At 33.5% G+C, this 72,089-nt stretch overlaps 1 protein-coding gene, 1 long non-coding RNA gene and 1 other non-coding gene across 3 annotated transcripts; 1 reads left to right on the top strand and 2 right to left on the bottom strand.

The window, feature by feature from the left end:
* Positions 1 to 37,551: 37,551 nt before the first annotated feature.
* Positions 37,552 to 41,477, bottom strand: LOC107962863 (mitochondrial carrier protein CoAc1). The gene is made up of 7 exons (XM_016899418.2): positions 40,455 to 41,477; positions 39,647 to 39,732; positions 39,355 to 39,562; positions 38,934 to 39,066; positions 38,490 to 38,674; positions 38,044 to 38,175; positions 37,552 to 37,856 (listed from the first exon to the last, which is right to left on the bottom strand). Exons 1-7 carry the CDS (start codon positions 40,644 to 40,646, stop codon positions 37,755 to 37,757), a joined length of 1,038 nt encoding a protein of 345 aa, XP_016754907.2. The 5' UTR covers positions 40,647 to 41,477; the 3' UTR covers positions 37,552 to 37,754.
* Positions 41,478 to 43,620: 2,143 nt separating this feature from the next.
* Positions 43,621 to 45,211, bottom strand: LOC107919003 (uncharacterized). The gene is made up of 2 exons (XR_005928517.1): positions 44,040 to 45,211; positions 43,621 to 43,950 (listed from the first exon to the last, which is right to left on the bottom strand). It is a non-coding gene; the product is annotated as an uncharacterized lncRNA (long non-coding RNA).
* A 24,665-nt stretch (positions 45,212 to 69,876) lies between these two features.
* Positions 69,877 to 69,983, top strand: LOC121231419 (small nucleolar RNA R71). The gene has a single exon (XR_005929477.1). It is a non-coding gene; the product is annotated as a small nucleolar RNA R71 (small nucleolar RNA).
* Positions 69,984 to 72,089: the final 2,106 nt, after the last annotated feature.

The following is a 72,089-nucleotide window of genomic DNA, read 5'->3' as shown; positions in this document are numbered from 1 at the left end:
CTCGCTTGATAAATTAGCTGAGTAATATATTTCTGATATTGTGAGATTGCACGGGGTGCCATTGTCTATTATGTCAGATAGAGATTCGAGATTCACTTCGAGATTTTGGAAGAAATTGCAAGAGGCTTTTGATACGAAATTGCACTTCAGTACTGCTTTTTGCCTATAGACGGATGGTCAATCCGAGTAGATTATTCAAATTCTCGAGGATATATTGAGATGTTGTATTCTTGAGTTTGAAGGTACGTGGGAATAGTACTTTCCATTAATTGAATTAGCTTATGATAATAGTTTTCAATCGAGCATTAAAATGGCACCGTACGAAGCTTTATATGGTAGAAAATGATGTACACCTTTGTATTGGACTGAGCTCAGTGAGAATAAAATTCACAAGGTCGATTTGATAAAAGAAACTGAACAGAAGGTAAAAGTGATTCATGAAAGCTTGAAAGTGGCGTCCGATTGGCAGAAATCGTATGCAGTTTTGAAAAGAAAAGACATTGAATTCAAGATCGGTGATAAAGTATTTTTGAAAGTATCTCCGTGAAAAAAAGTACTCTGATTTGGCAGAAAAGGAAAATTGAGTCCGAGGTTCATCAAGCCGTATGAGATTATCGAGCATATCGGACCGGTTGCATATAAATTGTTGTTGCCATCTGAGTTAGAAATGATTCATGATGTGTTTCACGTATCGATGCTTTGACGATACAAATCTGATCCCTCGCATGTGATTTCTCTATCTGAGATTGAGATTTAGTCTGATATGACCTACGATGAAGAACTGATCCTTAGCTTAGCTCGTGAGGTTAAAAAACTATGATATAAGAAAATTCCTTTAGTAAAAGTGATGTGCCATTGGCACGGTATTGAAGAGGCTATGTGGGAGCCTAAAGATGCTATGAGACAACAATATTTGAATCTCTTTAACGGTAAGATTTTCGGGGACGAAAGTCCCGAAGGGGGAGAGTTGTAATAGCCCATTTTAGACCCCAGTTGAAATAGTGGTTTCGGGACAACAAATCTGAATCAAAAAATATTTTAATATTATTTTTTGTGCTTATAATATGTGAATTGATATCTTTGAAAGTTTCATGTGAAAATTTTATTGTTTGTGTGCCGATTTGATAAAAAAGACCTAATTGCGTAAAATGTAAAAGTTGCATGGTATTTGTTAAAAGTGCCTATTTGCTATGTCTTTTTAAATGAGAAGTCATTATGTTGTTAATATGCCATTTACATGGTAGGTGGACAATAATGGTTTTATATGTTAATGTTTTATAAGTTATTAACCAAGGGTAAAATGGTAAATAATGAATAAATGTTTATTAATTAAACAAAATAAGATTTTTGTTTCATTCTTTCACCATATTGCTATTGATATTGGTGATTAAGGTATGGTTTTTGATCCGTTTTCGATAATTTCTACGTTTTTGTGATCGTTACTTTGTGTTTTACTAAGCTCATGCCTCAATTTTTGAATTTGATTATGATTTTAAGATATTCCATTGATGAAATTATAAGTTTTATGAAGTTTGATGATAGTATATGGAAGCTTGATGTTGGGTTAACATGTTTTGTCCTTGAATTTTTGATGAATTTGAGTAATTTGGGCTAAATTATGAAAATGGAAAATTGAGGGACTAAAATGTAAAATAAATGAAATATGTGGGCTTATATGAACACTGTGAATATTCAGCCAAGTATGTGAAAAAGGAATTTTTTTGTATTTTGTGATTTTGTGAATTAGGGACTAAAGTGTTAAAATGTGAAAATGTGAGGCCTAATTTGTAAAAATGCCCTAAATTTGTGTTTATGTATTGATTTGAATGAATGTGAGATTGAATAAGTCAAATTTGAATTTATATAGATCAAGAACCAAAGAAAATGGAATTAGATTAGGGAAAGTCGAAAGTCGTTGAATAGTCGATTCCGTTCGTTAGAATCCGTACGAGGTAAGTCGATATACAAATAAATCTGTTTGATCGATTTATTTATGCTTATATGCTATTGAAATGTAATGAATGGATTTGGAAGATGAATATGTGAAATTGTGAAAGCATAGACAGTGTTTCGACATCCGAAAATCCCAGTACAAACCATAGGAATAGTTAGGATACATATGTCAAGACATAGGATCCAATATGTGTTTTCGTGTAAGACCACGTCTGGGACGTTGGCATTGATTTGAGATTTACGTGTAAGACCATGTCTGGGAAATCAGCATCGTATTTGATTTTGTGTAAGACCCTGTCTGGGACAGTGGCATCGATATTTGATTACATGTAAGACCACGTCTGGCATGTTGGCGTTGTATGAGCTTTCCGAGCTATCCGAGTATCCTTATTGATTCAGAACAATTCAACGGGCATTCTGAGAAATTAATGACTATGAGAACATGTATTCGATTCAGGTACATTTGAAGTGTATATTGAAAATATGAATGAAAGATAAGCATATGTATATATGTGGATCTATGAAATATGTTTATGTTATTTGAGAATGAGATGTGCATATGTAGCTGAATTATGAATGTGACAGCCCTAATGTGACCCTAGTCGGAAAGTGGTTTCGGGACCACAAAACCGAGTCATAAAAATAATTAACCGTCATATTTGAAGCTTATTATATGTATATATGCATGTGTGAAAATTTCATGTTTGAATTTTGTTAATTGTAAGTGAATTTTATTAAATAGGACTTGTGTGAGAAAATTTAGAAATGTGCTAGGCAAATGTTAAAGTGGCCTATTGATGCATGTTAGAAATGGTTGTACTTGCATGTCAAATTGGCCAAATTCTAGATGGTGGCCGACCATGTTATGGACTAAAGCATATTATAATTATTTTGTGTCAACATTTTATGCTAATAATTTTATGTTACAAAATGAAATAAGGAAGAAGGTTAATAAAATACTAGTTAATGGGAGGAGAAACCAAAGTTTCTCCATCCTTGCTCCTCATTGTCGTACCTAGAAGAGAAAAGCTTTGAAAATTTCAGCTATGGTGGTTAGCTAAATCAAGGTAAGTTCAAGGATGATTCTTGGATTTTTAGCATTTTTTTAGTTAGTCATTAAGTTCTTTGCTTACCCCATGACCAAAATTTGAAATGGTGTGGTGTCTTGAGCATTCTGTTTTAGTTATTAAAGGATGAGATTGGGTTATAGTCTTTATGTTTTATGAAGAATTGTTGAAGAGAAAATGTTCAAGAAATGGCTGTTGTTCATGTTATTTGGATGAAAAAGAAACTGGTAGTTAGGTGAAGTAGAGTCTAACAAATGAGCACATATGTGCATTAGTTGCTAAATGGAGAAAAATCGGCTAACAAGTTGTGTACTAAGGCCGAATATGATTTTGGATACTATTGGGAAATGTATGTGTTTTGAATTGATGGAATGGAGAGGATGCTTTAATTGTGTTATGAACAATTATATGTTAAATTAAGGTTTTCTAAGCTAGCTACTAAGGTGAAATGCAAATGTTAGCATTTGATTTGGTAATAATCTGCTTGGGGACAGCAGCAGTAAGGTGATTTTGGAAAATCGCCATAATTTGTAGGAGTTGAATTAGAAGCTGAGTAAATTATGTCATTAAAGCTTGAAGAGTCTAGTTTCTTACAAAAGAAACAAAAGAGTTACCGATCTTGAGATATTTGAAGTATTGTGGGGCTGAGTCAAAATGACTACTAGATTCCCTGTTCTGTATTTATAAAATCATTATAAATTGTACAAAAATGGCCCTAAGATAAAATTTATGTGCTTAGACTCCTTAATGAGTCTAGTTTCAAATGAAATAAACAAGAACATATTTTGAATTCTGTACAATGAGAAATTTGATTCGTAGTGAAGGATAGTCAGTTTAGTCAAACAGTGAAACAAGGTGAACTTTAAGAAAAATCTGGTATTGTTGGGCTAAACTACAAATTTTGAAAATTTTATGGATAATAGATAAATGAGTCTTCTGTCAAGAAACATTTACGGCAATTGATTTGGAGTTTCGTAACTCCAGTTATAAAAACTTTAGTGACTGTTGCTCAGGAAGTCAGCTTATAGGGAAATTGTAATTATATTGTAAACATTAATGAAAATTTGCTAATGAATTATTTATTGATTTTTATAAAGCTTACTATAATCTATGTGTGTGAAAGTCGAATCTATATGTATTATATTCTGAAAGTAATACTTGAATAGTCGATTAATGACTAGTTTAAAATTTGTTGAACTTAAGCTCAAGAGCATAGGGGGGCAATTTCAGATAAGGGAAAGGAAAAAGTAATCGAATAGCCGTTGAAGTCGTTCGACAACATTCGAGGTAAGTCTTCGAGTAATGAAACTTAGTTTATGATTTGATTAAGTCATGTCATATAAGCATAACGAATAAACGGAGATATAATAATTAGTTTATACTTATGACGGGTGGCCGAATGTGTATAGAGATCATGTTAGAAAGCCACTCAAAATCATGCTCTTTGTATGTGGCTATTGAGCCGAAATTGGTAAGGTTTGATAAGTGTCTTGTGTTTGAGCTTTAGTAATGAAAATGAAATATGGATGTGTCATGATTTATTGATATATGTGCATGAGTATTCGAATGATATCCGGGTTAAGTCCCGAAGGCATTTATGCTAGTGATTATATCCGGGCTAAGTCCCGAAGGTATTTGTGCTATTGATTATATCCGGGCTAAGTCCCGAAGGCATTTGTACTAGTGATTATATCAGGGCTAAGTCCCGAAGGCTTTTGTGCTATTGACTATATCCGGGCTAAGACCCGAAGGCATTTGCGCGAGTTGCTATATCCGGCTAAATCCTAAAGGTACTTGGGTTTGGAAGTGAGCGATCTTGTTGTAATAATTTCAATTAATACGCTCATAAAATCCAAACGATAAGGTATGTTTCGTATATGTATCGGAAAGGTTGATTCCTTTTAAATAGTATTCGCTCAATTGATTAACGAACTTCCGACCTCTAGTTAGGTTTGATTCCCTCTGTATGAATATAATGGTTGAAGCGTGAAGTAAGTATGATTTTGAGAACATGCATATATGCAATTATTCATTTAGTCATATGAACGCTATACTTTAGTCGTAAATAATTTCATTACTTGAACTTACTAAGCATTAAAATGCTTACTCTGTTACTTTGATTCTCTGTTTTATAGATTTTGTTCGTCAGCTATCGGACTCGGGAGTGTCAAAGTCGAAGTCATCCATACTATCTAAGCCACTTTTGGTACTCTTTTAGTTCAATTTTGAAAATGGCATGTATAGGGCTGACCCTTGTTGTTAATTAAATACCCTTGGTAATGTGTATTCGTATAGCCATGCGAAAATGGCTCGTATATTTCGAAGTATAACATTATGGTCTCGGATATGGTTATTAAATGGTGTGGAAATGTTTGGTAATGACTAGCCATTGGTATGGCCAATCATGGTCCTATTGGTGCTACGTACGCCATGGCTAATCGGGATTACCCTTGATAAAAATATATGTCAATTTGCCATTTGATTCATGGAAAATTATGAAATAGGTAAAAATGTACCTTAAAATAGATGCTGACAGCAGCAGTGATGTAAGTTGGAAAAATCACTAAAAATAGTAGGAGTGGAATTAAATAGTGAATAAAATATGTAATCGAATCTTGATGAGTCTATTTTCATATGAAAGAAACGAAACGACCACATGAGCCGTATTTTATGAGATGCTTAAGTTTTCATGAAACAGGGCCAGAGCGTTTTTTGGATCCCCTGTTCTGAGTTCAAAAAATTACCATAAATTAACCAGAGACTATTAGAAGTCATTATTTATATGTATAGATTCCATTTTGAGTCTAGTTTAGTTAGAAACAAACGGCATAAGTATTGAAGCTCTGTACAGGGAGATATCTAAGTCGTAATGCATGAAGGTCAGAGTAGTCGAACCCTGAAATAGGGGAGACTTTAACTAATAAACTGTACTAATTGGCTTGACCAAAAATTCTAGAAACAAATATGTAGATGGACATATGAGTCTAGTTGCAGGAAAAATTTATGGAATTGGTTTTCGAGTTTCGAAACTCGAGATATGATTTTTAAAGCGACTGTGATGCAGTTGGCCAGCTTGTCTGGAAATTTTAAAATGAACTATGTAAGCAAATGAATTAAGTCTGTTCACACCTCGTGTTCGACTCCGGCAACGGTCTCGGGTACAGGGTGTTACAAATTTTATTGGTATCAGAGCTACGGTTTAGTCGCTTCTAGGACTACCGTAATACGTTCGGGTTTAGCTATACATGCCATTATGTGTTTATTGATAGTGTGGTGATTTCTGACAGTTAAAAATGTGTTTACTTATAGTAATGGATCTCGATCCCAACCGAGCGGTAGCTGATGATGTTGAGAGTGTAGCACCTGCTCCCGCGCAAGGGACAGCGCCGGCGGACTCTCAACCTATTGCTAGTAATCAGAATGATGAAGCTAGACAAGCTTTTTATAACATAATGAATAACTGGTTCAATCAGTACATTCGTACTAATACGGCTGTTCCACAACCCCCATTCCCGACTAATACAGCCCCTGCACCTGCGATACCTCCAGTAACTGACCAAATAAGGTTAAATAAGCCCCCAGTTGACAGAATCCGAAAACACGGGGCTACTAAATTTAAGGCTACAGATAGCGATGATGCCGAGCAAGCTGAATTTTGGATGGACAACACTATTCGGGTACTTGATGAACTATCTTGCACACCTGATGAATGCCTTAAGTGTACTATCTCCTTGCTACGAGATTCTGCCTACTATTGGTGGAATACGTTGATTTCTGTTGTGCCCAGAGAGCAAGTAACTTGGGAGTTTTTCCAAACCGAGTTTCGAAAAAAGTATATCAGCTAGAGATTCATTGATCAAAAACGGAAAGAATTTCTTGAACTTAAACAAGGTTCCATGTCGGTTACTGATTATGAACGAAAGTTTGTAAGGCTTAGCCGGTACGCTCGAGAATGCATTTCCTCAGAAGCCGTAATGTGCAAACGTTTCGAAGATGGACTGAACGAAGATATAAAACTGTGTGTTGGCATTTTAGAAATCAGAGAATTTGTGGTACTTGTCGAGCGAGCTTGCAAAGTCGAAGAGCTCAGTAAGGAGAAAAGAAAAGCTGATATGGGAGCAAAGGAGTTTCGCAAGAGATCTTCGGGGAAACCCTTTCAACAGTCATCGAAAAAATTTAGAGATGATTTAGGCCGATCTAAAGGCACTTCGGGCTTTTCTAGACGAGATCGTGATCGACCCCCTGTGAGTACACGAGTCACTTCGGTTGCCAGTGTTGGAAACGATCGTCGAGACAGAACAAAGTACCAGTATTGTGGTAAATGGCATTCGGGGAGTTGTAGATTCCATGACCGCTCCTGTTATAAGTGCGGAGCAGTTGACCACTTTATCAAGGATTGCCCGAGACTGTCTGAACAGAACGTAAATCAGAGTGGGAAATCGGGTGCTACTACTGCTCGAGGTAGACCATCTAAAAATGCGGGGAAGGCTAGTGGCGGTCAGAGAGGATCTAGAGATGTTACCACCAGATCTGAGGCTCGTGCTCCTGCTAGAGCTTATGCTATACGTGCACACGAGGATGCTTCTTCGCCTGATGTTATTACCGGTACTTTCACTCTCTTTGATACTAATGTGATTGCTTTGATTCACCCTGGCTCTACTCATTCTTATATATGTGAGACTCTAGCATCCAGTAAGACTTTACCTGTTGAGTCTACTGAGTTCGTTATTAGAGTGTCGAATCCCTTGGGTCATTATGTGCTTGTTGATAAAGTGTGTAAGAAATGCCCCCTAGTAATTCGAGGTTCCTGTTTTTCGGCTGACTTGATGCTTTTACCGTTTGATGAATTTGATGTTATTCTCGGTTTGGATTGGTTGACCGTGCATGATGCGGTTGTGAATTGCAAAAGCAAGACTATTGATTTGAAGTGTGCAAATAATGAGATAATCCGAGTTGAGTCCACTGTCTTGAATGGATTGCCAACAATAATATCTTCGATGTTAGCTCAAAAATATGTGAGAAAGGGGTGTGAAGCATATCTTGCATACGTACTTGATAATGAAGAATCAGGAAAGAAACTTGAGTCGGTACCAGTGGTTTGTGAATATCCGGATGTTTTTCCCGAAGAATTACCAGGGTTACCACCTGTTCGGGAGGTAGAGTTTGGCATCGAACTTGTACCTGGGACTACACCAATTTCGATAGCTCCATATCATATGGCACCGACGGAATTAAAGGAATTGAAAGCTCAGTTACAAGAGTTGACGGATAGAGGTTTCGCTCGACCAAGTTTCTCACCTTGGGGTGCACCAGTATTGTTTGTGAAAAAGAAGGACGGAACCATGAGGTTGTGCATCGACTATCGTCAGCTGAATAAAGTGACAATAAAGAATAAATATCCATTACTACGTATTGATGATTTGTTTGATCAACTAAAGGGAGCCTCAGTGTTTTCAAAGATAGATTTGAGATCGGGCTATTATCAGTTGCGAATTCGAGATTCGGATATACCCAAAACTGCTTTCAGAACGAGATACGGTCACTACGAGTTCTTAGTGATGCCGTTTGGGCTCACTAATACCCCTGCGGTATTTATGGATCTGATGAATCGGATCTTCAGACCGTTTTTGGATCAGTTTGTAGTTGTGTTTATCGATGATATTTTGGTTTATTCGAGAAATGAAACCGATCATGCTGAACACCTGGGATTAGTGTTGCAGATTTTACGGGATAAGTAGTTATATGCTAAGTTCAGTAAGTGTGAGTTCTGGTTAAGAGAGGTGAGCTTCTTGGGTCATGTGGTATCTGCATCGGGTATTCGAGTTGATCCGAGCAAAATTTCAGCCATACTTAACTGGAAGCCTCCGAGAAATATTACTGAGGTTCGGAGCTTTTTGGGACTTGCCGGTTACTACAGACGGTTCGTAAAAGGTTTCTCGATGATAGCCACACCAATGACGAAACTACTTCAGAAAGATGTTAAGTTTGAATGGACAGAAAAATGTCAGAAAAGTTTCGATCAACTAAAAACTTATTTGACTGAAGCTCCAGTACTAGTGCAGCCTGAATTAGGCAAAGAGTTTGTCATTTACAGTGACACATCCTTACTTGGGTTGGGTTGTATATTGATGCAAGAAGGTCGAGTTGTAGCTTATGCATCGAGGCAATTGAAGCCACATGAGAAAAATTATCCAACCCATGATCTCGAATTAGCTGCCATCGTTTTCGCTTTGAAAATATGGAGACATTATTTATTTGGTGAGAAGTGCCATGTATTTTCGGATCACAAAAGTCTCAAATATTTGATGACTCAAAGAGATTTGAATTTGCGACAAAGACGTTGGCTCGAGTTGTTGAAAGACTATGAGCTTGTCATTGACTATCACCCGGGAAAGGCTAATGTGGTTGCGGATGCTTTAATTCGTAAATCACTGTTTGCTTTACGAGCGATGAATGTATACCTGTCTATTCTATCCGACAATGTGTTAGTAGCAGAATTAAAGGCCAAACCATTGTTGATTCATCAAATTCGTGAAGCTTAGAAAGTCGATGATGAATTGGTTGCAAAACGGGCTGAATGTGTTTCGAACATGGAATCAGAGTTTCAAATTGACGACGACAATTGTCTGAGGTTCAGAAGTCATTTGTGTGTCCCAAGAAATGCAGAGCTTATTTCGATGATTCTGAATGAAGCTCATTGTAGCCGAATGTCAATTCACCCAGGGAGTACGAAAATGTACAACGATCTAAGACGTCAGTTTTGGTGGCCTGGTATGAAACGAGACATTTCTGACTTTGTTTCGAAGTGTTTAATATGTCAACAAGTGAAAGCGGAACATCAAGTGCCTACAGGTTTACTTCATCCGATCATGATACCTGAATGGAAATGGGATCGAGTCACGATGGATTTTGTATCTGGGTTTGCCATTGTCGGCAAGTAAGAAAGACGCGATTTGGGTTGTTGTTGATAGACTGACAAAGTCAGCTCATTTTATTCCCGTGCGTACAGATTATTCACTAGATAAACTAGCTGAATTGTATGTTTCTCAGATTGTAAGATTACACGGGGTACCTATTTCTATTGTGTCGGATAGAGATCCGAGATTCACCTCGCGATTTTGGAAGAAATTGCAAGAAGCTTTGGGTACCAAGTTGCATTTTAGCACCGCTTTTCACCCCCAGACGGATGGTCAATCCGAGCGGATAATTCAGATACTCGAGGATATGTTGAGATGTTGCATCCTTGAGTTTAGTGGTTCGTGGGAACGGTATTTACCTTTGATTGAATTTGCTTACAACAATAGTTTTCAGTCAAGCATTAAGATGGCACCTTACGAGGCTTTGTATGGTCGTAAATGCCGTACACTGTTGTTTTGGACCGAGCTTAGTGAAAATAAAATCTTCGGGGTTGATTTGCTTAAAGATGCTGAACAGAAAGTAAAAATAATTCGTGAAAGTCTGAAGATAGCTTCAGATCGTCAGAAGTCGTACGCGGATTTGAAACGAAAGGACATTGAGTATCAAGTGGGAGATAAAGTGTTTCTTAAGGTTTCACCTTGGAAAAAGATACTCAGATTTGGCCGTAAGGGCAAATTAAGTCCGAGGTTCATTGGGCCATATAAAATATCCGAACGAGTTGGTCCAGTTGCATATAGGTTGATTTTACCCCCTGAACTTGAAAGGATTCACAACGTTTTTCATGTTTCGATGCTTCGACATTACAGATCTGATCCTTCGCACATAATAAACCCCTCTGAGGTTGAAATTCAAGCCGATATGAGTTATGAAGAAGAACCGATTCGTATTCTAGCTCGTGAAGTGAAAGAGTTGCGAAACAAAAGGGTTCCGTTAGTAAAGGTGTTATGGCTCAAACACGGGGTCGAAGAAGCTACTTGGGAAATCGAGAACTCTATGAAAGAACGATACCCAAACCTATTTACCGGCAAGATTTTCGGGGACGAAAATTTCTTAAGTGGGGGAGAGTTGTGACAGCCCTAATGTGACCCTAGTCGAAAAGTGGTTTCGGGACCACAAAACCGAGTCATAAAAATAATTAACCGTCATATTTGAAGCTTATTATATGTATATATACATGTGTGAAAATTTCATGTTTAAATTTTGTTAATTGTAAGTGAATTTTATTAAATAGGACTTGTGTGAGAAAATTTAGAAATGTGCTAGGCAAATGTTAAAGTGGCCTATTGATGCATGTTAGAAATGCTTGTACTTGCATGTCAAATTGGCCAAATTCTAGATGGTGGCCGGCCATGTTATGGACTAAAGCATATTATAATTATTTTGTGTCAACATTTTATGCTAATAATTTTATGTTACAAAATGAAATAAGGAATAAGGTTAATAAAATACTAGTTAATGGGAGGAGAAACCAAAGTTTCTCCATCCTTGCTCCTCATTGCCGTACCTAGAAGAGAAAAGCTTTGAAAAATTCAGCTATGGTGGTTAGCTAAATCAAGGTAAGTTCAAGGATGATTCTTGGATTTTTAGCATTTTTTTTAGTTAGTCATTAAGTTCTTTGCTTAACCCATGACCAAAATTTGAAATTGTGTGGTGTCTTGAGCATTCGGTTTTAGTTATTAAAGGATGAGATTGGGTTATAGTCTTTATGTTTTATGAAGAATTATTGAAGAGAAAATGTTCAAGAAATGGTTGTTGTTCATGTTATTTGGATGAAAAAGAAAATGGTAGTTAGGTGAAGTAGAGTCTAACAAATGAGCACATATGTGCATTAGTTGCTAAATGGAGAAAAATCGGCTAACAAGTTGTGTACTAAGGACGAATATGATTTTGGATACTATTGGGCAATGTATGTGTTTTGAATTGATGGAATGGAGAGGATGTTTTAATTGTGTTATGAACAATTATATGTTAAATTAAGGTTTGCTAAGCTAGCTACTAAGGTGAAATGCAAATGTTAGCATTTGATTTGGTAATAATCTGCTTGGGGACAGCACCAATAAGGTGATTTTGGAAAATCGCCATAATTTGTAGGAGTTGAATTAGAAGCTGAGTAAATTATGTCATTAAAGCTTGAAGAGTCCAGTTTCTTACAAAAGAAACTATAAAAACAAAAGAGTTACCGATCTTGAGATATTTGAAGTATTGTGGGGCTGAGTCAAAATGACTACTAGATTCGCTGTTCTGTATTTATAAAATCAGTATAAATTGTACAAAAATGGCCCTAAGATAAAATTTATGTGCTTAGACTCCTTAATGAGTCTAGTTTCAAATGAAATAAACAAGAACATATTTTGAATTTTGTACAATGAGAAATTTGATTCGTAGTGAAGGATAGTCAGTTTAGTCAAACAGTGAAACAAGGTGAACTTTAAGAAAAATCTGGTATTGTTAGGCTAAACTAAAAATTTTGAAAATTTTATGGATAATAGATAAATGAGTCTTCTGTCAAGAAACATTTACGGAAATTGATTTGGAGTTTCGTAGCTCCAGTTATAAAAACTTTAGTGACTGTTGCTCAGGAAGTCAGCTTATAGGGAAATTGTAATTATATTGTAAACATTAATGAAAATTTGCTAATGAATTATTTATTGATTTTTATAAAGCTTACTATAATCTATGTGTGTGAAAGTCGAATCTATATGTATTATATTCTGAAAGTAATACTTGAATAGTCGATTAATGACTAGTTTAAAATTTGTTGAACTTAAGCTCAAGAGCATAGGGGGCAATTTCAGATAAGGGAAAGAAAAAAGTAATCGAATAGCCGTTGAAGTCGTTCGACAACATTCGAGGTAAGTCTTCGAGTAATGAAACTTAGTTTATGATTTGATTAAGTCATGTCATATAAGCATAACGAATAAACGGAGATATAATGATTAGTTTATACTTATGACGGGTGGCCGAATGTGTATAGAGATCATGTTAGAAAGCCACTCAAAATCATGCTCTTTGTATGTGGCTATTGAGCCGAAATTGGTAAGGTTTGATAAGTGTCTTGTGTTTGAGCTTTAGTAATGAAAATGAAATATGGATGTGTCATGATTTATTGATATATGTGCATGAGTATTCGAATGATATCCGGGTTAAGTCCCGAAGGCATTTATGCTAGTGATTATATCCGGGCTAAGTCCCGAAGGCATTTGTGCTATTGATTATATCCGGGCTAAGTCCCGAAGGCATTTGTGCTAGTGATTATATCCGGGCTAAGTCCCGAAGGCTTTTGTGCTATTGACTATATCCGTGCTAAGACCCGAAGGCATTTGCGCGAGTTGCTATATCCGGCTAAATCCCGAAGGTACTTGGGCTTGGAAGTGAGCGATCTTGTTGTAATAATTTCAATTAATACGCTCATAAAATCCAAACGATAAGGTATGTTTCGTATATGCATCGGAAAGGTTGATTCCTTTTAAATAGTATTCGCTCAATTGATTAACGAACTTCCGACCTCTAGTTAGGTTTGATTCCCTCTGTATGAATATAATGGTTGAAGCGTGAAGTAAGTATGATTTTGAGAACATGCATATATGCAATTATTCATTTAGTCATATGAACGCTATACTTTAGTCGTAAATAATTTCATTACTTGAACTTACTAAGCATTAAAATGCTTACTCTGTTACTTTGATTCTCTGTTTTATAGATTTTGTTCGTCAGCTATCGGACTCGGGAGTGTCAAAGTCGAAGTCATCCACACTATCTAAGCCACTTTTGGTACTCTTTTAGTTCAATTTTGAAAATGGCATGTATAGGGCTGACCCTTGTTGTTAATTAGGTACCCTTGGTAATGTGTATTCGTATAGCCATGCGAAAATGGCTCGTATATTTCGAAGTATAACATTATGGTCTCGGATATGGTTATTAAATGGTGTGGAAATGTTTGGTAATGACTAGCCATTGGTATGGCCAATCATGGTCCTATTGGTGCTACGTACGCCATGGCTAATCGGGATTACCCTTGATAAAAATGTATGTCAATTTGCCATTTGATTCATGGAAAATTATGAAATAGGTAAAAATGTACCTTAAAATAGATGCTGACTGTAGCAGTGATGTAAGTTGGAAAAATCACTAAAAATAGTAGGAGTGGAATTAAATAGTGAATAAATTATGTAACTGAATATTGATGAGTCTATTTTCATATGAAAGAAACGAAACGACCACATGAGTCGTATTTTATGAGATGCTTAAGTTTTCGTGAAATAGGGCCACAGAGTTTTCTGGATCCCCTATTCTGAGTTCGAAAAATTACCATAAATTAACAAGAGACAATTAGAAGTCATGATTTATATGTATAGATTCCTTTTTTAGTCTAGTTTCGTTATAAACAAACAGAATAAGTATTGAAGCTCTGTACAGGGAGATGTCTAAGTCGTAATGAATAAAGGTCAGAGTAGTCGAACCCTGAAACAGGGGAGACTTTAACTAATAAACTGTACTAATTGGCTGACCAAAAATTCTAGAAAAAAATATGTAGATGGAAATATGAGTCTAGTTTCAGGAAAAATTTACGAAATCGGTTTTTGAGTTTTGGAACTCGAGATATGATTTTTAAAGCGACTGTGATTCAGTTGCCCAGCTTGTCTGGAAATTTTAAAATGAACTGTGTAAGCAAATGAATTAAGTCTGTTCACACCTCGTGTTCGACTCCGGCAACGGTCTCGGGTATGGGGTGTTACAATGAACAATTGAGTTATATGAGAATTATGGATATGCGGTTATGTTTTGCCATGAGCTATCCCTTGAATTTTTCATCCCTGGAGTTTTCATCCTTACCCGCAATCCTTTATCTCAAACTTAAAATTAAGCATGATTTTAAGCCTTTCAATTTTGGATCAATCCTTACTCGCAATCAACATATCATCAATTGAAAGCAGCAAATATATGAATGAATCATCATTAAGACATTGTAAATATACACAATTACCATACTTAATTTATGAAAAATAAATATTTAAGATGAAGGAGTCAAACTTTTTGCACCAGTGTCGAGGAGGCTGCTTTAGACCGTATAATGATCTTCTAAGAAGGCAAACATGATCTTCCTTACCTTCAGTTTTGAAACCTTCCAATTGATGCATGTATATATCCTTCTCAAGCTCATCATGAAGGAAATTAGTCTTTACATTTAATTACTCCAACTCAAGATTGTTTGATACAATAAGAGCCAAAAGTGCCCGAATAAACGTATGTTTTACAACAGAAGAGAAAACATCATGAAAATCAACTCTCTCCGCTTGATTGTAGCCCTTTGTAACCAATCTTACCTTGTACCTAATGTCATCCGATCCAAACCTTCCTTTTTCTTAAACACCCATTTGCAACCCATTATTTTCTTACCGATGGGTGGTTTAACTAGTTAACAAGTCTCGTTATTTTGAAGTGATTTCATCTCTTATTCCAAAGCAATGCCATTTACTAGAATAGAAGGCCTGAACTACCTCAGAATAACATAAAGGATCGATTGAATAGATGCTCTCTACAACACTTAGAGAATATGCCATTAGGTTTCATTCATAGTATTTTTGTGGTGGTCAGATTTCTCGCCTTTTCCTATCACAAGCCAACTTATAATTAGTTAATTGAGATGGTAAGGGTGTTTGAGATTCGAATGAAGTCCTAAACTAATTTGAAATAGTTTTAACTTCATAAAAACTGAGATTTTGTCGTATCGTCACAACGTCGCTTACTTCCTCGTCGAGACGATAATGTTATTCATTGTGACATTGCAATGTAGCCTTTCGTGTTGCCTCGTGTTTCAAATTTTGACTCCATCTTATTTGAGACACTCTGATTTGTTCTGTCTTTAAAAATAAGTGACCCATTTTTTCAAACAAATCATGGTTGATTCATTGAACTTAACATCTCTACTAACAATAGTTTTCTAAAACCTTTTGCACCGGTAGAGTAACCTAGATAAATGCACTTTATAGCCCTCAGATCGAGCTTTCCCTGTCTAACTTTAGCATAAGTAGGAAAATAAAAATTTTAAGATTAAAATATTTGGGAGGATTACCTAACCATATCTCCTCTAGAAATTTAGTGTTCAATGCTCGATGTGGAGATCAATTAACCAAATAACTTGCCAAATTTACAGCTTCAGCCAAAAACTCCTTCACTAGACTTGCATTTGAAAGCATGCATCAGGCCTTTTCCAACAAGGTTCTACCCATTCTTTCTGCAACTCTATTTTGTTGCGGAGTTCCTATAACAGTGTGATGTCTCTCTATTCCTTCCCATTTGCAGTAATCATTAAACTCGAATGAATAGAACTTAAGTCCATTGTCCATTCTCAACCATTTCATGGACTCCCCGATCTATTTTTCTAACAGTGTTTTCCATTTCTTGAAGAGTCTAAAAAACTTCATTTTTCTGTTTCAGAAAATAAACTCAAACTTTTCTGTAATGGTCATCAATAGAAGTTAGGAAATATTTTTTACCTCCTTTTGAGATGTCAGGAGTTAGACCCCATAAATCATAATGGATGTAGTCAAGAGTCCCTTTTGTTATGTGTACTACTAAATCAAAACTTCTTGTGTTTACTTTCCGTAAGTTTATTGTTCACAAAAACTTAACTTACCAATTCTAGTGTCTTCAAAAAGACCTTATTTACACAATGTTGTCATACCTTTTTCGTTTATATGACTGAGTAGCATGTGCTAAAGTTTGGTTGAATTAGAATCTGTAGAGAAAGAATCATGTCACGTCATCACGATGTTGGGTTGGTTATCGTCACTACATGGCGAATATTTTGGCTCTTCTTCAGTAATTGCAGTCGCACCAGTAAACTTTGACCCTTGCAGAACATATAGGTTGCCTTTTTTTGTCCTTTCATTACAACGAGAGCTCCACGAGAAACTTTTAAGCCATTTGACTCAATGACTATCCTGTAACCATTAGAATCTAAATTTCCCAACGAGATGATATTTTTCTTTAATTGGGTACATATAAGACATTTGACAATGTCTGAATTATTTCATCCTGCATCCTGATTTGTACTGTTCCTATGTCGATTATCTTACATGGAGAATTATTCCCCATTAGCACTACTTCACCTTAAACTGAACTGTACGTGGAGAATAAATCCCTATTGGGACACAAGTGATAGGAGCCCTAAATCTAGGATCCATTCGGAAGTAAGTTGGGAGTTTTCGTTCTTTGACACTAACAACAAATCATCACATTTATCTTCGGCTACACTAGCATCAGTAATTTCGTCTTTTTGTTTATATTTCTCATCATTTTCAACATCACTTTTAATCTTATTTTTAAGTTTGTAGCATTCTGACTTGATGTGACCCTTTTTCTTATAGTAGCCACATTCTTTGTCTTGGTTTCTGGATTTAGATCTCACTCTAAACCTATTTTGATTTGGCTTGCTAGATTGTTGTTTGCCCCTTGCAACTAGAACTGAGGCTTACCTATCTGACCTTTTGTTTGGGCCTAACTTGTCACATCCCAAGAATAGGCTTAGATGAAATAGGAGTAAAATTATTTTTTTTAGCATAAAGTAAGAAAAACTTAGAATGCTTTAAAATTTATTTTTGTTAAAAGGTTGACAAGAATGAATCTACTAGTTCAGTGGTAAAATTTTAACCTATCCTTAGGTCCTAAGTTCGAAACTCTTAGTAAGCATTTAGCCAAAATATTTTATTTTTACATTTTTACCTTATAAAAGTGGCAATTTTACAAAATATCTCAGCCCAAAACTATTTTTTTCAATTTAGTCCTTAATTCAAATCAAACCCTAATTTTAAAATAACTCATAATCCTATTACAATTAGGAAAAAAAAGTTTATAAATAACCAAGTTTTTCAAACCTTAGAATTTTCATTTAACAAATTTTTCAAGAACAATACCAAATTTTTTCTTTCTTTCCACCAAATACCAAAAACAAATTTCAAGAAAAAGGATTCAAGCTTTCAAAATCGCCCTTCTCCCTCAAGTGGAGCTTCAACCTCCTCTTCCAAACTAAGGTTTTGTGTTTTCTCAAATCAGGTGTAGGATCTAAACCTAAATGTTTGTATATAAGTTATAAATACTAGGGATTAGAGAGCTAGTATAGGTGAATCTAGGAGAAACCCAATATGTGCAAATCCATGTGCAAGGCCATAAGCGAGCCTATGTACAGGAGCCCTTGTTTGAACCCCTTGTTGTGTGAGCCCTTATATGCGAACCTATTGTGCAAGCCTTGCCCTAGTAAATGTAAAGCTATTGTGCCAGCACTAGTATATGTGAAGCTGTTGTGCGAGCCCTAGTATAAGCAAACATGTATGTGTGAGCCCTATTATGCAAACCCATATGTAAAACCATATAGGATTGGATACGCAAGTTGTTAAAATATACATGCGAACCCTAATTGTTTATGACATACGAAACCTGTAACAACCCAGTTTTAGCTAAATCGGAACAGTAGTTTTGGAACCATGAATTCAAGGTTATAAACTTATTTTAATATTATTTTTGGTGTTTACAGCATATGAATATGTATGTGTGAAAGTTTCGTGTGCCAATTTTATCGTTTAAGTGTTTAATTTGACTAAAGGACTAAATTGCGTAAAATGCAAAAGTTTCATTCTATAAGTTAAAAGTGTATATTTGTTATGAGGCATTAAATGAGAGGTCCTTATGTTGATCTTAAACCTTTTGATAGTTAACGGATGATAATGGCATGGCATTTGGTGTTATTATTAATGTCATTAAGCTTAAAATGGGTATTTAGTAAATAAAAGTTTATTAAAAAAAAGTTAAAAATTGTTAGATTATCATCTTCATTAGCCGAAACTTGAAGGGAGGAATAGCCAAAGTTAGGTTTCCATTCGGCCAAGCATTTCTAGCTCATTAAGGTACGGTTTTTTATCCATTTTTAATGATTTCTACTTTTTTGAGATTGTTGCTTCAAATACTAGCTAGCCCATGCTTGAATTTTTTAATTGGTTGTGAATTTTTTGATTTGCCATTGTTGTTAGCTTGAGTTTTATGATGTTTCATGATGAATTATGCAAGCTTGGTGTTTAATATACATGTTTTATAAGGTGATTTTTTGCAGAAATGCTTATTAAGGATTAAATTGTGAAATTTACAAATTGAGGGGTCAAAATATGAAATAAATGAAATTTATAAGCTGCTAGAGACCTAGGGAATATTTGGCCATGCTTGGGTTTGTTGAAATTATGAATGTTTTGTGTTGTTTTAAAATAGGGACTAAATTGTAAAAATGTAAAATATTAGGGGCTAAAGTGGAAAATGTCCATTTATATGTTTTTGAATGAAATTGAATGAATATGTTATTAAACAAGCCAAATTGGTATTAATTTAGATCAAGAAAGAAAGAAATCAAATTTGGATCGAGGGAAATCGAAAGTTGTCGAATAGTCGATCCGATACGTCAACCCCTAATACAAGGTAAGTTCATATGCAAATAAATGTCTTTGAATTGAATTATATATGTTTTATTAACATTGAATTGCTACGAATGTCTAATAAGCAAGTACGCATGAATCGATGGAGTTACAACATTTGAAAGTCCCGTACGAACCCTAGGAATAGTATAGGATATGAATGTCATGACATTAGGTTATCGAATGTGATTACATGTAAGGCCATGTATGGGACATTGGCATTGTATTGAGATTACGTGTAAGACCATGTCTAGGACATTGTCATCGTTAATCGATTTTGTGTAAGACCCTGTTTGAGACAGTGGCATCGATATGTGATAACATGTAAGACCATATTTGGGATATGGCATTGTATGAGCTTATGTGATTTTTCGAGTATCCTTAACGATTCCAAACGGTTCAATAGGCAAAGTCAAATCGAGAAAGAGTATGTGAATGAGCTAAGTGATTCAGGTATGTATGAAATTCATATGAGCTTTGAGAAGAGAAGGTAATTGATGAATTCATATGTTTGAGAAGTATAAATTGATTAATCAAAAGGTTTGTGATCTTGAAGGTGTATTTAATTATTCTTAATCATATCTTGCTTAATTGACGGTAATGATTTTGATTTATAAAATGATTTATTTGTATATGGCTTACTAAGCTTTTGAAGCTTACTTTATGTGTTCTTTCCATGTTTTATAGATTATCGAAGCTAGCTCGGGCCCAGGGATTGTCGGGAATACGTCATCGCACTATCAATTAGCTTGTTGGTGTTTTTGGAAGCTTTGTATATATGGTATATGGCATGTATAGGCTAGTGTCATTTTGGTATGTTTTGAATTACGATTATAGCCATGAGATTTGGCTTGTAAATGTTGGTGTAGTTATGGACATTTGAATTAGCTTGAATTATGGGTTTAATATGTGATACATGAGATGTTTATAATGCCAAAGTGCTTGCTTGATTTGGCATGTTATGTGGTTGCTATTTTGGTTAGTTGCAAATTGGAGTATTAAGATTGGAATGATGATATGATGTGGCTTAATTATTTGATGTTGAAATGGTAAGTTTTGTAACATGAAATAGATGATAAGGTGATGATAAAATGCATTTAGAAGTTATGCAAGTTTAAATGATTTTGGTATATTATTTTGTTATGAATTTGGTTGATAATTTAAGTAGTGAAATGGTTGATTATGAAATGGCATGAAATGTTTATAAATTGGCATGTTTTGGATGCTTATATTTGTGATGAAATAACATCATTTCAATGGCTAGGTGAACATGAGAAAAGGGTGGCAAATTGGCCTTGCAAATGGTCTATTTTTGTCCACACGAGCAGAGACAAGGGCGTGTGTCTCAGCCGTGTGTGACACACGGTCATGTTACACGGCTGTGTGTCCCTTGGGGTACCCTTCGAATTAAAGTCAGTATACCCTACAGTTTTGACATGGCCTAGACAAACGGGTGTGTCTATTGGCCATGTGTGGCACACGGGCTGGCACATGGGCATGTGGTTGGCTGTGTGACCTAAGCTAGTAACCCCCTTAGATTTCACAAGGCCTGGCACACGGGCGTGTCCTCGGCCGTGTGGTGCAAGTCAATATGTATTCCCTGTTTTCACACGGTCTGTGACACGGGCGTGTCTAGTAGCCATGTGAGGCACACGGCCTGTTCACACGGGCGTGTGACCCTTATATCTTTGAAAATTTTTTATGTTACCCAAAGTTTGTGAATGTTACTGATTTAGTCCCGAACCATTTCTAAGCATGTTTTAAGGTCTCGTAGGACCTTACAAGGGATAATGTGATTGATACGAATAGATTTTGATTATGAATGTATGAATGTATGTGAATTGTGTATGATTTCCAATAATGCCTCGTAACCTTATTCCAATGTCGGATATAGGTTAGGGGTGTTACATTTAATTGGTATCAAAGCTACGGTTTAGTTGATTCTAGGACTAACGTAGCTTGTGAGAGACTAGCTATACATGTCATATATATAAGTTATGATAGTGTGATGATTCCTGACAGTTAAAATGTGTTTTTCGTATAGCAAATGGATCCTGAACGAGCTATAGCTGACGATGTGGAAAGTAATGTGCCTACTCCTGCTCAAGGGGCAGCGCCGGCTGATTCTAGGCTGATTACGAGTAGCCACGAGGGAGAGGCTAAGCAAGCCTTCTTTTAGACGATGAATAAGTGGTTCACTCATTATATTAAAACTAATTTGGCTGCTCCACAACCTTCACCCCCGTCTAATCCTCCACAAGTCCCTGTCATGCCACAACCTGTGAATTCGATTCAATTGAGGAAACCTCCGATCGATAAAATTATAAAATATGGAGCTAAAGAGTTTCGTGCTACTACTGATGATGATGGTGAGAGATCTGAGTTTTGGCTCGAGAATACGATTTAGTGTTTGATGAAATGTCATGCACTCCTGATGAAAGTCTTAAGTGTGCTATTTCACTTTTGAGAGATACCACGTATCATTGATGGAAAACGTTGATATCAGTTGTTCCGAAAGAATGAGTCACTTGGGAGTTCTTTCAAACCGAGTTTAGAAAGAAGTACATCAGTCAGAGATTCATAGATCAGAAACGCAAAAAAGTTTCTTGAGCTGAAATAGGACCGTATGTCTGTTATGGAATATGAACGAGAATTTGTGAGATTAAGTCAATATGCACAAGAATGTGTTTCGACTGAAGCCATAATGTGTAAAAGATTTGAAGACAGTTTGAATGAAGACATCAAGCTATTAGTCGAGATTCTGGAAATAAAAGAGTTTGTGATATTCGTCGAGTGAGCATGCAAAGCTGAAGAACTTGGGAAAGAGAAAAGAAAAGTTGATTTTGAAGTTAAAGATTCACAAAAAAGATCATCGAGTAAGTCATTTCATTCGGCATCCAAGAAGTTTCGAGATGACTTTAGCCATTCAAAGGCTACTGTGGGTTATTCTAGACGTGATTGAGACAGACCACCTGTGAGTTCGAAAGCTGCCTCAATAGCTAGTGTTGGTAACATCAGGTCTAACCGACCCATGTGAAAATATTATGGTAAGCGACATCTCGATGACTGTAGATTGAATGATTGAGCCTGTTTCAAATATGGATTATTGGATCACTTCATTCGTGAATGCCCTGAATTGGTTGAGTAAGAGATGGTGCAGAATACTAGGTCGAGTAACACGGCAGATAGAAGTAGACCACCTAGAAACACGGGTAATGTAAGTAGTAGCCAGAGGGGAACTAAAGACACTGCTATTAGATCTGAGGCTCGTGCACTTTCTAGAGCTTATGCTATTCGTGCTCGCGAAGAAGCTTCGTCTCCAGATGTTATTATCGATACTTTCACTCTCTATGATACTACTGTAATTGCATTGATAGATCCAAGATCGACTCATTCTTATGTATGTGAGACTTTAGTATCCAGTAAGACTTTGCCTGTAGAGTCTACTGAATTTGTGATTAGAGTATCGAACCCCTTAGGCAGATGTGTATTGGTTGATAAAGTATGCAAGAACTGTCCGTTGATGATTCGAGATTCATGTTTTCTGGTTGACTTGATGTTGTTGCTATTCGACGAATTTGATATAATTTTGGGTATGGATTGGTTAACACTGCATGATGCGATAGTGAACTACAAATGAAAGATGATTGATCTAAGATGTCATAATGATGAGATAATTCGAATTGAGTTTAATGATTTGAATGGTTTGCCAGCAGTGATTTCTTCAATGTTAGCTCAGAAATATGTGAATAAGGGTTGTGAAGCTTATTTAGCTCATGTGCTTGATACGAAATTGACTGAAAACAAGATTGAATCAGTACCAATTGTGTGTGAATATCCAGATGTGTTTCCTAAAGAGTTACCGGGTTTGCCACCGATCCGATAGGTTAAGTTTGGTATTAAGTTAATGCCGGGTACAACACCAATATCGATAGCTCCGTATAGAATGGCTCTGATAGAGTTAAAAGAATTGAAAGCTCAGTTGTAAGAACTGACAGATAGAGGGTTTGCAAGACCGAGTTTCTCGCCTTGGGGTGCTCCTGTGTTATTTGTGAAAAAGAAAGATGGCACGATGAGAATGTGTATAGACTACAGACAACTTAACAAAGTGATGATCAAGAATAAATATCCTCTACCCAGAATAGATGATTTGTTTGATCAATTGAAAAGGGTACAGTGTTTTCAAAGATAGATTTGAGATCGCGCTATTATCAATTGCGAGTTAGAGATTCTGATATGCCGAAGACTACATTCAGAACAAGGTATGGTCACTATGAATTTTTAGTTATGCCCTTTGAACTAATAAATGCACCCGCTGTCTTTATGCATTTAATGAACTGTATTTTTAGACCGTACTTTGATCGATTTGTTGTTGTGTTTATCGATGACATATTGATATATTCACTAGATAAAATTGAGCATGCCGAGCATTTGAGAATTGTATTGCAAACTCTTCAAGATAAACAGTTATATGCAAATTTCAGTAAATGTGAATTCTGGTTGTGTGAGGTTGGTTTTCTGGGTCATATTGTGTCAGCATCGGGTATTTGAGTTGATCCGAGCAAAATTTCTGTAATATTAGATTGGAAGCCTCCGAGAAATGTATTCGAAGTCCGATGTTTCTGGGACTCACCAGTTATTACAGACGATTTGTAAAAGGTTTCTCAATGATTGCAAATTTGTTGATGAGATTACTTTAGAAAGATGTTAAGTTTGAGTGGTCAGATAAATGCCAGAAAAGTTTTGATTAACTGAAAGCTTTATTAACTGAAGCTCTAGTGTTAGTTCAGCCAGAACCGGGTAAAGAATTCGTAATTTATAGCGATGCATTGTTTAATGGTCTGGGTTGTGTTTTAATGCAGGAAGGTAATGTCATAGCTTATGCCTCGAGACAATTAAAGCAGTATGAAAAGAATTACCCGACGCACAATTTGGAATTAGCAGCTATTGTGTTTGCATTGACGACTTAGCGCCATTATCTGTTCGGTGAGAAATGTCATATTTATTCTGATCACAAGAGCTTAAAATACTTAATGATTCAGAAAGATTTGAATTTGTGACAACGAAGATGGTTGGAATTGTTGAAAGATTACGAGTTAGTGATTGACTACCATCCGGGAAAGACTAATGTTGTGGGCGATGCTTTAAGTCAAAAATCTTTGTTTTCACTTCATGTGATGAATACTCAGATGACTCTTTCTGATGACGGCTCGATTGTAGCTGAGTTGAAAGCGAGACCGTTCTTTTTACAACAGATTTGTGAAGCTCAGAAAATTGATAATGAATTGTTAGCTAAAAGAACTCAATGTGATTTGAATTCTGATTCAGAGTTTCAAGTTGATGATGATGACTGTTTAAGATTCAAAGGCCGAATATGTGTCCCAAGAAATTCAGAGTTGATTCAGATGATTTTAAATGAAGCTCATAGTAGTCGGTTATCTGTTCATCTAGGAAGTACTAAAATGTATAACAATATGAAACATCTTTATTGGTGGGCTGGTATGAAGCGTGATATCTCTGAATTAGTTTCAAAATGTTTAATCTGCCAGCAAGTTAAAGCTGAGCATCAGGTACTGTCTGGGTTACTGCAGCCTATTATGATTCCCAAGTGGAAATGGGACAGAATCACGATGGATTTTGTATCAGGTTTGCCCCTATCTCTGAGTAAGAAAGATGCGATATGGGTGGTTGTTGATAGACTGAGAAAATCAGCTCATTTCATTCCTGTGCGTACGGATTATTTACTTAATAAGCTTGCTAAATTGTACATCTCTTAGATTGTGAGATTGCACGAAGTACCTATTTCTATTGTTTCGGATAGAGATCCAAGGTTTACATTGTAGTTTTGGAAGAAACTCCAAGATACATTAGGTACGAAGCTACACGTTAGTACTACTTTTCATCCGCAAACAGATGGTCAATCCGAGCAGGTTATTCAGATACTCAAGGATATGTTGAGATGTTGCATTCTTGAGTTTGAAGGTACGTGGGAACGATACTTGCCATTGATTGAATTTACGTATAATAATAGCTTTCAATCAAGTATAAAAATGGCATCGTACGAAGCTTTATACGGTTGCAAATGCCGAACACCTTTGTATTGGACTAAGCTCAGCGAGAATAAGATTCATGGGGTCAATGTGATTAAAGAGATTGAATATAAAGTGAAAATGATCCGTGATAGTCTAAAAATAGCGTCAGATCGTCAAAAATCGTACGCAAACTTGAAACGAAAAGATATTGTGTTTCAGTTCGGGATAAAGTGTTTTTAAAAGTCTCTCCGTGGAAGAAAATACTTAGATTTGGTAGAAAAGACAAACTAAGTCCGAGATTCATCGGGCCGTTTGAAATTATTAAATGTATCGGGCAGGTTACTTATAGATTGCTGTTGCCACCTGAGTTAGAAAGATCCATAGTGTATTTCATGTATCGATGCTTCGACGATACAGATTAAATCCCTCACATGTGATTTTTCTCTCTGAAATTGAGATTCAACCCGATATGACATACGAAGAGGAACCAATCCGAGTTTTAGATCACGAGGTTAAAGAATTGAGAAATAAGAAAATTTCATTAGTGAAAGTCTTATGGAATTGACACAGGGTAGAAGAAGCTACGTGGGAGCCCAAGGATGCTATGAGAGAGCAATATCCAAACTTATTAACTGGTAAGATTTTCGGGGATGAAAATCCCTAAGGGGGGAGAGTTGTAACAGCCCAGTTTTAGCTAAATCAGAATAGTAGTTTCAGAACTACATATCCGAGGTCGTAAAATTATTTTAATATTATTTTTGGTGTTTACATCATATGAATATGTATGTGTGAAAGTTTTGTATGCTAATTTTATCGTTTAAGTGGTTAATTTGACTAAAGGACTAAATCCCGTAAAATGCAAAAATTGCATTCTATAAGTTAAAAGTGTCTATTTGTTATGAGGCATTAAATGAGAGGTTCTTATGTTGATATTAAACCTTTTGATAGTTAATGGATGATAATGGCATGGCATTTGGTGTTATTATTAATGTTCATTAAGGTTAAAATGGGTATTTAGTAAATAAAAGTTTATTAAATAAAACAAAAGTTAAAATTTGTTAGATTATCATCTTCATTAGCTGAAACTTGAAGGGAGGAATAGCCAAAGTTAGTTTTTCATTCGGCCAAGCATTTTTAGCTCATTAAGGTATGGTTTTTGATCCGTTTTTAATGATTTCTACGTTTTTGAGATCGTTCTTCAAATACTAGCTAGCCCATGCTTGAATTTTTGAATTGGTTGTGAATTTTTTGATTTTCCATTGTTGGTAGCTTGAGTTTTATGATGTTTGATGATGAATTATGCAAGCTTGGTGTTTGATATACATGTTTTATAAAGTGATTTTTGACAGAAATCTTATTAAGGATTAAATTGTGAAATTTGCAAATTGAAGGGTCAAAATGTGAAATAAATGAAATTTATGGGCTGCTAGGGATCTAGTGAATATTCGGCCATGCTTGAGTTTGTTGAAATTATGAATGTTTTGTGTTGTTTTAAAATAGGGACTAAATTGTAAAAATGTGAAATATTAGGGGCTAAAGTGCAAAATGTCCATTTATATTTTTTTGGATGAAATTGAATGAATATGTTATTAAACAAGAAAATTTGTATTCATTTAGATCAAGAAAGAAAGAGATCAAATTTGAATCGGGGGAAATCGAAAGTTGTCGAATAGTCGATCTGATACGTCAACCCCTAATACGAGGTAATTTCATATGAAAATAAATGTATTTGAATTGAATTATATATGTTTTATTAACATTGAATTGCTACAAATGTCTAATGAGCAAGTACGCATGAATCGATGGAGTTACAACATTTGAAAGTCCCGTAAGAACCCTAGGAATAGTATAGGATACGAATGTCATGACATTAGGTTATCGAGATCTGATTACATGTAAGACCATGTATGGGACATTGGCATTGTATTGAGATTACGTGTAAGACCATGTCTGAGACATTGGCATTGTTAATCGATTTTGTGTAAGACCCTATTTCAGACAGTGGCATTGATATGTGATAGCATGTAAGACCATATTTGGGATATGGCATTGTATGAGCTTATGTGATTTTTCGAGTATCCTTAACGATTCCAAACGGTTCAATGGGAAAAGTCAAATCGAGAAAGAGTATGTGAATGAGCTAAGTGATTCAGGTATGTATGAAATTCATATGAGCTTTGAGAAGAGAAGGTAATTGATGAATTCATATGTTTGAGAAGTATAAATTGATTAATCAAAAGGTTTGTGATCTTGAAGGTGTATTTAATTATGCTTAATCATATCTTGCTTAATTGATGGTAATGATATTGATTTATAAAATGATTTATTTGTATATGGCACTAAGCTTTTGAAGCTTACTTTGTGTGTTCTTTCCATGTTTTATAGATTATCGAAGCTAGCTTGGGCTCGGGGATTGTCGAGAATACGTCATCGCACTATCGATTAGCACGTTGGTATTTTTGGAAGCTTTGTATATATAGTATATGGCATGTGTCATTTTAATATGTTTTGAATTATGATTATAGTCATGAGATTTAGCTTGTAAATGTTGGTGTAGTTATGGCCATTTGAATTGGCTTAAATTATAGGTTTAATATGTAATACATGAGATGTTTATAATTCCTTTTAAGTGTTGGCTTGATTTGGCATGATATGTGGTTGCTATTTTAGTTAGTTGCAAATTGGAGTATTAAGATTGGAATGATGATATGATGTGGCTTAATTATGTGATGTTGAAATGGTAAGTTTTGTGACATGAAATAGATGATAAGGTGAAGATAAAATGTATTTAGAAGTTATTCCAGTTTAAATGATTTTGGTATATTGTTTTGTTATGAATTTGGTTGATAATTTAAGTAGTGAAATGGTTGATTATGAAATGGCATGAAATGTTTATAAATTGGCATGTTTTGGATGCTTATATTTGTGATGAAATAATACCATTTTATTGGCTAGGTGAACATGAGAAAAGGGTGGCAAATTGGCCTTGCAAATGGTCTATTTTTGTCCACACGAGCAGAGACATGGGAGTGTGTCTCAGCCGTGTACGACACATGGTCATGTTACACGGCCGTGTGTCCCCTAGGGTACCCTTCGAATTAAAGTCAGTATACCCTATAGTTTTGACACGGCCTAGACACACAGGCGTGTTTATTGACCGTGTGTGGCACACGTGCTGGCACATGGGCGTATGGTCGGCCGTGTGACCTAAGTCAGTAACCCCCCTTAGATTTCACACGGCCTGGCACACGGGCGTGTCCTCGACCGTGTGGTGCAAGTCAATATGTATGCCTTGTTTTCACACAGAATTGTGACACGGGCGTGTCTGGTATCCGTGTGAGACCTTATATCTTTGAAAACTTTCTATGTTCCCAAAGTTTGTGAATGTTATTGATTTAGTCCCGAACCACTTCTAAGCATGTTTTAAGGTCTCGTAGGACCTTACAAGGGACAATGTGATTAATATGAATAGATTTTTATTGTGAATGTATGAATGTATGTGAATTGTGTGTAATTTCCGAAATGCCTCGTAATTTTATTCCAACATCGGATATGGGTTAAGGGTGTTACAAAACCCCTATGATTTACATGTGAACCACTGTATTATGCAAGTCAAGAACATATATTGCATGCGAGTCATAAATTACATACGAACCACTATATTATGCGAGTTAGGCATATGTGTTATGCGAGTCAAGCATGTGTATTATGAGAGTCAAGAACGTATATTCCATACAAGTCATAAATTACATGCGAACCATTGTATTATATGAGTCAAGTATGTGTATTATGCAAGTCAAGTATGTGTACTATGGGAGGCAAGAATGTATATTATGCGATTCAAGAATGTATACTACATGCAAGTCATAAATTACATGCAAACCACTGTATTATGCAAGTCAAGTAAGTGTACTATGCGAGGCAAGAATGTATATTATGTGAGTCAAGAATGTATGCTGTAGTGAGCCATAAATTACATGCAAGCACCTATAATCTACGAACCTTGTATGTGTCATATGCGAGCCTATGTGATATGCAAACCCTAGGTATTAGGTGAACCTATATGTGATGCAAACCCTATATAGCATGCGAGCCTGTATGATATGTGAACCTCTTATGCCTACAGTATGCAAACTATGTATGTTTTCATGTGAACCGTATGTGACAACAGTATATAAACCCTGTAGTACGAAACCTAAACCATGAAACCCTAGATGTGAACCCTCACTTGTGAGCCCTGCATGCAAACCTATATATATATATTAGATAATTAAGCTTGTTAAAATCACATGAAAATATTGTACATGTAACACTATTTTTTTTATTCACACAAATTATGGGTGTGCATATGTGAAATTGATATGAATGAATACATGAACATATACCATAACATGTTAGTATGAAATATTGAATGTAGTACCAATTGATGATAAAAAGCACTACATGCTAATTATATGCGCATAATTACATGGAAATGGGTGAGGAGGACGAAGGAGTTCCATAGGAGTTAGTGGCAATTTAAGTCCACAATGAAAGTTAGTACTGTATGAAGTAGGCGGCAATGTCATCAAAATCGGATAATCTGGTATGATAGTTTAAAAAGCCATAAAAAACTGAACAATCGAGATGGTAAGTTATTGTAGTAAAAAAAAGTCATCGCCATAGATGACAAGTGAATGGCAATCAAACCGAAAATCAAACCTGGGATAGTCAGTTATTGTTATGTGTTTTGGAGTGTCAAGCTATACTCGAAGGCGGATAGGATGGACAGGTGGGATCTTATTCCATAAATTGCATTGCATCACATATAAATTGATTATACATTAATTATTATATGTACTATGAAGAATGCTTAGTTCATTACTATGCTATAGATTATATGATTTACTGTTTTCACAATTATATATAATGATTTATAAGTTAGACTCACACTTAGCCATCGTAAGCTCACTCTCCCTTTCTTTAAACCTTTCAGGTAACACAAAAAATTAGGACTTGATATGGCACCGGAGGACCTTCGAACTAGTAAGCTAGTTTTCGTTAATATCATTATTTTAAAGTTTTATTAAAGTTTCCTCTATTCGTTTTATTATTGGGTTGTAGTTATTAATTATTTTTTTGTTTTAGATCTTAGGGTGAAGTAGTTTAGCTTATTTATTTCAAAGCATGATACTTAGTTAATACTTTAATATTTGCATGCTATTCGATTTAGAAAACCATTATTCTTAAAATTGATTTTCACTGCTTAATAAATTCTTAGAAGTTATGGAAAAGTCTTTTAAAACTTTAACCATTTTCTCAAAACTTCAAATTGATAATATGGTAATCAAATTCCTAAGTAAATTCAGTTTAAATAAATGAACGTTTTTCTTAAAAACAAAAGAGTGATTTCTTACAAAATTCAAACCAAGTAAAAGAATGGCTTTACAGGATCACTTCGGTGATCGAATGTAGCACCTTCAAAGTTGGGTCGGAGGTGTTACATAACTTGTTATTGAGTTTATTCTTGCTTAGTAGATTCCCTTTCACATCCTCAAATGAAAAATGATCTCCCCCATAAATGAGAGTTTCCCTAAAAGTTTTATAAGAAGAGGGCAAAAAACGTAACAATAACATAACTTAATCCTTGTCATTACTATTAGCTTCGAGATTCTTTAAATCATTTAGAAGGGTAACAAACTCACTAATATGAGATCTAATAGACTCACATTTGGCCATTCTGAATGTGTAGAGACATTGTTTAACACTAACCTGTTAGCTAATGATTTTGTCATATACAAGGCTTCCATTTCCTTCCATAATGTATATGTTGTTTTCTCCTTCAAAACCTCATATAACACATTATTTGTTTGACATCATTGAATTGTGAATATAACTTTTTTATCTAACCTATCCCATTCTATTTTTTCCATGTCTGTGGGCTTCCTATCTATAATGATCCTCTCAAGATCGCTCTGAATTAGTATTGTTGACATACGAACTTGCCATAGACTAAAATTTGCGATACCGTTGAACTTATCAATACCAAACATTTATGTTGTTATCTCTGAAGGGGTTAAACACGAAAATTGAACTAGCTCAGATATCAATTTGTAAGGAATTAACTCGTGTATGCAATGAAAAAATAAATAAAGTAGAAATTGAAAAGATCGAACACACATAATTTACTTGGAAAAACTTCTTGAAAGAGGATAAAAAATCATGGGCAAAAAAAGATTTCACTATAATAAAAGGAGAGTACAAAAGATGGAGAGAATAAAAAAGAAAACCCGAAGCTCCAAAAGAAAAACCCTTTAAACCAAAGAACAAAATTCTCTCAATCTAAATATTTTTGTTTTGTAAAACCTAGAGTAACAAAGACCTATTTATGGGCTAAAACTCGTAGCATATAGGACTAGAATATCCCTAGGTTAATCATAGTTTAAGTGAGAATCCAAAATAGAGTTTAACTGAGAGAAGAAAGTATAGAAACTTGATGTGCACGTCACCACATTATGACATGGCTTTTGGTCATTGGAGCAAAGAAGGACCGCGTCGTCGGGACGAGGACTTTCTTCTCATTGTGACGTTGGCTGCTCGACAGGAGGAAGAGGTTCTCCTCATTGTGACGTCACACACAGTTTGATCAAAATGCAATGCATACTTCCACAAGGGAAATAGGTGGATTTTGGAGAGAGAAACAGAAAACATGTCCTCTAGGAAGCATTTTTACTGACTTGTTTGAAAACGCGTCTTGTAAAAAGCGTTTTCTATTGACTCGTTTAAAAAACATGCCCTACAAAACGCATTTTGTTTAAAAACTTGACACATTAGCTTCTTTGGTCAAATGGTTAAATATTAGTGGTTTTGTCCTTGAGTCTCGGGCTTAATTCTTCTCCAACTCACATTTGTATTTTTTATTTCATACTGTTTCAATTTTAAAAAAAATTAATTAATAAATATATTTTTAATTCATCTTTTTAATTAATAACTTTTTTATTTATATAAATAAAATAATAAATATGTAATTATATAATAAAAATATATATTTTTATATATCATTATGTTAAAAATATTTTTTAATTAATAAATCCTTTATTTATATATAGATTAATAAATATGTAATTATATATTTTTTATATTTATCATTGTGTTAAATATATTTTATTTTTAACTAGTTTTTTTTTAATTTTTCTTTATATATAATTTTTTATATTAAATGTTTATTTTTTCCACCTACATTATGAGTATGGTGATTTCTAATATTATAAAATTAATTAATTATTTCAAATATCATTATTATTTTTATATGTAAAATATTTCAAATATAATTGTTTTTCATCTACATTGTGAGTATGGTAAATTCTAATATTATAAAATTAAAATTAATTTTTATTATATATATAAATAAAAGATTTATTAATTAAAAATATTATATATAAAAGAATATATTTTTATTATATAATTACATATTTATTATTTTATTTATATAAATAAAAGAGTTATTAATTAAAAATATGAATTAAAAGATATATTTATGAATTATTAATTAAATTTTTTTAAAATGACATAAAATAAAAAATACAAACATGAGTATAAAAATAATCGAACTTAGGACTAAAAGGTAAAACCACTAAAATTTAGCCACCAAACTGAAGGAGCTAATATGTTAAATTTTTAAATAAATTGCATTTTGTACGACGTGTTTTCTGTTTCTCTCTTCAAAATCGATCTATTTCTTTAAATATTTGAAAAAATACCTAAAACCCTAAATATTATTTTTGATATATTAATAGTGAATATTTTTAATTTCATAAGCATATTTCAAATATTGATACTAATTTATTTTTATTTTTATTTTTTTACGACATTTTAAAAGATAAATTTTCAATTTTACTTATAGAAAAATTTCATGTATCAAATAATTTTTCATCACTAAACTCATCAATAAATAATACAGTTAATAAATATTTATAAGGCTACATAAGTAAATTAACTTTAAAAATAAAACTATTTTTTGGTTAAAAATTAAAAAGCTAAAACTATATCTCTTATTAATCCACTATTCCTATTTTTATTCTTCTAAAAAATTACGTTAACTCCAAAAAGAAAATCCTAGAGTTATTTTAATTTTTTCCACTAAATTTTTTATTCTTATAAAGTAATAATCATTATGTTATAAATATTTTTGAGAATTTATTTTATAAATATATTTTTTAAAACAATTTAACTAAAAATACAAATATAGATACAGATCTCGAACTAATAGAATTGAACTATTGTAGTACAATACAAAGATCTCTGAACAAGTAGAATCAGATTATTATAGCACAAACATACTAATAATTGGAAAATTCTAGACAGCCAATTAACTCGGACAAAAGCTCAAACATGACATTAGCATATGGTGGGAATTTGTAATCCACATTAATTGCACATAATGAGTCTCAGGACTCAACCTTTACCTTTACTGGGCGAAAAAACGACAATGAATTCAGTGACAAAAATAACCACATTTAGTGGCATAAAAAAATGCCACTAGTGCTTGACAAAAAAACGCTACAAAAAAACACGATAAAGAACGTTTTTTTCGTCCAATTCTCGAGGATTTTCGACAACTTGTTGCACAAAATCCTCAATGGGTCAGCGGTACTCTTAATTTTTTTACTTAATTTATAATTATCAACAAAAAGTGTTGAATAGCTATTATCACTTAATGTAGAATATATTAAGTTAATTTTATTTATAAAAACAATTAAAATAAGTTATTATTTTTTTATAGAAAAAGAAATATTCAAATTGATATATTTATCTTTTATCCAAAATTATCTAAAATAATATAAAATATTATATCAATAAGATTAAAAATAAAAACAAATAATCTTTAAAAAATCAAAATTACTTTTATCAAACAATATAATTATATTCAATACTTATATTTACTACTTTACTAAATAATTTTTTAATATAAATTTATTACTTAAAAAATTTTCAATTTATCAAATACACCCATAATTCAAATTATTAACATGTTAAAAGAAATCATGAGTTAAAATCTTTTTGATATCATTTAAAAAAAATGAAGTTACGATTATTAAAATAATTATTTTTACATTTGCCAAAAAAATTAATTCGGTTTTTAAATAAGTCAAAGATTTATACATGTAAATAAAATAAAATAAAATAAAATAAAATATTAATATCTAGCTTTGTGTTGTAATCATGAAAACACAAGGAACTAAATTCCAATATTTGTTTTTTCTAATTTCTATTCATTGCTGGATTCAAGAATATCAAAAATTTTTAAAAAATAAGAAACTGATATCAATAAAAGCCTTAGTCATCTAATTCTCATTAAAATTTTAAAATAAAAATATGGAATTTAAATATTTCTAATTAGATTTAGTTTTCACTGAAGAAAGGCTGTTATATATAAATCTATGATTGTGTTTTTAACTAAATTAAGGGGAAAACGGGGAATTGCATAAGAGGTTGACGTCATTATATGAATCTGTGTCGGGGTCTTAAGTGTAGTTTTCCTCTGACTCTTCTGCAGATAACGTAATCATAATTTGATGTCTTTGGGATTTGGGATTGGGGGGCAATAATTTTAAGCCTGCCCCATTTCTCTTTTACATTTTTCAGTATATATTGAAAAATTAGCCCAGTAAAAAAGAGATTACAACTGCCGTCTCTTTAGTTTCGGCCATTATTGTTGTGGGCTCCTATTATCTCTTCTTTTTATTTTTTCATAGATCTCTTTAATTTTATGGTTTAGAATGGATCCATGATGAAGCATAGAAAGTCCCACTAAATTATTCATAATATTTAATTATTTAATCATTATAAGTCCTTATGGACCTAAATCATGTATGCATATAATAGAGATGTAAGAAAAAAATTAGATTAAAATTTTTATAATAATTGAATAATAGATGGAAGGATAAAGTATTTTTAAATAAATGTTTATCTTTAAATTATAAAATTAAAAATTAATTTATTGTAAAATTATAAGTTGTTGATTCCCCTTCAAATCAAAAGATGATTGTATTAACAGTTAATATATAACATCTTAGAATTATCATGGTGTTTTGGAAGTGCCGGGGTGCTGGAGTATAACAATAATATATATATATATAAACAATTGGTGGCCGTTAAACATACAAGTGGTCAAAAAGAATAGATTAGTTTATTTTTTAAAAAAATAAGTTTTTACTTTTTAATTTTAAAGTTATGATATACATGCCTATAAGTTTAGGGTTATGCGCCTAAAACAAAGATTGTTTGGTGAGAGTTAGACCGACCCCTTCACTTAAAAAGCGCTCAACCACGATTATTTATCATTTGGTGTGGGCCCAAATTGTTATTTTTCTCCCTTTGATTATCAGCATACCCACAATTACCACCCTTGGGCTAGGGAGTCCCATGGGGCTTGGCCTTGGGAAGGTATTGGACCAGAGTTTCCAAATTGACCATGCGTGGCTCTTGGAGATAGGTTCACTTGTTCTGGTGCTTCCACATTGCTTGCATTCATACTTTTTAGACTTAATAATGTTGTAATGCATGCATCATTTGAGGGCTCATCAACATCATTCCCAACTTTGTATGAGGTGTAGTCATCATCTATAGCACATTTCTGCAGAAGAAAAATGAGGTTTTAGCACTATTCATGTTGTGAAATACTGTGAATTTTAGTCAAAGCCAATATATTATGTACCTCAAGAACACCTTGAGAAGCCGCCAATCTTCCAGCAGCTATTGTAGCCTCACCGGGGCGGAGAGGAAACTTGAGTGTTAACCACTATTCCAGATTGCTTGTAAACAAGCTTTCCACTTTCCACAATCAATTCAAATGCTTCTCTTTCTTTTTGCAAGCAAGAGAGAACATATATGGTTAACAAAATGAGAGTACATTTTAGATTAGAATGGGTTTGTTTGATTAGTGATAGAAGTAGACTCACTGATCCTAGATATTCAATGGACTGCCTTTGTAAATCTGTTCTTTGTCACTTAATAGTTCTTTGCCATCACCAATATCCAACCTTCAATTCATAAAGTAAGTGCAAAATGGAGTACCCTTCAGCAAGAAATTTTCAAGTATATGATGTATGAAACGCATTGGCTGCTCTTGCTTGCATGCAAATTTGCATGGTGAACCACATTTTATGGACTTATTAAAGGCTTTGTGGCAGCTGAATGAAGTACCTTGGCAGCCCTTGTTTTAGCCCGTGGCCAGTTTGATAGGGCACTTTCTTGTATCTCATTGTCACAGAAAGAAATAATGCACCTTATAAACCCCAACCTGTGATATTAGAAATATCAAACATGTTCATTAGATTAAAACCTGTGATATTAGAATTTGAGAGGAAAATAAAAAACCACAGAAATGTAATCAAGGATTTCACCTGAAGCTCACAAAAACTGCAAAGAATGCAACTTGTGAAACTAGGAAAGAGAGCATATAAATAGGCAAGCAGTTTGAACTACCAAAGGAACTGCCATTACATGGAAAGGTATATGACAAGGACAACGTTGAAACAATTGAAACTTGGCAAGTCATGCATAAAGTTATCTGCACATTTCACTGAAACAGCTGAGCTGGGAGGAGAAAAGTGAATTTAGTGAGGTTTAAGGGACCTTCAAAGATGTTTATGAGAACGCAATTAAGAAGCAACAGTTCGAAGAAAGCATGTTTTATGAGAAAGAGACTAATTATTCTACATGAAACTGCAGAATAAGTTATGGATGATGGGTATGGTGGGGACTACAATTGTTATATATTTGTACTGTTGTCGATGGAACTTCGTTTTTGGCCATGCTAGTACACAATGGATTCTTAATCTACTATAATTACTCATAGACGTTTTCATGAATTCATCAATCTAGACTCATTTTTTGGTCAAAAACCATTGGGATTCTTATGAGAATTCTTTTATTTCATACTTGCTGGGGCTGGAAGAGATGGTTTTGATATGTTAAACTTTTTGAATTTATTAATTAGTTATACTTTCAGAATTTCTTGTTCTTCATCTTTTAAGAAGAAATGTCAAATCATGTCTTTGAATTTGTTTGTTTCATTAATGTCACAGCAACTCATCGGTGACTCTGATTGTGATGCAAGAACTATACTCCAGCCAACCATAATGAAAATCCAAGCATGAATTTTTTTGGGAAACAAGGTATTTTATATGCATCCCACAATAAAACATAACAATCACAATAGAAAAAAAGAATCACAATGAATTGAGGAAACTAGTTTTTGGTTGCTAAACTTTTCTTAGTTCATATAATGCTACCACCAAGTTCTTTCGGATTTTGGTTGCAACCCATTGTAAATCCATCTCTGTTTATCCAGATGATTCTGCCTGTAGTTTCTGTCGGGGTGGAATCCGAAGCCAAACCTTCATCATGTCATATGCCGCGAATCCAACTGCAACTGAAGGAACAATCTAACAACCAAATTGTAACACACAATTAGCAACTGAAATTGGCAATTATGTAAAAAAAGCTCAAACTGAACTGTAGACAACTCTCCATCTGTATCCTACAAGTACTAAGGTTTATTGTTTCTCAACAGCTACGGGGATAAAACTAGAAGCTATGTTTAATATTATTGTTGAGTACTACATAAAATACCTTAATGTAATTTATGCTCAAGCCTGCAAACAATTGTCTCCATCCTTGATTACGGACAATACTAGTAAGCCCTTCGTATGTGTTCCTATATCTTGTATCACCTTGAATTGTTGAACACTGAAGAGTTCCAACCTGTAGGGCAACATTTCCAAAAATTACATTCCTGGATGCGTCAATCATGTTGACATTATCAAGATGACACAATGGCAAATATATTGGGCTGAATCAGACGACTTCAAGACCAATTTATTTAACCAGGTTGTTTTCACACACACACACACAGTACTTAGCACAGTACACATGTACCTCAAAACATTTAGAACATCCCAAAATGGATTCCATGCTAATAATAACACATGAACGAGACAACAAAATGCCAATTTTTTAACAAAATAGAGAATAGCCATTACACTTCCTAGAAAGTAACAGTTGGTATTGTACAATACCTGCATCTGTCTCCTTACAACATCTAATGGGTACGTGAAAGTCTGCCCAAGTAATCCAGCCAGTGCTCCACAAGAAAGATTCATCACAATGGACTTTCGGTGCTCTTCCGGAACACGTGTCTTTATTTCCTCATAGATGTAGAACTTTAAACCAGCGTAAGGGAGGATCCCAGTCAGTGTTGGACCTATGTAAGAAAAAAGTTTCATCAAGTCCAAGCACATCTAGCAAGAAAGTAAGAGCGAAATGAAGCAACTTCATTAAAAGAATTTCAAGATTGCATGTTGAACTAATGAAAATCTCTATTATCATGGAAAACTGACTTTTGACAGGAAAATAGCAACGAACATGCCATTATGAGAATAATGCAAGGAACTAGGAGCCATTGTCAAATCTATTTATTCTTAAGTTGTAACAAGAAGCATTAAAAACAACTGCCTACATACCTACACCTCGATATAATCCACGAACTCCCCCATCCCTGTAAACACGTGTCAGTACATCTGTTACGCCACTATATGCAGGTCGAGGATATAAACTTTTCATACCAGAACCGAATTTAGATCTAGTGTCACCAACCTGTTAAATCATAAAAATTAATGAGAAAATTAGAGTAAAGAACATTCATTTCTTTTATTCATTCCAATTTATCCAAGGAGGCAAGGAATGGTTGCCTTTGTTCCAAAAGAATAAACTCTTTGCTGCCACAGGTCTATTACAAAAAATCTTCCTTAATAGATTTGATTAAACTAGTGTAAAGATTAGAATTAATTTATTGTAAATACCAGCAAGCCAGATCAAACTCACTTTCAAAAACTGATTTGAACAATATTTATGAGAAACTACGGTATTCTTATGAGAACTTACCTGATAGGCAAGTTTAGCACGAGCCAAGTCCAAGGGATAAGTGCACAACACTGCCGTTCCTCCAGAAGCAGAACCAGCTAAAAGATCTACAACAGGTCCTGATCCCAAGAAAGAATAGTTATCTAACATCCAACCTCGGTACTGCTCATAAGTCATGAAATGCAAGGCTGCATAAGGAATGATCCGAATAACACTGGCTCCGTTTCCTCTGCGGGTATGAACAGTCATGAATTAGTCTAGGTTTTGTGGGAGGGCAGAGAGAGGAAAATGGTGAAATAATCTGTGGACTTACTTATAAAACCCCAAAACACCTTCATGCTTTAGTACCTTCCTTAAGGATTGATACACCCCAAGAGATTGGAAACCATCAGTCCTTGTCTGCACGATAAAGAATCATATTAAAAAATGTGAGTAGTAATGTGCATGAAGCAGAAAATACTGGTAGAGGGATGAAAAGGGAAACAAAGTAAACATATCTTGACAAACATCCAACTCCAGAGTAACATGATAGGGATGGCAAAACGGAACCACCCATTGAATTTCAGAACAATCCACCCCGAATGGAGAGGGTATGAAGCATTTCTGGTATTTGCATGGCCCGCTCTATCCCAATATTTTAAAATAATATTTAAACTTTTAAAAGTATAAAAAAGTAAATGATATATGTGTTAAATGCAAAACATTATTGGAAATAACTAATAAATATCAAATGAGATGAAGCGGAATGGTTATGGATGTTGGTAGTGGTTTTTAAATTTTAACATCCATGGCGGAGCGAGGCAAATCATGCTAATGATTGAGTGGCAGTAGATTTGGCAATAACTATCTTTTACCATCCGTAGTAACATATCATACAACTAACCCTTAACACCATTGTAACCAAAACCCATGTTGCAGGAAAAATCCATCAGCCAAAATCATCACTTGATTCTAAGAGGACTACTCTAAAATTAGAAAGTAACAACTTTACAAAACCTAAAAGCAAGCAAAACATGTAAGTGAGCATTGCAAAATGCTAAAATAAGAAACACCAATTTCGGGTTAGCATCTATGAATGATGTTAATATATACCAGCAACACGGAAATATCAGGTAGCTCACCTGCAAGAGTATTTTAATCCGTTCTAAAGGTGCAATGGTAGTTTTAGCAAAAGCTCCAGCAGCACCACCAGCTATTAGCTCTTTGACATAAACAGGCAAAGAATCAATGAAGGAAACCTCAGCCCGTGCACTTGAACCATCAACAAGCCCCGCCATATTTGTTGTCAATGTGGAGCCTTGAGGAAAACCCATCTCCAAACAATCCAAACCCAATGTCTCAAACCAAATAATATCACCAATATCTTCCACAATTCAACAAATCTATCAAATTCCAAATTAACCACCTTGAAGCTTGAAGAACTCTTTATCCCATCTATCTATTGGGATACAAAACGAAAACGATTTCTTTTCAAAGGGTAGTACGAGTTTCAATGGCCTGAGACCATCTAAATCAAAGCCAGACAGGTTCACAAGCCGATCCTTTCCTTCAACAGAAACAAGATACATCCAAAGATACAAAAAAAAAATCAGCTATAAAAATACTTCTCCCATCAGATCCATACGATAAAAAGCTTCAATACCCTCAATCTAGATTTATGAAAAAGTCGCCTTTAAAGCACCCAAAGGCCAAAGCCACCACTTTAACCCTCAATTACTCCTCAAAAGCCAATCACTTCCGATGTGGGATTAATCCAAAGGCGGTTTAGAAAATAAAAAATCCCAGAAATTATAAATATCAGGAAAAAGAGTTAAATCAAAGGAGAAAAAGCATGTAAATATATATTGGGTAAAAACCAGAATCCAAAAACACCAATTCTCCTAGGATGTTTCCTTTTTGGGTTTTTCTATTTCTTCCTCTTTGTTTTCAAAATCTCGAGTTTATTTCTTTTTGAAACTTCAAAGTTCGAAGGGGCTTGTTTTTTATTTTTTGGGGTTGCAACTTGCAACTTTGAATGGGAACAAGTCCTATGTGCTTTGACTGTAAAGTTGCATTAAGGTCGGTGGATCGTCAAACGAATACTGTGGTGTGGTTTGATGGCTTAATTTACGGCTCAATCTCCTAGGAATTAGTAGAAACAGATCAACCTGATTTTTCCCATACAACAGCAACCATTTTATGCCTTATTTTTATGAAACTAATAATTAATATTATCGCAATTGAAATTTTTTAAATATACGAAACAAAAATTTAAAAAAATATATAAAATAAACTTGGTGAATTTGGATACACTATTGAGTGTAGAGCAATGTAATATATTTAGTCTATTTTTTTATTACATTATAATATTATTATAATATTTAATTTTATTATCATCATTATTTTTACATTAATTATAAATAAATACATCACCCGTCCAAATTAATTGAAAAGAATGATTAAGGATGATTTGTAAACTGTGTTAGAAATTAATTCAGAATGAATTTCTATAACAAAAACAATTCTTATTCCCTTTTTAACTCTTTATTATTAAAAATGTGTTAGGATAATCTCATCTAAATAAATGATTGATATATGAATTCTTTTATATAATTTAATAAATGAATTAATAATCATCTTATTTATACTTTTTTTTCTAATTTTCATGTCAATTTTCTATATGAAATTATCTATTTGGTAATTAAATGGTAATTTATTTATTTTACAATAAAAGCCTATCAATCTTGAAAAATAATTTAGAGAATAAAATAATTTTTAAAGGTAATGTAAATAAAAAAATTTGAGAAACAATTGATAATAAAGTAGCTTGTTATTCGGACAAAATGAAACCTTTATTTTAACATTTAACATTCACATTTATGTAAATACTACTAAGTAGATATCTCAAATAATAATGAAAAAAATATTTTTCTGATGATGGAAACAAAACTAATTAAATAATGTTAAAATATGGTTTTTTTTTCTAATAATTCTTTAGATATTATTTTGAATGAAAATCACTTGCTAATTCATATATTTATAGTTGTAAATATTAGTTTTAATTGGTATATAACTATAACACTAATTAAGTGAGAATTAATCGAAAATAATAAGAGTAATATGGATCAAAGTCTAATTAAATGATAATAATTATTAAATTGCTAATGAAAATATTATTAATAAATAAATAAATTTATAAATTACCATTATATCGATATTATCTTCTTATATATATAATTTTAATCTCACACATTTAATTTTTATTAATTATAAAAAATGGATTTTAATATTATTAATTGTTACAAAATTATATTTATTTAAATAAAAAAATTTTGAATTTTTTTTCAATTTATCCAGTTATATTTAATAATTTTATAGATTTATAATTTCATTAATTAATAATATATTATGTAATTTTTTAAGTAGAAGTTTTAAAAAAATATAACAAACTTAATTAATTTCACATTAATATACCATCATATTAATTAATATTAATTTTATTATTATCACATTAAAATATTAATAAATTATTTTTCTAATTTAAAAATAAGACTATTCTCGTCAGTTTTGGTTTATATAATTTTTTGTATTTGTTATGTAAATAGTAAGGATAGTAAGAGTGCGTTTGGTTCGCTGTATTGGATTAGAGATGTATTAGATTAGAAGTGTATTGGATTAGAGGTGTATTGGATTAGAGGTGTAATAGCAAATCAACTGTTTGGTTGAATGTAATGGAATAGATGCGTAATAGTAATCTTGTGTTTGGTTGAATGGAATAGAGGTGTAATAGCATAGTGGAAAAAACTAAAATGACTAGAATACCCTTAGCATAAATTTATTTTGGTAAATGATTATTGTTATTGTTATTTAAATTTTAATAAGATTATTATTATCAATAATAAATATTTTAATCATATTTAAACATAATTATTATTAAACATATTTTAATTAAAATATATAATTTAATAAAATTCTTAATAATTACCAGAAATTTGTTTTGGTAAATTATTATTGTTATTGTTATTTAAATTTTGATAAGATTATTAATATGAATAATAAATAATTTAATCATATTTAAACATAATTATTATTAAATATATTATACCTAAAATATATAATTTAATAAAATTCTTAATAATTAATATTCTTATATGAATTTACTCAAATCATAATATATTATATGATACTATAAAAGATAATTTGAAATAATTAATATTAAATATATTTTAATTAAAATATATGATTTAATAAAATTTAAAATAATTATAACTAATAAAATTTAATAAGTAAGAATTGAACTCTAAAAAATAAAAAAAACATAACCATATCGAATTATCATCAAGAACTCGATTGAATTTACAACAATTCTGAATTAAACGGAAGTACTGCCTCAATATCTCACTTTCAACTAAAAATATAAAGCAAGCATTCAATAGAAGAAATTCAAGCCGATACAATATCTCTTTCACCTTGCTCTCAACTCCAATTGGCCTTCCATGAAACCGATTCTTCACTTCAAACAAAATAGCTCACCAATCTAGCAGGAAAACGAATACTGTCCAAAGTTGCCATTGAAAATAACCTCCAACTTCATGTGTCCATTCCACAAGTTAAGGGAAAAAGCAATCTCTGCCAATTCTGGATTTATATGATGCATTGATAAATCAGGAAATAGAAGGCCATGAGGTAAGGTTGCTAAAAATCACAATGAATCAAAAGTAATTTACCTCTCCAGGAAGGCTAAATTGCCAAGAGCACATGTTTCCTCTAAAGCACCAAAAACCAGAAGACATATTTGTTGACAAGTTGCAGTACTGCCTCAAGATCTTAGTTCAACTACAATATAAAGCAAGCATTCAGCAGAAGAAATCAAAAGCTTACTTGTTCCTCGTTTTCAGCAGAAGGGATAGGATCATCTCAAAAGATACTGGTTTTTATTTTCATTGCCACATTACGAGTTTGTATTCTTTGAGAGTTTCTAACAATTCTATGCAATACCAAGATGCAAAAGATCGATAGCCCAACAAAGGGGGCGGATGATCATTTATTTTTCGTTCTCAAAGCGGAACATTCATCATCAGTCTTAGATATTCATCCATCGAAACTCAACAACAAACAAATTATTACCATTTACCATAGGTGAAAAAAAATCTTTGCAACCCACACATCACAAGACTTCCACACAAAAGGTAAGAACACAAGGAAGTGTTGGGGAAGCTCATTAGCAAGTTTGTTATAAGTAACCTATGAACATTTAAACATGTCAATGCTCAAACTCGCTCACTACTACCTTCTGATTCCATGGCCTTTAAACTTTCTGCCATCATTTGATCTCTGTTCTGTCTTTGTCTTTCTACAGCAACCATATACAGGGCTACATAAGAACTAATTGTGAATTACCAGCAAGAACAAGGAAACAAGATGAAGTTTATAATTCAAGAGTGAAAATAATTCAACAAAAAAGTGAAAATAATCCAATTTATCTGTCCGCATCTATCCTTCCTACAATTCACCTTTTAACAATTATAGACCTAGTAAGAAACCTATAACAATCACAAAAGGCAGCAGCCAAACTTTACCTTTCCGGTAGGGAGCCCACTCATGCTTACGCAGATGATGTGGAGCATCAAGTGGAGGCAACATCCCAAATTTCAGCATAATAGATGGCCTAAAACAATAATTAGACCATTAAACAAATAAGAAATTAGGTTAAAAAAAACTCATTGATCCGAAAAATAGTAGCAGCATGAGCAATTTGACTCGCCAACTGAAAGAAAAAGGAGAAATTAAATGAAAATTTGTAACATAGGGTAGAAAGAGTGAAGAGAAACAGAGGGATTTTCCATTACTCGAGTGGCGAGCTCGAGAGACTGAGCGTTGTCGACGATAGAACCAGCGATGGCTACAGTGACAGTGGGGATATCGTCGGCTTTTTTGGTTTCACTGGTTGAGAAGAAGAAGGTCGACTGGTTGAGAAGGCAATCGAAAGAGTGGCAGAGCGAAAAAGAAAAGAAAGGAAACGGAGGGAACAAATCGGCAGCAAAGAGGCATAATGGACTGGGAGGAAATCGGCAGAAAACAAAAGCAAAGAAATAAGGAAGGAAATCGGATGAAGGAACAGAAGAGAAACAAGGGGATGGGGGGAGGGCAAATCAGGGAGGTGATGCTCAATCGGTAGCTAATCTGGGCAAAGAGGGGGGAATAGAAATCGGTGGTTTTCACCGATTAAGAAGGTAATGGATTAGATGCGTATTACCAATACATCAAACCAAACGACATGTTAGAGAGGTATTAGGTGGGGCCCACTGATTAGGGGTGTATTGGCTTAGCCAATACACCAAACCAAACAAGCTGTAAGTTTTTTTGTATGCAGTTAAATGACAAAAGAAACATGATAATTTGTTGGAGAAAAAGTGAGGGTGATTTTGACTTATTTTTGGTTAAATCGTGGAGGGAGCTCGCCCAATCTATCCTGGCTATCCAAACGGTCACGCTATTATAAGACCAAGAAATACCACAAAAAGACCCCACCACTGATCCAACAGAACTTTGGATATCCATCGACATTATTATGCTTGCCTTCCCCAAATTAGATCACCATTATCAGATTCAAACATAACTTCATGCCCAGAGATACACCAAGCCACAACGTTATGGCTTCCCCCACCCTAGCAAAAGGAGCAAAAACTTGTGCACTAACCTGCCACTGCTGCAATTCCGGAGCAACCAGTGCCAGTAAATAAGATGCATCGTAGTTCACTTTGACCATTAAAACATGAGTTTTCCAAAGTTCTACTGTCATTAAATCTTGATACAATAATAATCCCAATGAACTGAATGTTCACCGTTTTTATTATAAATCCAAACAATAGAAACTTCAATGTGTGAGAGACCAATCCAACTCACTTTCACGAGTTTAGCCTCTAATTCAATGAACCATTACTCCACTTCAAAGTTATCTCATTCCGAATATCATTACAAAACGTAACGTGTTAAACTAAAATTTTTATGCCTTAAAATAATGACATTATATACTATATTATAATTGTTTCTCTTTAATTAATTTAAATTAATTAAAATATAAATAATAAAAATTATATTATCACTAATTAAATTAAAATAATTAAGTAATAATATTAAATAGTTATTTTTGTCCTTAATTAATTAAATTAATTAGTGATAAATAATAAATAAAAGAATTTAAGCTTTGTGAACCATTCATCTGAAAAAATTACATTCCACAAGAACTTCTTGTACTTGAAAAACTAGAACTATAAAAGGGATTACTTCCAAGTCATTCTACACTCATTCATAAGTTGATGAAATTCAGAAATTCTTTGAAGAAATCTTGACAAACACCATATCAATTTTAAAGAAAAATTGTCTTCTAATCTAGTTCAACCGCAAAGAGGGAGTCAAAAATCATTGCTAAAAAAAGCCGCATTTCGATCCGGTTCAATTGAAAAAAGGAGATTCAAAACCGTTTCAAGATCAAGTCATCATGGCACTTGAAACAAATTGAATCCTTTCAAGATCAAGTTTAAACGACCCTTGGATTGAAAACTGTTATAGAGTTATAATAAAACATATCATAACCCGACCCGAAGTTCGACCCACTCTGTTAACCCGATATCCGACCCAAAAACTGTAACAGCCTAATTTTCAATGGTGTCGGAACAGTGATTCAAGATCACTAAATCAGACAAATGAGTAGGAAATATTATTAATTTAGTGAGTATAAGTTAAATATGAAGTTAGGAAAAATTTTGAAGTAGTGAATAGTGTACTAAAAATAAATATTAAAATAATTAGAATCGAAAACGAGTTATCGAGACCTCAAGAATTTTAAATCGAGCCATAAGTATTTATAAAAATATTTATGGAGTGTTAATAAGTCAGTATTAAAGTTTCGTCAAAAAATTTTAAAGTTCTGATAGTTAATTAAACAAAAAGGACTAAATTGTATTAAATGCAAAATTGTGGGAAATAATTAAATAGCTTAAATGATAAAAGAAAGAGAGTTTAAAATGAAAATAGACCAAATGTCTCTTTGGTCTGGACGGCAATGACATGAAATCAGCAAGAAAATAAGGAGAATTAAGGGCAAAATTGGAAAATTGCAAAATTTACTTAATAAAGTTAGGACTAAAGTGGAATTATCTAGATTTCTCTTTATTTTTCTGCATTCTCATCAGAAAAAACACCATAGAGGAGTTCCCTTAAGCTGGTTTTTCATATTTTTACTTCAAGTAAGTTCAATTCTTGATTATTTCTTGAAGTTTTTGTGTTTTTGTGACTTTTACAACTAGGTCCACTTGTTAAATTCATTAGTTTTTGATTCTATGAAAGAAGTTGAAAGTTGCTATGAATATGTGCTGGAAGTATATGATGATTTGGCATGGAATTAGAGCTTTAAATTGTTTATATGCTGATTTTATTGAAAGAATTGAATAGAAAGTGAATGTTTGGGACCTAATTGTAAAAGAGTTTGAAGTTAGAGTTTTATGTAGAAATTTTGAATTTCAATAGTTATGAAATAACTTATAATGTCTAGGAAAAGTATTAATTGAGAAAATTATCTTAATTGAGGGGTTAATTGAGCAAGGACTGAATTGTATGAATTGTAAACTTTGGGGCAAAATGGAAATCAATATTTTGCACTAAAACTGTTTTGGACAGCAGCAGTAGTCTAACTTTGAAAAATCACCAAAAATTGTAGAAATGGAATTAGAGGATGAATAAAATATGAAATTAAAGCTTATTGAGTCTAGTTTCTTATAGAATGGAAATGTAAATCATGAGATATGATAAATTTTGTGACACAAGGTCAGAATGATTTTGGGTTCCCCTGTTTTGACTTTGTAAAATCATCAAAAATTGGATAAAAATAATTAGGGGCTTAAATTTATATGTTTAGAATCCTGAATGAGTCTATTTTCAAGAGAAACAAATGGGAACATCATTCGAATCCTGTACAAGGAGATAATTAATTTTTAGTGAAGAAGGGTCGGAACTGTCAGACAGCAGAACAGGGGAGGCTTCAATAAATAAAATGTATTAATTGGTCCAACCAAAAATTATGAAACTTTTATGGTAAGAAGATATGTGAGTCTAGTTTCAGGGAAAATTAATGGATCTTAATTTTGAGTTCTGTAGATCCAGATATAAATAATTTAGTGACTACGACATGGGTGGATAGTCTGAATATTCACATAAGTAATTAGTGAAAATTATGGATAAGGTTACTTACAAGTATGTTATTTATACCAAGGATGTGGATGGAGAGGAGGATGAGGAAAAATATATGAATGACTCGAGTATAAATTAAACACATGCCCGATTATAATCGATAAGTGTTGGATTAGAAATGATATAATGTTTTATGTGGAATATTTATTATGAAATTATGATTATCGTTATAATACAAAATTTGTACTTGTGAGTTTATATGGCTAAATTTTAGTGATTATTTGTTAATTTTATGAATTTCATGATGTGTTATTTCATATGTATTGATGATAAAATCGTGACTAATGTAAAAGCATGAAAATTGAATAAATGATCAAATTGAGCATTTCAGTTTAGTGACAAGATGAATTGAAAGAAAAGACCATGGTTGGACCATGGCAACAAGTGATAAGTGATAGCTTCGGCTACACTTATCTGATCAAGGACAAGTGAAAGTGATAAGTAATAGCTTCGGCTACACTTTTCTGATCAAGGACAAATGACAAGTGAAAAGTGGTAGCTTCGACTACCTGATCAGTGAAAAGTGGTAGTTTCTGCTACCTGATTAGTGAAAAATGGTAGCTCCGACTACCTGATCAGTGAAAAATGGTAGCTTCGGCTACCTGATCAGTGAATAGTGGTAGCTTCGGCTACAAGTGACAAGTGATTTCTGTATAAGACCATATCTGGGATATGACATCAGTGTGATATATGCTACTGTATAAGATCATATCTGGGATATGGCATCAGTGAGATATGTGATTTGTGTAAGACCATAGCTGGGCTATGGCATCGATATGTGATATGTAATTACGTGTAAGACCATAGTTGGGCTATGACATTGATATATGAAGATGTGTAAGACCATAGTTGAACTATGACATCGAGTAAACGAAGTACTCAATTCCGTAAAACGTTCACTAATTTGACAAAGTTTGGTAAGTGTTACATGGAATTATGTGATACAGGAAGTACAAGTTGATAAGATATGAGTATAGAACTTGGTTGATAAATAAATTCATTTGTGATTATATAATTGTTCATCTTGAATGTACTGTCTCTATGTATTAATAATTCAAACGTATTAATGAATAAAGTTCTGACATGGAATAAATTGAATACGAGACAAATAATTATGAAATTGAACTCGGAATTCATGAAAATGACGGTTATTTATATATGGAGGCATGAGACATTGGTATATGAATATGGAAAATGTTTGATAAATGTGTTTATTCATAATTATGGAATTATATACCTCATGTGTAGTATTTGCATAAAGATGATATTTCAAATACTTTGGTTATTTAAGCTTAAATATGAAACAGTATGAAATCAAGATAAGTTGTTATAAAAATATATTTAGATTACAGAGATATGGCTGATATATGTTGTATGATTACATAACGTGAAATTGTGTATATATATGAGAAATTTAATGAGAAATGAGCCCATACACGTTTCTTGTTATTTATATGAAATGTACGACTGACAAGGGTGATGAAGTTATAAACAGAGAGTTACACGGGTTGAAAACACGGGCGTGTGACTTTCCAAAGTGTGAAAATTTTCTAAGTGTTGCAAAAGTTTCATATGTTTACGGTTTGGTCCCGAACCACCCTGAATGCATGTTTTGGGCCCCATAGACCCATATAAGGGACGTTAAACATATGTATGAAAGTTTTTAATTTAGAAGAAATTTTATGGATGATTTTTACATGATTGATCATATTAAGTTCGGTAATGCCTCGTACCCTATTCTAGGCTCGAAATACGGGTAGGGGGTGTTACAAAACCCCCCCTCAAATACATTTCCAACGACACTTTTTGGGGGGTCTGCTCTCCAAAAAATCCACTTCTTTTCTCCTCCTTCTTCATTCTCATTAATATTGTGTATTAACTATTGCAACAGTCCATTTTTCAGTGGTGTCAGAAACAATGGTTTCGAGGCCACAAATTTGACAAGTTAGTATTTACAAGTCAATTATGATTTTACAAAGGTTTTTGATATGATAATTTATGTTATATGAATGATTAATTAAGTTTAAGTGGTAAGACCCTAAGATTAAGTGGTTTTAGAAAATGAGGTATCAGGGCCTTGTTTTTATAAACCAAGCCGTAAATACTTTTATAAATATTTACAGGGTGTTTTTAAGGTTGTATTAAAGTTTCATTAAGAAATTTTAATGTTTCAATAGTTAATTAAGTAAAAAGGATTAAATCGTAAAAATTGAAAAAGTCAATTGCTATTAATTTAAAGGTGTTAATTGATTAAAGAATTATAATTAGATGGCTTAATTGGATAAATAAACCACCCTCAAAATAGTGTGACGGTTTAATGCTTTAATTTCTTTTAAATTTTAATGTTTATTATATTATTATATTATGAAAATAATGAATAAAAGGTTAAAAAAACATAAAAATATAAAAATATAAAAACAAAAATTATTTTTCTTCTCTCCCAGCAAATGTCACCATGGAAATGGAAATTGAAAAGATTTAAGCTTCGGTTCTTCTATGGATGATGCATGGTAAGCCATTTTTCATCTATTTCTAATAATTTTTATATTTTTGAGATTGTCGCAACTAGGTTCAGTTAGCCCGTATCTTCGTTTTTGAAACTGTTAAAGATTTTGAATGTTTCTATTGATAAATCTTTGTGATTTTAGATGTTCATTGATTGATTTAAAGTATTGGTTGTTATTTATAAGTATTTTATTAAGTGATTTTGATGAATTTACCGATTAGGGACTAAATTGTTGAAATAGTAATAGTTCAAGGGTTTGATATGAAATTGTTGCAAAAATGGGCTGAAATGGATGCTATTGACATTAGGCTGGTATAAACTTTCAATAAAATTGGTTTATTGCATGATTAGGACATAGGGACTAAATTGAATAAAAATGAAAAGTTGAGGGTAATTTTGTAAAATGTCAAAAATGACAAAATTGCATAAAATGAAGTAATTTTTCTTTCTACATTATTGAATTTAATAAAATTATTAATTTAGATTAAGAACGAGTGGAAAATCGAAAAAAGGAAAATTACCAAATAACCTCTTTACTTTATCATTTCTGCAATTTAGCCAGGTAAGTTCGTATGAACTATAATCACTTAAATGTTGATTAAATTGAATGTTTAATGTGATGTTCTAATGTAAATGAATCAACATATATATGTTATGTATTATTATGCAATTTAGCATATAAAGAAACGATGGAAATCCAACGACGTGCGATAGCTATCGAGCCCCATTTGGACCTTAGGAATTCTTAGGATATAAATGAAATGTCATTAGGGTTTCCATGTTTCAGGTGCTGGTCTTGAATGCCCTATCGATGGCTGAGGTATTGCATTTGTTGCGGATACTCCACAATTCATGTGAGTAGCATCGTGTAGCTTACATTCTGACCTACAGCCCATGTGAAAAGGCCCATTTCACAGCTCGTGTGAGCAATGATGTAATGGATAGGAAAATTTACGATTATATGTTTAGCACACTTCGTGTGAAATATCCCACGTATCCGATGATATTCTAAACGGTTCAACGGGTATGAAACAAAAGGAACAGTAAGCATTCAAATTACTTATATCATGAAAACTATGAAAAGAAATGAAAAGGAAATGTTGAGTGAAAGTATGTCTATGTTAATGAAATTGATGATTTAAGGTGAGATTATTCATGTTTAATGGCTTACCTTATGTTAATTCAAGTGAATTATGAATTGATGTACTAACATGTGTTATTGATGATGCTTAGGCTTGTGCCAAGCTATTGGTTGGATTTTATTATGTTAGTTTTAAAGATATGCATTGCAATGGTAAGTGTCCAAATGGAAATATGCTTATGTTCATGAAAGGGTGGTAAGAATCAAAGTATGTAATTTCTTATGAACGATTTATCATAGAGTTGACTTCAAATGAGTTATGTTTAAATGCAGTAGCTTGTGGCTATGGTTGATGTTCATGTTTATGTCTTGTGTGTTATGCAAATGAAACGGGTTAGAATAGGTAATGAAATGGTAAGTTCATAGTAGAGATGTAATATGATGAAATAAGAAGATTGTTGATTTAAAGAACTTACTTGTAAGGAAGAAATTTACTTACTCTAGATGCGAGTTTACTTATGTCATGAATAAGTACACTAATTCGTGAATTGATAACGTAATTAAGCTTATGCTAAGTAATGGAATAGTAAGTAAATGAGATGGTTCATTGTTTTCAGAAAAGGTTAATGATTATGTAATTCAACTTATACGACTCTATTATGTTAAATGGAATGTATTTGTGATGTTAATGAACCTATTCATTTGTGAGATGATAGTTATGTAGTTTGATAAATTTTGAGGAATTGGTATAGGTTTATTCATGACTTATAAAGTCCATATTTGAAATGGAATGTTATGTTTAAAGTTTATACGAGCTTACTAAGCATTCATTGATTACGTAGTTATTTTTCTTTACTTTACAAATTATCAAAAGCTCGATCAGTTTGGAAGCTCGTCGGAGATCTATTACACTATCTAGCGATTATATTGGTAGATTTTGATGTCTTGATCAAGGTTATAATGCCATGTATAGGTGGACTTGTGGTTTATGTTAGTTGATGAGTTTGGCATGTATATGTCCAGTGGCGAATTTGGGAGGGGGGAGGGAGGCGGCAGTGGCCCCGACCCCTCTAAAATTATAAAAAATATTTATTGTTTAGTCCCTTTAGATTTTAAAACTTTGGCCCCCCTTAAATTGTTGTTTGGCCTCCCTTTCCAGCTTTGAACATTAAAAAAAAACTTTATTTTTTTTATTTTATCCATATAATGTATTTTAACTTTTTAACTTTAAATATTTATATAATATATTATTGTAATCAACATTAATATAATATTAAATGTAATATTGATATATTTACAACTTTCTTTTTTTAGATGATAGTTTTTAATATAATATTAAATGTGAATTTAGGTTAAAATTCAATTTGTTAACTAGTGAAAAAGAAATCTCTTTTCCTATTGCTATTAACAACTACTGTCATCAACGTTTGTCCTCCAAACGCGGCTTCGAGTTCATCTTCTAAGGTTTTTTTATTATCTTTTTGCAGTTTTACAATTGTTTTTATTGTGTTTTAAAGTTTAGAGTTTAATTTTATTTTATAGTTATTAATTTTATTTTTATTGTGTTTTAAAGTTTATAGTTTAATTTTATTTTATAGTTATTAATTTTATTTTATCTTTTAAGAATTGTAGTTATGAAGTCGAAAACAATTGATTCGTTTTTTAAAAAGAAAAGTACAGAAACTACACAATTACCTTCAGAAGCGTCACAAATTGATGTACCTTCTTCATCATTTGCTCCTTTAAACTCTGATGCTCGTCCTTCTAAAATTTCTAGAGTTGAGGATAAGGCACTTGATTTGTCTAACTTAGAACGTGAACCTGGGTTATGTAAGCAAATATATGAGTATCCGGTTAATATGCGTGATGAAATTCGAAGAGCTTATATTAAGGTTGTACCTTATCAACCTATTCTTTCAGAATATCCTGCTTCCAATTCAAAAAAGAATCCTCGTTATTTTCAACCACCATGGTTTAAACAATTTTCCTGGTTAGAATATTCACCTTCTAAAGATGTAGTATTTTGTTTGCCTTGTTTTCTTTTTAATAGCAATCCAACTAGTCGTTTTGGATCAACTGCATTTACTCATAATGGCTTTAGTAATTGGAAAAAGGTACACGATGGATGCAATTGTGCTTTTTTGACACATATGGGAAAAGATCCAAATTCACTGTATAACAATGCATAACGAGCTTATGTACATTTAATGAATCAAGCTCAACATATTGAAGTATCACTTGATAGACAAACTACACAACAAATTTTAGCTAATCCTCTACATCTGAAAACTAGTATAAATGTTGTTCGATGGTTGTCATTTTAAGGGTGTGCTTTTATAGGTCATGATGAAAGCTCAGGATCAAAAAATTGTGGGAACTTTCTCGAATTGTTATCACTATTAGCATCGTATGATGAGAAAGTTGAAGATGTTTTGAAAAGTGCTCCACAAAATGCTAGTTATACTTCTTCAACAATACAAAAAGAGATATTGCACATTTATGCTAGTAGAGTTCGTAATGTAATTCGTGAAGAAATTGGTGACAGAAAGTTCAGCATTATTATGGATGAAGAGAGAGACGAGTCAAAAAAAGAGCAAATGGCAATTATTTTGAGATTTTTTGATAAACAAAGACAGGTAAAAGAATGATTTTTTGATATAGTCCATGTTAAAGATACTGCATCATTGACTTTGAAGAATATGATTTTTAATGTTCTCTTGCAACATAGTTTTGACATACAAAATATCCGAGGTCAAGGCTATGATGGAGCAAGCAATATGCGTGGGGAATTTAACGGCTTGCAAGCTTTGATTTTGAATGATTGTCGATATGCTTATTATGTTCACTGTTTTTCTCATCATCTTCAGTTAGCATTGGTTGGAGTAGCTTAGAGAAGTGGTTGAAGTGCATCAATTCTTTAAAGACTTGTCTGATATTGTTAATATTGCTTCGACTTCTTCCAAACGACACAATGAATTACAAAAAGCCCAAGCAGCTGAAATATCTCATTTGGTATCCATCAATGAGTTAGCAACTGGAACAGGAATGAATCAGATTGGCACTTTACAATGTCCTGGTGATACTCGATGGAGTTCTTATTTAAATTCAGTTACTAGTTTACTGAAGATGTATGATGCTACTAGCACAGTTCTTGAAAATCTAAAAAATATTGCTTCTAACTATTCTCAGTGAGGAGATGCTCATAACGCATATAATAGATTGAGATCTTTGAGTTTATTTTTATTTTGCATGTGATGAAGGAAGTTTTAGGGATTACTGATAACCTTTGTCAAGCTCTACAATGTCGTTCTCAAGATATATTAAATGCCATGAGTTTAGTTTTGACAACGAAAGATTTAATTCAAAAGTTGAGTGATGATGGATAGAATGAATTATTGAAAAATGTGATATCTTTTTGTGAAACTTCGGAGTTGGATTTTCCAGATATGAATGCTCAATACATTGTGGGTCATAGTCGCAACAAGAAAGAAGATGTTACAATAGAGCATCATTATTGAGTGGAATATATTTTTTTGCTACAATAGATACTCAGTTGCAAGAATTTAAGAGCAGGTTTAACAAAAATGTTGTCGAGCTTCTCACTCTTACTACAACTTTAGATCCCAAGGAGTTTTTCAAGTTATTTGATATTGATAAAATTTGCATTCTTGTGAACAAGTTCTATTCAGAAGAATTTTCTCAACAAGAGAAAGAACGTCTTCCATATGAGTTGAAGCATTATGAACTTGATGTATGTAAGCATCCTGATTTGAGAAAAATACCAACACTTTCTGAACTTTGCAGAAGTTTAGTTGAAAGTGGAAAGTCAGTATGAACCCACTTGTTGACAGATTTATTCGTCTTATATTGACTCGACTTCGTAGCAAGATGGAAGATGATTTTTTAAGAAGTTCTTTGGTTATGTACATTGAGAAAGAAATTGCAGAAAAATTTGATATCAACGAAATAATTGATGATTTTAGTAAGGTCAAAGCTCGAAGAGTTCAATTCAAATAAATTTTAAGATTTCTTTCTAGTTTATTTTTACTTATTAAATTATTTTTCTTTAATTAATTTTTATTTTTAAATTTATTATTTTTCATTATCTTGGCCCCCCTTTTGAAATTTCCTGGCTTCGCCCCTGTATATGTCATTTTGGTTGACGTAACCTTGGTACTTTTTATGCCTTATTGATGTGTGTTATTTCGACAATGTATTAATGCATGTTTGAATGGCTAAAATGGTAGGTGATGAATTGACCTCAACATGGTCAAGTTATGGTATGCTTTGGAAAGGTTTTGAATAGATGTGCATGATTGAAATATAGTATGTATATATGTTGGTTGTTGGAACCATTTGGAAATGGCTAGTCTTGTGTCATTTAGATGGTTTTGATGCATGTGAGAAATGATCCAAATGGTAAGGTTATTTTGATATGGCATGAATCTAGTATGGTACGGTTTATATGTGTTAATTGTGATGTGTTTTGGTATGAAAACAAGTTAGTTGATAAATGGTTAAATATGCACATATTTAGGTATGTTTGATGTATGTGCTTGAGGTGCTTATTGTTATATTGGTTGTATGGATTATTAGCCTATTGTATGGACCTTTTTATGCAGGTTTTTAGCATGTTTAAAAGTATTTATCATGTGTGCAAAAGTACTTAGGCTTATTCTTGAGAAGCGTGAAAGAAATGGCTTGATTTTAGCCATTTTCTTGTCCACAAGGCCTAAGATACGAGGGTGTATCTCAGCCTTGTGTGACACACGGTCATGTGACACAGACTGTAGGTTTTAAAGGGTTGCAAGTCAAGCAGTTACATAGCCTAGCACACAGACATGTGGCTTGGCCTTGTGACCCAAGTCAGTGAGTTACAAGAGCACGAACACGGGTTAGGACACGGCCATGGGGCTCTATTTCCAATGTTACACAGATTGAAACACAGGCGTGTGTCTCAACCATATAACCATTGTAATATGAACTTTTCTATCTTTTTTCATGAAGTTCTAAATGTTTTCAATTTAGTCCCAAATTGTTTTTAAAGTGTTTCTAAGGCCTCGAGGGCTCAGATAAGGGATGATATACATGTGTTTGAATGGGCTATTATATGACTAATGAAATATTTGGAAATGAATGTTTTTATGTTACGATTTTTTGGTAATGCTCTGTAACCCTATTCTGACGATAGATATGGGTTAAGGGTGTTACATTTAGTGGTATCAGAGCTTACAGGTTTAGCTGATTCTTGGGCTGAACGTAGCATGTATGAATTCTAGAAATACATGCCATTATATAACCTGTAATAGTGTGATATCTCCTGACTCTGATAAGTTTTGTTTCATTTTTAGACAGAGATGTTTTCTAACCGAGCTATTTTCAATAATGCTAAAAGCGATACTCAAGTATCTGATTAAAAAGTTGCTATTGATGAGCAGAAACTCATAAAGGTAAGAGTAGAGGTTCATAATATTATGTTCATAATGAAAGTTATGTTTGATGTGTATATATGAAAATTAATTTAGTGGCTTTACGACCTCCACTCTCTTACCTTCAAAGTCTTATACAATGGAATTTACAAGATTTATATTGATTAAGTCTGCAAAAGAGAAGATAAAGAATTCAGTGATTGAATTAGTAATAATGTGGTCATAATCGAGAATTGGTTAGCAAGTAAAGAAGTTATTCACCAGTAATTGACTGTATTAGGGATGGTATCTAAAGAACGAGCTAATCGAGATTTGTTCTGAATTGGTTTCTTTAGTGGAACGAGATAATGTGGGATCATTGATGACTTTATTAGTTAGTGGGATAGTGTTTGAACTGCAAATATATCTGAATGTAGCTATTATGTCTGAGTATATTACAACGATCTCCTCTGGGTATTCTGTATGTTCTTTTATCCTTAGAGACATATGCAATTGTTCTCCTTCATATGTGATTCTTATCATATAGAAATGCTAGCTAACCATAATGTTAGACAGAGGTATTATTAGTCTAGTTGATTAATGATTGACATTGCTCTATTTTTCTTTGGCAGTCTATTCCATTATGTTCGGTAGAAGACTCGACGATAAGACTCATATGATGATCTTTTTCTATTTTCATTAGTTGTTCCTTTGCTTTATATATATGTGCAATTTATGTTGTCTCTGTCACAACTGGTTCTAGTGCGTATGAGCGATATTCTTTTTCTGGATTTTTCTTTGGGGTATCATCGATCTCTTTATCATTCAATATGGGTTGTATTCTCGGAGATTCAGTATAACTTTACATCTTGGATTTCTTTATCTTGGCTATCTTATTATTCTTAGTGTTTAATCTACCAAACATGGTTCATCTGTAAAGAGTATTTGTGGTTTGGAAATAATTACATCTATTGTGGATACAATTCCTGATTGGATCATATGAGCACGGTGATATAGATATTAGATTTATAAAGGTTGTTATTGGAACTACATCCGGTTTTCCTCTTTTGTTTCGGAGTGCATTATTGATGGTTGAGGTATTGTTCTATCTATACAATTGTAACATTGGTCTTATTAAAGTACTATAATTTTAATTCATCCGATGGTTGTGGCTCCGGTGTGATTCCAAAGCTTTGATGTTAATAATTGAAATAGTTTTATTATATATTCCTTTTCTAATTTTCATGAAAGGGGTAGGCAACAGCAAAAGTATAGGTGTGGAAGATCGAGCTTAACCTTGCATATTGGTTCTCATTCCTCAGGTAATCTCGACTTATGTCAACAAGTCAAAGCGGGATGTTATATTTTGAGTGAGTTAATATAGTTTGTGGTGATCTTTGGTTGGTATTTTGAGGAAAGTACGATGGACGATATATTTGGATTATCTTGACAACAAGAAAAAAAATTATTCTAAAATGTTATTATTTGATTGATAAGATCGACTCAATTGTTTTAATCAGAACGATATATTTATTTGAAAAGTTAGATAAGTTGTATATATTCGAGTTCATTTCTAGATTCAGGAATAAATTTTGCAGGTTCACGGGTAAATTGATGGATAGTCAAAATGAGGGATTCATATTCTAGAAGACATGATACAGAAACATATCCATCAGATCAGTTATAATCGGGAAATGTTATTATGGGTTAAAATCGTCTCGATAGTTGCAGCTATCTAGAATGACGGAAATGTGCAAGTGTACACAATCACAACAAGTAATAAAGTGACAAGTAAATGTCGAGTTATCGTACCCATTGAGACTGTGAAAAGAATTATTTATGATTGCTATTTCAAACACTTTGGTGAAGAAAAAAATATTTTATTTGAAGAGGGTGATTAAAAACTAAGATTTTAAACTAAGTAAACTAAAGAAATAAATTTTAAATGCACGATTTCAAAATACGATTTAATCAAGATGACATAATTGTGTTGGATTAATTACATTTCTTTAACTTAGAATTATTAAACTTATGTTTATGTTGTTACGAATAAATTCACGGCAACTTGATAATTTGCTAACTTATGAACATATTCACCTACACAAATCCATTTATCTCTTAACATATTCCTATGTTAATTCAAACAATTAAACAGATTTTAATAAGCAAACATGTTATTGCACATGCATACTCATTAAATTGAACTAATCTCTTGGATATCCCTATGTCAATTCAAACGATTAATCAAATCTAATAAGCACATAAAAGACTATGTGAGGTGACAAGGTATCCTTACCTTGAAACAGTTTAATCACAATAATTTTGCAAGTTATGCAAGGCAAGTGTATCACCAGATACATTGCCAATTTAACCTTCAGCTACCTTAGAAGAATAAACATGCATTGATTCAATATTGTGTCAATTAATTATAATTTCAGTCTATTTAAATAATTAATTCATTAGTTACCTCACAATTGTAGTGCAAGAATAACTTAGGCCTGATTTTACTTAATCAAACATTTTACCGAGGCCTATAACATCATAAACACAATTTTAATAATTTAAGTAGATGAAATGCAATCAAACCAACACAAATTAAATTCAAGCTAAGTTGATTAAATTAACCATTCCAACAACATAAATATTCATAGATATGTTCATCATAACAACAAAAAAAATTAAAGAGATAGGGAACAAGAATCAAATTCAGTGTTTGTTGCTCCATCTTCGTTCTCTGTTGTCCTCGTCGATCAAGGCTGCTATGAACGCTCAATGTTGCTCAAAATGGCTGATGAATGCCCCTTTTCCAAGAGAATAAATAGGCAAGAGAGAAAGGGACTTGGAATGGGAAAATAAGAGTAGAAAGTGAGAGAAGAGAGAAGAGATGTGAATGAATGATGGATGCTTTGAATGATCCGCCAAGGGAGGTTTTATAGCTGAATGTGGCAGCTAAAATTTGCTAAAAATAGCAGCCAAAGAGCCACCCCTTGGCCGGCCACCTATGTGGCAAAGTTGATTGCTTCAACTTTGCTAAATATGGCTTGGGGCAAATCTACAAAACCACCAATTATGGAGGGGTCTAATTGCAATTTGAACAAGTCTTCAAGGGCTTCTTTTCAGCTTAAATAATCAGCTAATGAGCTGAATTGGGTCAGCACTTGGACGGTTTTGGGTTGCTCTTTTCTTGGCCGGTTTAGTTTACTTGGTTCGGTTCAATCGGACCACTTTTTCATAATTAATTAATCATAATTTATTAACCTAAATTAAATTGGATATAAATTAAAATTAATTATATTATGAATAAATACATATAATTTTGGACCGTCTTAGGCTGAAATTTAGTTTGCCTCGATACTTCAAATTGGTTCTTGGTTTTGTGCTTCTAGCAGTGTCTGCCGAGCTATTTTTCGCCCTTTGTGCAAATCTATCAAAAATAACCAAAATTCATCAAAAATAATTGTGAAATTAACTAAAATTCAATATGTTCATATTTTAAGTTCACTTTAATTATTTTATAAAAATTAATTATTTTTTGGTAAGAATTTAACGAAATTCGCTTGAATTTAAGTTAAAAAGGGTATGAAAAAGTGTGTAAATTTTTGTGTTTCCGTACCCCTAAACTTAATTCATTGCTCGTCCCGAGTAATGCATGAATTTTGAAAAGAATTTCTCGGAAACACCTTTGAAAAATTCCTTTAGAACAACATTTTTCTCAAAATTATGAATTTAATGTACTTATGCTCAAAGACAAGAAATTTGATAGTTATGCTACTTAAGTATACATATTGTTCAAATTAATCTCAACAACTATTATGATAGCAAAAATTAGACTAAATGCTTCCTAATAAAGTCATGTTAAATCTTACCGATGTAATTTTATTCCCTTATTCAAAATTAAGCTACAATCATTAAGTTTAACTTATGTCTTCATATTTTGTACATAACAATTTCTCTCCACTAATGTAGGTAGCATTGGAACTTTGAATCAATAGGTCTTTAACAAGGCTGTAACGTGGTTGGGCTTAGGGGTAGGTAGAGGATAGATAATTTTTAAGTTAAAAACCCTAGACTTAGCTTGCATCAGACCTTCGAAATAATTACCTTCAATACATCAACTTTCTTTGCTCTCACATGCTCTTTTGTACATCTTATTTTAAGATCTCATGCTTTTTTTATTTTATTTTGCTTTTTTTTAAATTCGAGCATTTTACTGAATGTACTACAATTTTAGAGCATTCGATACTTCTTTTCAACTCCCCAAACTTATTTTTTAAAGAATACTTTGAATAGTACTGAGTCTAGTGTTTAGGATAATTTTAATATAGTTAAGAGAGAAGTTATGGCTAAATTTGCAAGGGTTCAAATAGAATTAGGCCGTATAGTCTCAAAGTTGGGTTTCAAAGGATAAAAAATTCATCATGGTTCACTTGAAAGGCTCAAACGGTCCAAACAAAAGTTGCCTAAATTATTTTCAATGTTCCATGCTTCCTAGGATTTCGCCTCAAGAAACTACTAAGTCAATTCTAAAGACTTAAACTTTCATACATGCCTAACTTTCGTAAGGAACTAAAAATTTATGGTACGATTTGCATGCTTTATTAAAAATACATTCATATCATTATTAAGCTAACATAATAATTTATTGAAATAATAGAACTTTATTTATACTGAAGTTTAGTTGAAATAATAGAACTTTATTTATACTGAAGTTTAGCATACTTAACAAAATCTCCAATTATTGAACAAAATATATCCTAATCATAATTAAAAGAAAAATTTATTTTGAGTGGAAATAATTCAATTTTTTGGTCCCCCTACTTAAGATGAGCAATGTCCTCATTGTTTAAAGTGAATAGATACTATACACCAAGTAGGATTTTAGAAAAGAAGAGGTGAGTCAAATTGACTGCTTAAGTACCAAGCTCTCTCTAGATCCAATCCTAGACATGTATTGCCACACTTTATACTTTGCGAGTTGTTCTTTATTCATGATTTCCATCTCTTGCTTTACTATGCGAAAATAAAAATTCCTAATTAAACTTAATCTTAAAATGACCTAAGAACAGAAATAAAATAAAGTCAAGATCCCCCCTTTTATTTATTTGTGGACCCTTCTGAATTCGACTCATCTTTTGCTCTATCATTATTGCCTTTGCATGAATCGCTTCGCTCTTTCTTTGATAATGGACTCCATGGTTCAAATATAAAATTTGAAAATTCAGGCACAAAAATAAATGGGCCATTGTAAATTTTCTTAAGAGTACTTTTCATCGAGTCATCCATTATTTTTGAGTATCTCTAGTAAGCTTGTTGCTGCCATTGCATATGTTGTATTATTTCCATCAATTTTGATAGCTCATCTTGAAGATCTGGGCGAGGTGATTGAGTTCTGAACATTGAAGTTTCGTCATCAGGTTCAGCTTTTGGTTCCGTTGGTTCCTCATTATCTGGGACTTCAGCTGATTACATCGTGGGATCTTCTTCTGCTTCGGGGTCCTCACTTTCTTCCACTCATTGCTGTAGAACAGATTCTCCAGCTCTTCGGTAGAGGTCCCAATCTATGATTGTGCCCTGGCTATAGCCTGTCTTCTTTACGTTTGCAAGAATTTTAGCTTTCAAGCACAGAATTGTTATCGTAAAGGGAAAGTAGGTTGGGCCAGAATGTCTAACGGCACAATTCTGCATTTCCATCAGGATGATTTTTCCCAGATCAATGGTCTTTCCAGTTAAAATCAAGTATAATAAGACCATTCGCTCTAATGAAATTGTAGTCCCATGTGAGCTAGGCATAAGGCTGAAACAGATGAAATAGAACCATACCTTTGCGAGTGGTGTCAAATATTCTCTTCGACAAGTGTGGATTCCTTGCTTTGACACAATCCACTTAGAACCTGGAACTGTAAGTTCCTCAAGAATTTCTTACAAATTTTCAAGCTCTATATTACTCATCAAGGAAGAATATTCGTTGTTTTTGAAATCAACCAATTCAAAGAACTCATTTATAGCATTTGGAGTTATTGCTACCTTGATTCCGTGAACTGGAACTTCTGTCAATTCACTTGAGGTTAAATTCGCATAGAACTCGTGCACTAACTCCTCATCCACACTAGGTCTCTTTTCACAAAATAATTCCTAATTGAGGGCTTCAGCAACTTGACGAATACGTGCCATTAAGTCTTTGTAGTTGCTCTCTTTCAATGTAAAGCCTTTCTCTGGATGCATTTGTTGATTTTTGAAGATACTCTTGTATCTTGCTTTGGCTTCTTTACAATGGAACATGTTTTGTGTTTCATCAATTTGGGCGCAGGCACGAGTTCTCTTGCGAGGCATGATTAACTTGAACAAAAGATGGGAAAAATTATTTTTTCAAAAATTTAATTAACAAAAATTATTAATGATTCAATAAATTGAAAAATTAATTATTAGAATAAAATTAAAATTTAAGAGAAAATTCGGTCCTACCACCTTTTTTTTAAGAACTCTTAAAAATAATTAGAAAGCAAAAGAGATCGATTTAAGGTAGGTTGGAGGATTTGGATAAATGTGTCATTCAGATGTGCAAGGCAGCTAGGGCGTGTGGGTTTAGTACATGTGGGAGCAGCGCACGAGCTGGGCTAGGAGCAAGCAGCAATGTGTGGAGCCTTGTCGAGCAGGCCTGGTATGAGCGGGCAGGCCTAGGGTGCTGTGCAAGACACAGCCTGGGCAGCTGGGTTGGAGCAACAAGTGTAGCGGCACGGGGAGGCCACTGGCGTGCCTGTGTGTGAGGGCTGTTGGGAGTGTGCTGGCCGATCAGCTGGGCAATGCTGCTGCTAGGTGTTCAGCTAGGAGGTTTCGGGACTTAAAGGTTTGGGTGTTTTTGTAGTGAATGGTGAATGGATGAAAATAAGAATAGATGAGTGGAATTTATAATGGAAAGAGTAAGAAGTAGAGTAGAATTCTTAGAGTAATTTAATAATTAAAATATTCTAATTCTAATTCTACTCAAAGTTAACAACAATTAATAATTAAATTATGCATATTAAATTATCATTGCTATTAATTTATTAAAACAAAAACAAAATATGATTAAAATTAAAACTAATCCTAACTCTATATAAAATTTATAATAATTAATATATATTATAATGAATATAATTATATATTAATAATTATCATCTTTATTAAATTAAAAACATTTATTCTAGAAGCCTTTTGAAGATATTTTAAAAAAAGACATCTAATTTTTATTATTTACGAAAAGAGCAACCAAATTTTAAAAATAATTCAATTAAGTCCTTAGACTTAATGAAAATTTGAAATTGAGTTGCAATTTAAAACTTGGATCAAAATTGACCCTTTTATTTGAAAAACCAAAAATTTAAATTTTCTATTTAGGGAATAATTTCTCAGAAAATTATGTTAAAATCAATTCCTAGGAAAGATTGGAGGGGTCACAAGCGGTCCCGCTTAAGTTCCAATCTCCTAGACAGAATTTATTTAAACATACTAATCCCGAAAATATACCCTAAATCATTTATTAAAAAGGGAAATAAGAAAATTTAAACATCTAATAAAATGAACGCATTTTGATTCCGTTAAATCTTATCTCCCCAGTAATGTTTCAGACGCTGAGCATTAACTTGAAAATTACCTCCCTTACCTTGGAGTTCAACAACTCCGTATGGATAGATGCGATGAATCATAAATGGACCGGACAGACGTGATTTTAGTTTACCTGGAAAAAACTTTGATCTGGAATTAAATAACAAAACTTGCTAACCTACTTCAAATTCTCGAACTCAAATGTGCTTGTCATGCCATTTCTTAAGTCTCTCTTTGAGTAATTTGGCATTTTCGTACGAGAACATTCCGAATTCCTCTAGCTCATTGAGTTAGAGCATCCGTTTTTCTTTAGCAAGCTTAATATCCAATTTGAGTTGTCGAAGAGCCCAGTAAGCTTTGTGCTCTAACTCCAAAGGTAGATGGCAGGCTTTCCCCAAGACCAACCTATAGGGTGACATCCCTAAAGGTGTCTTGTATGCTGTCCTATAAGCCCATAAAGCATCATCCAGTCTTTTGAACCAATCTCGCCGGTTCGGGGAAATTACCTTCTAAGTATGCCTTTGATCTCCTTATTTGCCAGTTCAACTTGTCCATTTGTATGTGGATGGTAAGCTGTAGCGACCTTGTGTTTCACTCTATGTTTATCTAATAACCATTTCAACCACTTGTTCACAAAATCAGACCCTTCATCGCTGATAATAGCTCTTGGGGTTCCAAACCTTGTGAACACGTGTTTCTGCAAAAACTTCATCACAACCCTAGCATCATTTTTCGGATAAGCTTTAGCCTCGACCCACTTAGACATATAGTTTACTACTACCAATATATACTTGTGACCAAAGGATGGAGGGAAACAACCAAGAAAGTCAATACCCCTACATCGAACAATTCTACCTCGATGTTTTTTGTTCGAGGCATCTCATTTCTTTTGGTGACATTTCCAACCCTTTGACATCGATCACAACTCTTTACGTAAGCATATGCGTCCTTGAATAGTATTGGCCAAAAGAATCCAGCTTGCAATACTTTGGTTGCAGTACGAGTACCTTCGAAGTGTCCCCCACTTGGAGCTGAGTGACAATGGTATAGAATCTTTTTTATTTCATCCTGTGCCATGCATCTCCTGATCATTTGATTTGCACACTTCTGAAACAAGTACAGCTCTTCCCAGAAATAGTACTTCACATCGTGAAGAAACTTTTTCCTTTGATGATACGTCTTATTAATCAGCATCAAACCACAAGCTAAATAGTTAGCAATATCAGCAAACGAAGAAGTATTATGGACATGATTTACCTTTAGTATGTGTTCATCTGGAAACGTCTCTCGAATTGGTATAAGAGGAGAGTTCCTTTCTTGCGGCTTCAATCTGGACAAGTGATCTGCTACTTGGTTTTCTACTCCCTTTTGATCTTGAATTTCTAAATCAAACTCTTAAAGTAGAAGTACCCATCGGATCAGTCTCGGCTTAGCATCTTTCTTGGCAAGCAAATACTTAATCACCGAGTGGTCCGTATAGACAGTCACCTTGGTACCTACAAGATAAGATCGAAACTTGTCAAAAGCAAACACAATAGCAAGTAGCTCTTTCTCTGTTACCGTATAATTCAGTTGAGCTCCTGTTAGAGTTCGACTTGTGTAGTAAATGAGACGAAAAACTTTGTTCCTTCGCTGGCCCATAACAGCTCTTATCGCAAAATCACTTGCGTCACACATCAATTCAAATGGCAAATCCCAGTCTGGTGTGATGATTATGGGTGCCGAAACTAGTCGGCTCTTCAAATCGTTGAAAGCTTTCATCAAATTTGAATGTCGTGTCATTCTCCAATAATTTGCATAAGGGTTTAGAAATTTTAGAGAAGTCCTTGATGAATCTTCGATAGAAACTAGAGTGGCCCAAAAAGCTCCTAACACCCTTTACAGATGTTGGAGGTGGGAGTTTCTCTATAACATCTATGTTTGCTCTGTCTATTTCTATTCCATGTCTTGTTATCCGATGCCCTAGAACAATCCTTTCTCGTACCATGAAATGACACTTTTCCCAGTTGAGTACGAGGTTTGTTTCTTTGCATCGCCTTAGTACCTTGGGTAGATTGGCTAGGCAATCATTATATGTATCTCCGAATATTGAAAAATCATCTATAAAAACTTCCAAATACTTCTCAACAATGTCAGTAAAAATAAACATCATACATCTTTGTAATGTAGCAGGTGCATTACATAAACCAAATTGCATGCGTCTAAATACAAATGTACCGTACGGGTAGGTGAATGTTGTCTTGTGCTAATCTTTCAGTGCTACTGTAATCTGATTATACCCCGAGTATCTATCAAGAAAATAGTAATAGTCTCGCATTGCTAGTCTATCCATCATTTGGTCCAAAAACGGCAAAAGAAAGTGATCTTTCCTAGTCGCCTTGTTTAGCTTCTGATAATTGATGCAATTTCTCCATCTCGTAACCATTCTAGTCGATATCAACTCGTTATTCTCATTTTCAATTACCGTGATACCTCCTTTCTTTGGCACGCACTGGACCGGACTCACCCATGAACTATCTGAGATGGGGTAGATTATACCTGCATCTAACCATTTGATGATTTCTTTCTTCACTACATCCTTCATGATGGGGTTCAGTCTTCGTTCTCCATCAATTCTCCCTTTTTTGCCATCTTCAAGGATAATCTTGTGCATGCATGCAAATGGACTAATTCTGCGAATATCGACTATGGTCTATCCGATAGCCTTCTTGAATTATTTCAACACCAGGATGAGTTTCTCTTCTTGCTCACTAGTTAATTCTGCTGAAACAATCACAAGTAAAGTAGAAGCGTTACCTAAATAAACATATTTTAAATGTGAAGGTAGTACTTTGAGTTCTAATTTAGGTGGCTCATCGATTGACGCTTTTGGTTGGGGATAATCCCTTTTCTCTAATTCCAAAGATTCAAAACGAGATTGCAGATTAAATCTCTTTCGATTAACTTCTAACAATGCTAAGTATTCATCCTTCTCTTAATCGTTCGGAGGATCTGATGTCAAAATTTGTTCTAACAGATCCTCAACATAGTTGAGCTCCTTCTCCACTATTAAATCCTCTAAATCAAATACTGTAGAACAATCATCACTTGTGTTAGGAAATCGCATAGACTTAAAAACATTAAATGTTACCTGATCATCCTAAACACGCTTAGTGAGCTTGCCATTCTGCACATCAATAAGGGTCCTTCCAGTTGCTAAGAACGGTCTTCTTAAGATAATTGGCACTTCTTTGTTTGCTTCAAAGTCTAGAATAACAAAATCAGCAGGGAAGATAAATTTATCTATACGTACCAATACATCCTCAATTTTTCCTTCTGGATGTGCTAAGGATCGATCTGCTAATTGAAGTGTAACCATAGTTGGTTTAACTTCACCTATCCCCAACTTCCTAAATATTTACATAGGCATCAAGTTAACACTCGCACCTAAGTCACATAATGCCTTACCACAATATGTTGCTCCAATGTTGCAAAGGATGGTAAAACATCCAGGATCCTTCAACTTTGGGGGTAGTTTGTCTTGAAGATATGCACTGCATTCCTTTGTCAGAGTTATCGTCTCAAATTCTCCAAGTCTTCAATTTTTTGGACAGGATATCCTTCATGAATTTGACGTAGTTCGGCATTTGCTCAAGTGCTTCAACCAACGGGATGTTGATGTGAAGTTGCTTGAGGACGTCTAGGAGCTTCTTGAATTGAATCTCCTACTTCTGCTTTTGAAGTCTTTGAGGGTAGGGTGGTGGTGGTTTCTCTACTAGAACTAGTTGATTCATCTTCTGTGTTAATTCAGCATCTAACGGAGTTGTTAGTTGGTCAGAATTGGCTGATTCTGAAATTACCTTGTCTAGTTTTTGTAGATTCAGGTTCTTGTGAAACTAGAATTCCAACACTCGGTTGAACTTCTTCTAAATCTTGAGCGTCAGCTTGCTCTTTTTCAACTTCGATGGTGTTAGGCTCTACAATCTTTCCACTCCTCAATGTCAACGTTTTGCAATGCTCCTTCCCTGGATTCCTCGGATTCTACATATCACTAGGTAAAGCACCTTGTGGTTAGTTCCTGAGTTCAGTAGCAAGCTGCCCACTTGATTTTCCAAATTCCTTAGAGTGGCGTCATTTTTCGCCATATACGCCTTTAATAAATTCTCTAAGTTATTGGATGATTCAGCTTAAACTAGTTTCTGAACTTGTTGGGGAAAACTAGGCGGCTGAGTTGGTTTAGGTTGGGATTAAGTTTACTGGTTCCAGCCCCTTGATTACTCCAGGAAAAATTGGGGTGATTTCGCCACGATGGGTTATAGAAATTGGATTGCAGTCCTTGCCTTCCTTGATTTTGGTTCTGGTCACTTATGTAATTTACGGATTCTAGGTTCGATGGACATTCTTCGAAAAAATGTCCTTCCCCACAATAAACACAGGCTATACTTTCAAATTGATTTGACGGCTGTGCTACAAAACTATTAGACCCATTCGTAGTAAGATATTTTAACACTGAGGATATTGATGATACCTGAGATGCGAGTGAAGTAAGAGCGTCTACTTCATGTATTCCAACAAATCGTCTTCCTAACGCTACTCAATTGGTTGGCCATTGGTAATTGTGTCTCGCAATCCTCTCAATGATTTCATAAGCCTCATTATAAGTCTTAGAAAAAAGAGCACCATTAGTAGAAGCGTCCACTACCGTTCTCGTGTGAGCATTGAGACCATTACAAAATGTCTCAAGTTGGATGCTATATGGGATTCCATGATGAGGGCACTTTCGTAATAATTCTTTGTACCTTTCCCATGCCTTATACAAGGACTCATAATCCATTTGTTGGAAAGTAGTGATCTCGTTCCTCAACTTGGCATTCTTGCTAGGCAGGAAATACTTCATAAGGAATCTTTCTGCTAACTCTTGCCATGTGGAAATTGAATTTTGTGGAAATGAGTTCAACCAGGCTCGAGCTCTGTCCCTTAGTGAATATGGGAGCAGCTTCAATCGTAATGCATCTTTGGGTACTCTGACTAATTTGAAAGAATCACTCACCTCCATAAATAGTCTTAAGTGTAGGTGAGGATATTCGGTAGGCATTCCACTGAATTGGCACACTATCTGAAGCATTTGGAACATGACTGGCTTCAGCTTGAACTGTTGTGCCTTAATTTCAGGTTTCCTAATACCTGTATTAAGATCATGAAACATTGGTACAGCATATTATCGTAAAGCTCTATCCCTATCATCAGCAATAAGGATAGAATTTTGAGCAAGGTTTGCTCCGTTTCCTTGATTTGGATTTCTGAAGTTCATCTCTTCGGTCCTTCTTTGGTTTGCTTGTCTTCTTCACTGTCGAAAAGTTCGTTCAATCTCAAGGACTACAGGAGTAGGTCAATAATTCGGTCAATACTCATAAACACCTAAAATAATCATATAAAAATTAATTAAGTTATAAATTAAATAGAAAATTAAACCAAAATGCAAAACTAACAAATTCACAAATAATGAATTTTTAAAACAATCCCCAGTAGTGGCACCAGAAACTTGGAACGACGGAAATGTGCAAGTGTACACAATCACAACAAGTAATAAAGTGACATGTAAATGTCGAGTTATCGTACCCACAGGGACTGTGAAAAGAATTATTTATGATTTCTATTTAAAACACTTTGGTGAAGAAAAAAATATTTTGTTTACAGAGGGTGATTAAAAACTAAGATTTTAAACTAAGTAAACTAAAGAAATAAATCTCAAATGCACGATTCCAAAATACGATTTAATCAAGATGACATAATTTTGTTGGATTAATTACATTTCTTTAAATTAAAATTATTAAACTCATGTTTATGTTGTTATGAATAAATTCACGGCAACTCGGTAATTTGCTAACTTATGAACATATTCACCTACAAAAATCCATTCATCTCTTAACATATTCTTATGTTAATTCAAATGATTAAACATATTTTAATAAGCAAACATGTTATTGCACATACATACTCATTAAATTGAACTAATCTCTTGCATATCCCTATGTCAATTCAAACGATTAATCAAATCTAATAAGCACATAAAAGACTATGTGAGGTGACAAGGTATCCTTACCTTCAAATAGTTTAATCATAATAATCTTGCAAGTTATGCAAGGCAAGTGTATCGCCAGATACATTGCTAGTTTAACCTTCAGCTACTTTAGAAGAATAAACATGCACTAATTAAGTATTGTGCTAATTAATTATAATTTCAGTCCGCTTAAATAATTAATTCATTAGTTACCTCACAATTGTAATGCAAGAATAACTTAGGCCTGATTTTACTTAATCAAACATTTTACCGAGGCCTATAACAGCACAAACACAATTTTAATAATTTAAGAAGATGAAATGCAATCAAACCAACACAAATTAAATTCAAGCTAAGTTGATTAAATTAACCATTCTAACAACATAAATATTCATAGATATGTTCATTATAACAACAACAAAAATTAAAGAGATAGGGAACAAGAATCAAATTCGGTGTTTCTCCGTGGCTTAACTAGGTTGGTCCGTCTTCGTTCTCTGTTGTCCTCACTGATCAAGGCTGCTATGAACACTCAATGTTGCTCCAAAATGGCTAATGAATGCCCCTTTTCCAAGAGGAGAAATCAGCAAGAGAGCAAGGGACTTGGAATGGGAAAATGAGAGGAGAAAGTGAGAAAGGAAAGAAGAGATGTGAATGAATGAGGGATGCTTTGAATGATCAGCCAAGGGGGGTTTTATAGCTGAATGTGGAAGCTAAAATTTAACCGACTTCGTATGAATTTAAGTTAAAAAGGGTATGAAAAAGTGTGTAAATTTTTGTGTTTCTACTATCACACTTGTGTTTAAATGATTTTGCTTGATGTTTTTCATGAAATGGAACGTTTATCAGTTAAGAGTTACAGATGCAGATGCGTCAGAAGCATCAGTTAGAATTTGTTATGAAAAGTATGAA

Source organism: Gossypium hirsutum, chromosome A06, assembly GCF_007990345.1.
Source record: "Gossypium hirsutum isolate 1008001.06 chromosome A06, Gossypium_hirsutum_v2.1, whole genome shotgun sequence".
NCBI classification, from domain to species: Eukaryota; Viridiplantae; Streptophyta; class Magnoliopsida; order Malvales; family Malvaceae; genus Gossypium; species Gossypium hirsutum.
The sequence above is the reverse complement of the archived record's forward strand: the minus strand, read 5'-3'. Positions and strand labels throughout refer to the sequence as shown.

Excerpts from the sequence above, each read along its gene's own strand:
- LOC107962863 (XM_016899418.2), bottom strand. The coding sequence starts at position 40,646 with ATGGGTTTTCCTCAAGGCTCCACATTGACAACAAATATGGCGGGGCTT. Across the intron at positions 39,733-40,454 it reads GGATTAAAATACTCTTGCAG|ACAAGGACTGATGGTTTCCA; the intron begins GTGAGCTACCTG and ends TTTATCGTGCAG. Across the intron at positions 38,176-38,489 it reads TTGTAAGGAGACAGATGCAG|GTTGGAACTCTTCAGTGTTC; the intron begins GTATTGTACAAT and ends GTTGCCCTACAG.